This window comes from Chelonia mydas, chromosome 3 (assembly GCF_015237465.2).
Source record: "Chelonia mydas isolate rCheMyd1 chromosome 3, rCheMyd1.pri.v2, whole genome shotgun sequence".
Lineage (NCBI taxonomy): Eukaryota > Metazoa > Chordata > Testudines > Cheloniidae > Chelonia > Chelonia mydas.
This window is the reverse complement of record NC_057851.1, coordinates 8,946,303-9,015,597: the sequence shown is the minus strand read 5'-3', so window position 1 is coordinate 9,015,597 and position 69,295 is coordinate 8,946,303. Positions and strand designations below refer to the sequence as shown.

Genomic DNA, 69,295 nt, shown 5'->3' with positions numbered 1-69,295 from the left:
ACTTGATCTCATCCAAGCACTGGGCCATCCTGGTGGTAGTTGTGTGGTCATATGTGATGAAGGATAAGTAGAGCTGTGTCTCATCTGCAAATTGCTTGCCCTTGAGTCCGTGTCATCTCACCAGATCACCTAGGGCTTGCATGTAAATGCTGAAAAGGACTGGAGAGAGAATCGATCCTTGGGAATATCCACACAAGTGAGGGATCTAATGGCAGAGATGCAGTTTCCTCTCACTAATCTTTTGGTGCATCCCTCTAGAAAGGATTCAAACCATTTTAGTGCATTCTCCTGGGCCCACAGTACCTCACTGGGGTGAGACAGCAGCCATGGTTGACTGTGTCAAATGCTCCATAGAGATCCAGAAGGATAAGAATTGATGTCTGTCCACTATCCTCTATCTTTAAGAGACTATTCCACAGTAAGATGTGTCACTGGAACAGGGAGTTTTCCTTGATATTCATCCTACATTTTAAAAAAAATGTAATCCCTTTGTAATTTGGCTTGGACCCCAACCAAAAGCCCACACTCCAATACCCCTGAATGTAGAAAAGGAAGTTTGGAGCTGGATCCTGATTTTGAAGCTCCACTGGGGACAGAGCTTAACTACAGCAACAAACTTCAGAAAATGCTGGAAAGTAAACAGCAGTTCTAGTAAGCTCTAGGCTATGGATCATCATTAAAAATGGATTTTAACATGTTTTTGAATAAATGATGATCAAGGCCCAAATTCAGCCTTCCAAATGTGTACATACAAGTCCCACAAAAGGCAATTTTCAGAGTAGCAGACGTGTTAGTCTGTATTCGCAAAAAGAAAAGGAGTACTTGTGGCACCTTAGAGACTAACCAATTTATTTGAGCATAAGCTTTCGTGGGCTACAGCTCACTTCATCAGATGAAGTGAGCTGTAGCCCACGAAAGCTTATGCTCAAATAAATGGGTTAGTCTCTAAGGTGCCACAAGTACTCCTTTTCTTTTTATAAAAGGCAATGAAAGTTTTGTGCATCAATCCAAGGATGGAATTTGGAAGACTTCACTGATATGAATGAACTGTTACTAAAATGAAAACACAGACAAAGTGTCAGGAAAACTTTCCCTACGGTAAGGGCTATAAGACTGTGGAGCTGTCTCTCCAGGAAAGTAGCATAGTCTCCTCAACGGCATGGTAGTGGAAGCTGCATTGTTTAGGACAATTAAAACTAAACACTAAGAAATATGTTGTAGAGAACAAATTCTGCACTGGGTGATACCAACTCAAGAGCTACACTGTAGATTAGCATAAGAATAATAATAGAATTTAGAGAAAGAAAAGGTCTGTGACTATCCGACAGATTACAGCAACCAACACTAATTAGTAATTTTATTAATAACCAGTTCTAGATGTTTTTGGTTTCCATGGCTTCCAAACAAGGTATTGTAGTCAGGGAGAGTCATTATTGAGAGAGAGCAATTAAGCAGTAAAATGACAGTCTGGTAAACCAGAAGGTGAGGAAAAAACAACTTTCCTCCAACAGCAACCGAAAAGCTTTAGCTCTGATGTTCATGGTATCTGACAAAACTAACAAACTCTGTGCTCAGACAGGAGAAGGGATCACACTTTGTTAGCAGGCAGGCAGAAATAAGTCATTTTAATTTCCGCTTAAAGGATGATAGGCATCGCATTCACCCCAGAATGTAAATGCACTATCATAGACAGGGGTCTCTTCTGAAACAACCTCTCCTTGGGAGATATTACTTACAAATCCTTCATTTTAATTAAAGAAGAACACAGCCTAGGTATATTTAGAGGTTGCTCCTCCTATTAGTGCTGCATTTACTGTTAGGATATAGATATTCAGGCCTGCCTGTAAAGGCCTATACTTTAAGAACTTAGGTGTACTTTTATCACTTAGCTAGTTACAGGGGTATGAAAAGAAAGAATCAAAAGCGAAGTCTGCCTGTGTATGGGCCTTCTCTCACCAGGATAGTCTGAGGCCTTGTTCTTAGGCTAAGGCCTTTGGCCAAGCAGCAGAGGCAGCCATAAGCTGGGAAGCGATGGTCACATCCTCACATTCCAAACCAGTCACATTGAAAGAAGGTGCTATTGGGCTGTTAGGAAGATGATCCTGTCCTGATAGTGCCCATCACCACCAGATAAAGAAACAGATCTTAAGATGGTTAAAGAAAACTTAGTTTGATAGCATCCTGTCTGGCAAGAAATCACTTATCAATGGTTGTGGTTGTGAAACCCTCATTTTTGTATGTTTTATCTTTATGGCCCCCACTTTTCTATTGTTAATCTGTCTGGTTCTCTAATTGTTTCTGTCTGTTATATAATTAATTTTGCTAAGTGTAAGTTAATTAGGGTAGTGGGATATAATTGGTTAGAGAATTATGTTACAATATGTTAGGATTGGTTAGTTAAATTTCAGTAAAATAATTGTTTAAGGTATAAAGCTGAAACTATTACTATATAAACTGGGATCAAACAGGAAGTGGAGGGAAGGGAAATTGGAATCATGTTTGCTAAGTGGGGAAACAGGAACAGGGAACAGGGACACAGGCAAGGCTCTGCGGCATCAGAGCTGGGAAGGGGGACACGGGGTAAATAGTCAAAAATAGTCACCTGATATTTAAAGGGAGAATTTGGCTCTGGATATGGCACAGTAGCGTAGCCGAAGGATAAAGCCTTCATCGTGACAGTGGTTCTCAAACTTCTTCATATTGCTGTCCACTTCCTACTACTAAGATCCTTTTGTGGACACCTTCCTGCTCAATGCCAACCCTGAAACAGCTGTACTGCTTGGGTACATTAATTAGCTCAGCATTAAAGAAAGATGATAAAAATAAAAATCCTTTAATTCAACGATTGTGGCTGATGGCTTTCCCCCCCTATTTCATATCTAGGCTGTCTATTTCTTTGCCTGGCTCTGGGGCTTTACATTTAGGACTGAGTTTCCCTTACTGTCTGCATCTCCCCCTGCTCCAACTCCTTTCCAGCATGGTTCAGTTCTCCTGCAGGTTAGCCACTCCTCTGACTTTGAATCATAGAATAGAATATCAGGGTTGGAAGGGACCTCAGGAGGTCATCTAGTCCAACCCCCTGCTCAAAGGATGGACCAATCCCCAATTTTTGCCCCAGATCCCTAAATGGCCCCCTCAAGGATTGAACTCACAACCCTGGGTTTAGCAGTCCAATGCTCAAACCACTGAGCTATCCCTCACCCCATCAATTTGCTCATGGTTTAATTTGCACCCAAGGAACACTTTCAGGGCCTGCCTTATGGGCGGGTTATATGGGTGACAGCCCAGGGTACTGTGGTCAAGAAGCAAGGAGCGAGGCAGGCCTGGGGTGCAAGGTCACAGAAGGGAGCTCAGAGCAATGGGATGGGGAGCTGAGGGAGGCAGCAGTGGCTGGGGAGATGGAGGTGTGGGTGGGGAGTCCAGGGAGGCAGTGGGGACCAGGGGTGCCAAAATACAAGTTCGCCCAAGGCACTGTTTTTTCTAAGGCTAGCCCTGATATACCTGGCAAAGAAAGTCAAAGCAGCTGCTGCTCAGAGAGGCTTGTTTATTTAGTGCTTGGTTAGTTCAAGCCTCTGGAAGCCCTAAGCATCTTGGACTGAGCTGCAAACTACCAAGAGTCATCCATGCTTGAAAACTGACAGATTCTTTACTGTTAAGAGAGAAGGTGCTTTTATGGTTCTCAGAATTTTTTGAGAACCGACTGTAGGCCTTGCATGAACAATGAAAGAAAACAGAAGTAAGGAAACAGAGCTTAACAATGGGCAAAGCATGAATTCCCAAATGGCCTTGCAAATAATATGTAGCTGGTACAGAAAGAAATAGTAAGAAGAGTAATAGGTCATAAGCTTGCAACTGCAGCTTTGCTTGCTTGCACTTTGTAGTGCATGGATGCCCGTGATCTATACAGGGATTGGGTCACAAAATTAGTAAGCCAATCATAAAGCATGTGATACAATGTAGAATGAAATGTACATGTGTTTAGTTGGGCTTCGACTATGTGTAGAAACTGTTTTATAATTATGTATTTTGGAGTTGTGGCGCACATTAACACACACACACACACCCTCCCCCCCCACACACACAGACACCCCTGAGCCTAAACTGAAGCTTTATGAAATGCCAATAAAGAAACCTGAGTGATAAGTCCAGATTCGAACTGAGTTTTTGGAACCCAGAGAACTGGATGAAGTGTTCCGGATAAGCCGAGTGGAAAAGGTCTTGGAGGGAATCCCAACATTTTGGTACCAAAACTTGGGGATCCACTTGTCTGGAGCCAGTATTGACAAAGTAATCTCAGTGACAAGCCCAGAGTAAACCTGGGATCCTCTCCTCTGGAGCAGGTAACACACCCATTAGCATGAGGGTCACTACCGAGCAGTAAGGGAAATGGCACTGAAAGGGTTTAAGTATGAGGAAGCCGGTACCATGCTGGAGAGTTGGGTTAAATCCAAGGGCAGACCCTATGGACACCCCAGAAAAGTGGAAGGGGGAGACTGGGGCCAGGTGGAAAAGAACTCCAGTAAGTGGTATTAGATTTAAAATAAAAGAAAAGGGGAGGGTGGAAACAAAATTATATATAAAAAAAAAAACGGAAAAAACTTATTGTTCTCTCCTAAAAGAAAAATTCAGTAGCATAAGAGAAACAGAGGGAGGTACTTTGGATACCTGTGTCAAAGAATTACTGGCAGAGCACAGCAAAGGGCTGTTGAATGCCACAGGAGCTTTAAAGAACAAGACCCAGGGACAACCTTGGAGAGAACAGTAATCGCGGCTAAAAAACAAGTGCTGAAAAAAAACACAAAAAGATAGGATCAGAGCTGCCAAGAAAAATTGGCTGAGAAACACGTCACCTTGGGAGATAAGTGATTTAAGGAGAAGGTATGTGCAGATAAAAGAGCTCTCAAACAAATTAACACTGACAGGTTTCAGAGTAGCAGCCGTGTTAGTCTGTATTCGCAAAAAGAAAAGGAGTACTTGTGGCACCATTTGTTAGTCTCTAAGGTGCCACAAATTAACACTGAAGCACTCAGAGGAAACTAAACAGTCGGGGGTTGTGGAAGTGTTAAAGTGGAAGCAGAAGTGTTCATGAGGATGGCAAAGTGTTAAAAGCTTGCTTTAATCTGAAACGCAGTTCTGGCAGTACAACTTGGTACAGTCACACCCGCTGGAACTCTGATAATCAAACAATTATTAGGGCTGTCAAACAATTAAATAAAAATCACAATTGCGAGATTAAAAGAATAGTTGTGATTAATCGCAGTTTTAATTGCGCTGTTAAACAACAGCAGAATACCAATTTAAATGTATTATAAATAATTTTGGATGGTTTTCTACTTTTTCAATAACAACACACAATACACATGTTTCAGAGTGGTAGCCATGTTAGTCTGTATCAGCAAAAACAATGAGGAGCACGTGTGGCACTTAAGAGACAAACAAATTTATTTAGGCATAAGCTTTCATGGGCTAAAACCCAGTTCATCAGATGCATGGAGTGGAAAATACAGTAGGAAGATATGCCCGATGAAGTGAGCTGTAGCTCACGAAAGTTTATGCTCAAATAAATTTGCTAATCTCTAAGGTGCCACAAGTCCTCCTTTTCTTTTTGCGGATACAGACTAACATGGCTGCTACTCTGAAACCAAATAAATTCGTTAGTCTCTAAGGTGCCACAAGTACTCCTCGTTGTTTTTACAGAATACACAGTGTACAGTGCTCACTTTATATTATTTTTGATTACAAAGATTTGCACTGTAAAAAAGATAAACAAAAGATAGTATTTTTCAGTTAATCTCATAAAAGTAGTTTAGTGCAATCTTTTTATTGTGAAAGGTCAACTTACAAATGTAGAATTTGTATCTATATAGAACTGCATTCAAAAACAAAAGAACATGCAACTTTAGAGCCTATAGGTCGAAGCATGAAGGGGCATACGAATGTTTAACATAACTGGCACTTAAATACCTTGCAATGCCGGTTACAACAGTGCCATGTGAAAGCCTGTTCTCACTTTCAGGTGACACTGTAAATAAGAAGCAGGCTGCATTATCTTCCATCAATGTAAACAAACTTGTTTGTCTTAGTGATTGGCTGAACAAGAAGTAGGACTGAGTGGACTTGTATGAGATGAATTGAAAAATACTATTTTCTTTTATCTTTTTTACAGTTAAAATATGTGTAATAAAAAAACATAATATAGAGTGAGCACTGTACACTTTGTATTCTGTATTGTAACTGAAATCAATACATTTGAAAATGTAGAAACACATCCAAAAATATTTATAACAATACTAGACTACCAATTTTAATTTAACAGTGGGATTAAAACTACGATTAATCACAACTATTTTTTAATCTAGTGAATTTGTATTGCGTTAATTACATGCATTAACTGCAGTTAATTGACAACCCTACAAAATTATACAACGGGGTCAGGTGGTGACTACTGCCACCACTATTTTTTTTATCCCCAGGAGCCTTTGCAGTTATTCTGAAGGAAAATGACCCTTTTCCAAGAGAAATGATCTGCAAATAATCAATTGCAAATGGCTGCTGCAGGCAGAGACGTAATATCATTTGACTCCAGAGGATTTATTTAAAATCCCTAAAAAGGAAATAGGGATTTCTGGATGGCTTGACTGTTTCCGAATGTACTAGTGGGGATGTAATGTGGGTAGGCAAATAAGAAAGAGCATTGCAAGGGGTGTTGATAAGCTCAAGAAACAGATTGTAAGAAAACAAGGGGGGGAACTTACAAAGTTTAATAACATGGGCAAGAAATAAAGCGAGAATCAACCTGGAAAAATATCTTCAATAGACCTACTTGGGGGAGGGAAATAATCCAAAACTCATTGCAAAGAAGACATCTAGGGTGAAATCCTAATCCCATTGAAGTCAGAGCTTTGCCATTGACTTAAAAAAAACCCCAGAATTTCACTCCTGGAAAGTAATGCTCAAAGAGACCTGGTGACATGCGAATGTAAAAAGAAAAGGAGTACTTGTGGCACCTTAAAGACTAACAAATTTATTTGAGTATAAGCTTTCATTACACACTGGTAATACCCATTGTTTCATGTTCTCTCTATATATAAATCTCCCCACTGTATTCGATGAAGTGAGCTTCACAAAAGCTTATGCTCAAATAAATTTGTTAGTCTCTAAGGTGCCACAAGTACTCCTTTTCTTTTTGCGAATACAGACTAGCACGGCTGCTACTCTGAAATCTAGTAATGTAGTAGTTCTTCTATTGCCTGACAGAAAAAGAAAAAAATTAAGTGTAACCATCAAGTTACTAAAGTCTCAGACAGCTGAGACCCAGAAGGACAACAAGGGAGTAAAAACGGCAGTAAAACAAAATGGTGATAAGGTACAGCAATTCTCAGAGCCACTTGTGAAAACCATCTTCAAAGCTTAAACAGGAAAATAAAATTGCAGCTTAGAAATGTGTTCAAGGCTATTCTAACCTCACTTTGCACAAGTGTAGATGACAACCCAGGGCAGCAGCGGATCCGGTTTCAAGTATTACTTTCGTCATGCCGGTGTCATAGTTTAACAGCCTTCCGAGTGCTGACGATTTCATTATAAATGAGAGTTTTTATCTGTAAGTGATGCTTCTGAACCTCAAAAGCACCAGCCAGAAACGTTTGGCTCAGTCACTCAGATCTCAAGACTGGCATGCAGAAGCTCCAATTAGACTGAGCAAATGACACTGTGCCAGTAACTGTAGACCCAATCGGGATGATTTCCCTGGATTCCCCAAATGATGCTTCCACAGCACTCAGAGAGGAAAGTTACATGAAAAGTTTGGATAAAAATGGTGAATCTAAAAGGCAACAAGTCCACCTGCGTTATAGTAGCATTAATATTATTAGTAACCATAGACAAAAAAACTGTTTCCAAAACAATTTGCAGGAAGAAAATTCTACATTCTGTAATCTGAAGGAAACAGAGAAGACTGTGGGCTCAGTGGGATGGCCAGGGGTGCTGAAACAATTTTATAATGAGGGTGCTGAGAGCTATTGAACCAACCTGTAAACCCTGTATATAATGGAAACTACTTCAAGACAGGGGGTGCGCAGTCCATCCTCCCCCAGCACCCCTAGTTCCAGCACCTATGGGGATGGTAAATGCATCTGATGGAAGTCACCGCGAGTGGAAAAAACAACTGTGAAATCTATCAAATTTGGTGTTTGTGGATACCACTAGTAGATCACCTCCATCTAGCCTAGAGATCAACAAATTTGCATCTGTCCATGTCATAAACATAGAGATAAGAGTAACATAAAATCCCCCCTGGGAAGCTGTACTAAATCGCTTTACCTGTAAGGGGGTTAAGAAGCTCAAATAACCTAGTTGGCACCTGACCAAAAGGACCAATAAGGAAAGAAGATACTTTCAAATTGTGGGGTGGGGGGAAGGTTTTGTTTGTGCTCTCTTTGTTTGTTCCCTCTTCAGATGGAGAGAGAGACCAGGTAGATCCAACATCTCCTGAAAACATACCTGAAATGATCCATCTAAGATTACAAAAATAGTAAGTAAGGCAAGGAAATGCTTTAGATTATCTTTTGTTTTAGTTTGTGAATTTTCCCTATGCTAAGAGGTACTTTTATTCCTGTTTTTTTATAACTGTGAAGCTGAGTCCAGAGGGCAGTCCTCTGTATTTTAAATCTTTTTATTAAATTTAAATGTAATGTTACCTTCCATCCTGATTTTGCAGGTGTGATTCTTTTACTTTTTTCTTTATTATAAAATTCTTCTTTTAAGAACCTGATTGATTTTCAGCGTCCTAAAAACCAAAGGATTTGGTCTGTGCTCACATTGTTAACCAATTGGTTGGTATATTGTTCTCAAGCCTCCCCAGGAAAGGGGGTGAAGAGATTCGGGGGGATATTTTGGGGGAATAGGGACTCCAAGTGACCCTTTCCTGAATTTTTGTGTAAATCACTTGGTGGTGGCAGCAATACCGTCCAAGGACAAGGAATTTGTGCTTTGGGAAAGTTTTTAACCTATGCTGGTAGAATATAAGCTAAGGGGGTCTTTCATGCAGGTCCCCACATCTGTACCCCAGAGTTCAGAGTGGGGAGGGAACCCTGACAGTCCAATACCAAATACCAGCCTTGAAATACCAGATGCAAATTCAAGTATTAAGATGTGTCACTCATTGTTTGATTTTAACGTAAGTTTGGGGTAAAAGTCTCTCAGGTAGGATAGTCCCTGTTCATTTAGGGCTTGCACAGTCACACAGTCTGCTATAGATACTGTACAAAGCACATAAGGGAGATGATACCAGTGTAGTGTTATAATATTTTCTGTTGCACATATTGAACACATTTATCAAATAGGCTTTAGAAAATAAATTCTCAGATTATAAACGCATTATGGTCCCTTTCAACATTTTATATGAAATTTGAGTACTGGTAAGTTCCAGACTCTCTGGTTATGAATATTCCCCTGCCTGATGGCTCTATCCAAGTCTGCAAAACCAATAAATATTGGAATCGCAGAAAGCTGCCAGGGCTGGGACCAGAGACACACACAGTTCTGGGGATCCTACATAGACAGTAAGCTCCAGAGAACGCCTTTTGGCTTCACTGGCTGACTAGTCCTAAAGATTCTGATTCCCAGGAAATTTGAGCAAAATGCCTTCAGTTAATGGGAGCAGATGCAGAACTCTTGGATTTTAAGGCCAGTATTTTCAAAAGAGCTCAAGCTCCTATTTAGACACCTAAATAAGTGGCCAGACTTTCAAGACCTCAGCACACTAGGTGCCAATCTTTCAGAAAATCCGGCCTTAGGTGTCACAGTGGGAGTTACAGTTTTAGAAATCTGGCCCCAAGTGTATAATTTATTCAAAGAATGTATAAGCTCTGCAGGCAAAATCTGCTCTGGATTTTCATAAAAAAAACCCCAAACCTATCCTAGGGAAATAAATGCAGTGAATGAACTCTGCAGACGTAACAGCGAGGCTGGAGCGGTTGACTTACAAAGAGTCAGGAAATGAAAAGCTAGGGCTCCAACAGCAATGTTACCTCAGTCTTGGAGTTGCCACACACAATGCAGTTTCTTCTTCACTCTTTTTGAGAGGGAGAAAATAACTCTTCCCCCCACGGAGGATGAGGTGTGAGATTCTGCAGACAGCTGAAAGAAAAGTAAGGAAAGCTAGAGAAAGGAGGCCGGGTCTAGAATCCTCGGCATGGATTGCCACCTTTTTATTGCTGCTCCAGACAGACACTTTTATGCGACCGCTGCTGCAATTGGTCCGACTGCGGCTGGAATACTGCGTCCAGTTCTCGGGCCCGCGATTCAAGAAGGGTGTTGAGAAACTGGAAAGGGTTGAGAGAAAAGCCACAAAAATGTTGAAAGGATTAGAAAACTACCTTCTAGTGATAAGCTAAACAGATGGAGTTTTTGAGTCTAAGAAAGAGAAGATAAAGGGCTGATTTAATTACAGTCCATAGGTACCTATGTAACCCTTCTGCTTGTCAGAGTTGGCAGCAACAAGGGCCGGGTTCAGTATCTAGGGGTTCCATTCCAATAACAGTGCAAAACCGGCTTGAGCCCCCACCCAGTGACCTGGGACAAATATATACCACCCCCCGCTGGGCACCTCCAAGAGGCAATACTTCCCCTCTCGCAAGCACATAATCTGAGTGTAACAAAAAGCCTTTTAATGACAGAGAGAAACAATGTGGCATTATGTTGGGGAAACACCACGAACAGGATTCATAACACAACCCGTGAGCAAAAAACCCACCCCAAGCAAATTGGGGCATGTTCTTTCCCTTTGGTTCTTGAGTCCAGCAACCCAAAATCACCCAAAGTCCCAAAAGTCCAACATCCCAAAAGTCTCTGTCCCTGGTCAGGGCAGCCCCAGAGTCCAAAAGTTTATCTGCAGAGTTTTACTCCCCCTCTGGGTAAAAATGTGCTTGGGGGTGGCGGGGGGGAGAGGTAAGGGGCACCTTACGTGACCTGAAGCTGACTACCCCACAGCTCCACAGGGCTCCGCTCTGCTCACCATCTCACAAATGGCTCCGCTCGCCGTCTCACAAACAGCTCTGCTCCGCTCTCACAAACGGCTCCGCTCCACACCACACCACACGGCACTGCTCCGCTCCACTCTCTCACGAACGACTCCAGTCCGCTCGCTGTCCCGCAAACTGCTCTGCTCCACCAGCCGCTCTGCTCGCTGTCCCGCAAACTGCTTCACCACATATTTTCAGGCTCCCCCACTACTTAACACAACACTCAGTGATTTCAGCTCTTAGTCAGTTTTAGCTCTTTTGTGATTTCAGTTTGTAGTAGGGGAGCCTCAGTGCTGGTGTACCATTAGCCCAAAATGAATTCAGCTCAGCAGCCTGTAACTAGACTCCTAATGGAATCAAAATTAGCTCTGATATTCCACAGTGGAGAGAGGAGGAAGTGCAATTAGCATGTAAGGCCCTCACCAGGGGACCCATGCCACCAAGTATTAATACCTGTTCCCAGCCTCTCTCAATTCACAGAGTTCTGGAACCCATGTCCCTTGCCTAGCGAGTGCTACTTCATTGATGGCGAGTCCCTCCATCATAACAAAAGGCCAAGAGCAGTTCCACTGTCCTTGATTCCCCTAATCAGGGTCATAACAATTTATTCTTCCTGCCCCAATAACAGAGACACTGGGGATCCCACAGCAGCCAAAGTGACCATTTGGGCAGCTATGGCCTCATTCTAGGCGGGGTGGGTGTGCCTATGCAAATGAGATCAGCCCCTGAAGTTCTTTTCCACGACTTGCCACACCTCACCACCAGATGTCAGGGTGGAGCTCATCCTGACTCTGCTTACACCTACATGGGGAAAAATATTTAATAATAGGTTCTTCAGTCTAGCAGAGAAAAGTATAACATGATCCAATGGTTGGAATTGGAGGCTAGACAAATTCAGACAGGAAATAAGGTGTAACATTTTTAACGGTTAGAATCATAGAATCATAGAATATCAGGGTTGGAAGGGACCCTAGAAGGTCATCTAGTCCAACCCCCTGCTCGAAGCAGGACCAATTCCCAGTTAAATCATCCCAGCCAGGGCTTTGTCAAGCCTGACCTTAAAAACCTCTAAGGAAGGAGATTCTACCACCTCCCTAGGTAACGCATTCCAGTGTTTCACCACCCTCTTAGTGAAAAAGTTTTTCCTAATATCCAATCTAAACCTCCCCCATTGCAACTTGAGACCATTACTCCTCGTTCTGTCATCTGCTACCATTGAGAACAGTCTAGAGCCATCCTCTTTGGAACCCCCTTTCAGGTAGTTGAAAGCAGCTATCAAATCCCCCCTCATTCTTCTCTTCTGCAGACTAAACAATCCCAGCTCCCTCAGCCTCTCCTCATAAGTCATGTGCTCTAGACCCCTAATCATTTTTGTTGCCCTTCGCTGGACTCTCTCCAATTTATCCACATCCTTCTTGTAGTGTGGGGCCCAAAACTGGACACAGTACTCCAGATGAGGCCTCACCAGTGTCGAATAGAGGGGAACGATCACGTCCCTCGATCTGCTCGCTATGCCCCTACTTATACATCCCAAAATGCCATTGGCCTTCTTGGCAACAAGGGCACACTGCTGACTCATATCCAGCTTCTCGTCCACTGTCACCCCTAGGTCCTTTTCCGCAGAACTGCTGCCTAGCCATTCGGTCCCTAGTCTGTAGCGGTGCATTGGATTCTTCCATCCTAAGTGCAGGACCCTGCACTTATCCTTATTGAACCTCATCAGATTTCTTTTGGCCCAATCCTCCAATTTGTCTAGGTCCTTCTGTATCCTATCCCTCCCCTCCAGCGTATCTACCACTCCTCCCAGTTTAGTATCATCCGCAAATTTGCTGAGAGTGCAATCCACACCATCCTCCAGATCATTTATGAAGATATTGAACAAAACCGGCCCCAGGACCGACCCCTGGGCCACTCCACTTGACACCGGCTGCCAACTAGACATGGAGCCATTGATCACTACCCGTTGAGCCCGACAATCTAGCCAGCTTTCTACCCACCTTATAGTGCATTCATCCAGCCCATACTTCCTTAACTTGCTGACAAGAATACTGTGGGAGACCTTGTCAAAAGCTTTGCTAAAGTCAAGAAACAATACATCCACTGCTTTCCCTTCATCCACAGAACCAGTAATCTCATCATAAAAGGCGATTAGGTTAGTCAGGCATGACCTTCCCTTGGTGAATCCATGCTGACTGTTCCTGATCACTTTCCTCTCATGTAAGTGCTTCAGGATTGATTCTTTGAGGACCTGCTCCATGATTTTTCCAGGGACTGAGGTGAGGCTGACTGCCCTGTAGTTCCCAGGATCCTCCTTCTTTCCTTTTTTAAAGAGTAATTAACCACTGGAACAATTTACCAATGGTCGTGCTGGATTCTCCATCACTAACATTTTTTAAACCAAGATTGGCTGTTTTTCCAAAAGCTCGGCTTTAGGCGTTATTTGGGGAAAGTTCTCTGGCCTGTGTTATGATGGAGATCAGACTAGATTGCCACAATGGCCCTGGCAATTACAGGCTGGTAAGCATAAATTAAGTATCAGGCAAATTGCTCGAAACTGCAATAAAGAATAGAGATATCAGACATATAGATAAACATGATCTATTGCGGAAGAGTCAAAGGGGCTTAAGTAAAGGGAAATCATGCCTCACCAATCAATTAGATTTCTTTGAGGGGGGTCAATAAACATGTGGACAAGGATGATCCAGTTGATACAGTGCACATGGACTTTCAGAATTGGAAAAAGTACAGAGAAGGGTAATAAAAATGAATAGGAGTAAGGAACAGCTTCCGTCTGAGGGGAGCTGAAAAGCCTGGGACTGTTCAGTTTAGAAAAGAGTCAACAAAATGGCAAGGGGTGGGGGGGATATGGTAGAAGTCTCTACAAATTATGGTGTGGAGAAAATGAATAGGAAAGCGTTATTTCTCCTTCACAAAACACAGAATTAGGGACCACCCAATGAAATGAATAGGTAGCAGGTTTAAAACCAAACCAGAAGGAAGTACTTCTTCACACAACACACAGTCAACCTGTGGAACTCGTTGCTAGGGGATGCTGTGAAGGCCAAAAGTACAACTGGGTTCAAAAAAGGAATTAGGTAAGTTCATGGAGGAGAGGCCCATCAATGGCTATTAGAAGGACCCGTGTTTTCTGGAAATTGCTGCTTTTGCCATGTTTTTTTTCCAAAATGACTCTGTTTTCGGAATCCTTGCTCAGAGAACGGGCAGGGCATGCTAGGTCATGCCATCCAGATTTCTTCCCGGAGATACCTGACTCATCCCCAGGGCAGAGGCTGGGAGCTGGCTCCTGTGGAGACTTGCTGCCAACTTCTCCCCTCCTCCTATAAGCATGGGCTCAGCAAAGCCACCACAGAGCTTCCCCGGGGTGGACAGGGCACTTGGCAGTGGGGCACCAGGCTCCCTTGCCAGGCTGCGGAGAGGACAGCACTCGCGCCTGCTCTCAGCAGCGTCCACAGCACCTCTGCCCCCCTCAGTTCCCCTGCACACACCTGGCTCTAGTCCTCAATATTATAATAATGCAAGATTTTTGTATCAATATCATGCATATCCAAAATTTCCAAAATATTGTACACAGCTTTGAAAATCCAAAATTACTCTGTTTTCATTTCTGGAAAACACTAGCCCTAATTATTAGCCAAAGTGGTCAGGGATGCCATCCCATGCACTGGGCGTCTCTAAGGGCTGGTCTACACTAACTCTGTACGTTGATCTAAGTTATGCTAGTTCAGTTATACAAGTGACATAACTGAAGTCGACTTACAGCGGTGCCTACACCGCAATGTGTCGGTGGGAGACTCTCTCCCGCCAACGGACCTTCCGCCTCTCGGGGAGGTGGATACAGACGTCAACGGGAGAGCACTCTTCCTTCGACTTAGTGTGTCTTCACCAGACCCGCTAAATTGACACCGCTGCATCAATCACAGCGGCGCCAATGTAGCCGGGAGTGTAGACATGGCTTAAGCCTCTGACTGCCAGAAACTGGGACAGGACAACAGGGGATGGATCCCTCGATAATTACCCTGTTCTGTTCATTCCCTCTGCAGCACCTGGCATTGGCCACTGCTGGAAGACAGGATACTGGGCTCGAGGCACCATTGGTCTGGCCCAGTATGGCCGTTTTTATGTTCTCATGTCTCTTCTGGCCTTGGAGTCTGTGTATCTATGAAGGGAGGGGTGGACCCCAAGCTTTCCAGGATGGTGTATAACTAGGGCTCGGTGTCTGTCATGGAGGTCACGAAATCACAGATTCTGTGACTTTCTGTGACCTCCGTGACTTCTACAGGGCCCAGTGTGGCTGATCCCAGGGCCACCCAAGCATCTGGCTCTGGGGCCAGCTGCTCAGGTGGCCCTCAGGACAGCCACACCCGCCGCTGCTCCGGCAGCAGTCCCTGGGTGGCTGACCGGAGCATCCGCAGTCCCCAGCCAGCCAGCTGGGATCCACCAGCGGTCTGCATCCTCCAGCAGCTGATGCCCCTGGCCCTGGGCGCCCCACAGCAGTGCCCCCCCCCCCACAGCCCCTCCTCCCCACCATTTAATCACAAGTATTTTCAGTATAAGTCATGGCCAGGTTATGGGCCATGAATTTTTGTTTATTGCCCGTGACGAGCCACGACTTTTACTAAAAATACCCATGCCTAAGTCGTAGCCTTATAGACCCCGTCAAGGCCTGTTTTAGGGTGTGTGTATCGCCACGGGAACAAACAGTGACATACAGGTTCCGTTGACTTCAAGTCACTTGTTTGTGCGTGTGGAAGTTCGCGTGGAAGTACGGTTTCTGCCTGTACAAGGGAGAGGCAAGGAGCATTCATTATTGGTTCAAGATGGTTTCGGGGCTCTCTGGCAGAACACCTGACTTGAAGTGTGGTTAGAACCTGAAGTAGCACCTTGCTGTTGCATTTCAACATGGTTGCCGCTTCCTCTCCTCTTCCCTCTAACAAGTCAAGCTTCCCCTCCTCTTCACAGCTTTGCTTAACTCAGCTCCTCCTTATGCCTCTGGCTCAGTCTCCTTCTGCCTCCCTTTCCACTCCCTGCTTTTCACCCACGCTTCTCTCATGATCTCTCTCTAGGTCTCTGCCTGCTCCCTAGTTTGTGCCTTCTTTCATGCTACCCATTGTACCTGTAGATTGCTGAATACCACAGGATCTTCCTTGTCTCTCAAAAGGCCTCCTTGGGACACACCTGTGTGCTAGGAACAACTCCAGCTGTAATAAACCCCAGACCTTTCTTTTCACCACATTGTACCCACTTGTGCCTTTAGACTGCAAGATCTTCAGGGTAGGGACCCATTTGTTTAGCATGCTTTATCGATTAGGCAGCTCCAAGTAAGCAGACAGCTCTACTATTATTTGTATTACATGAGTGCTTAGAGGTGGCACCCGTATGGAGAGTCCCATTGCGCCAGGCACTGTACAAACAAAATGTGCGAGAGTGTCCCTGCCTCAAAGAGTTCACATTCTAACTAGGCACGAGACACACAAAGGGTGGAAGAATAGGAAAGTATCTGTGCTTACCCGAGAATTTCTTTTCTTAGAGTAATGCAGTCCACAGATCTGGTCCACTCTGGAGACAGCCTGCCAGGTTTGGTTCTGCCCTCAAGTTACCATCAGGCTGAAGTACCAACTGTAACTGATCTGTGGCCCACAGCTTAATGAAGAATGGATGTATCATCCCCATTCTAATGATGGGGAATCGAGGCACATGGAGGTTAAGCGATTTGCCCAGGGTCACCCAGGAAGTTGGTGGCAGAACCAGCTATTGAATTCAGATCTCTTGGTCCTAGCCCAATACCTTAATGACAAGGCCATCCTTCCCATCTGAGAGCCCACTGCAAGTTCAGGGCCCCCGATCACAGATCATTCTCAAATATATATGAGTTTAGACTTACAAACACCCCTTAAAAATGCAATTGTTGAAAGTGAGAACCTCATTCCCAGCTTGGGGTCCAATCCTGCAAACACCGACTCACTCAAGCAAGTCTTTACTCATGCAGGGAGCTTTGTTAAATTCAGTGGGACCACCTGGATGAATAAGGGATTGTAGAATCAGACCCTTAGAGCTTAAGCTCTTTAAGGCAAGGACCATGCTTTATTTTTTAAATACAAGGGCAAACCTACAGGACTGAACAAGCAAGAATCCTTTAATTACCAAGAAGTACATCTAAGCTGCTATTTTCCTCCTGCACTGACTGTTAAAAAGCTGCTAATATAGTACAGAGAACGCAGATTCCTGTCTGTTTAGGATTGCAGCCGCAGCATCTATTGCAAAGGAAAGAAAAATTCCCAAGCCAAGGAGGAACTTTTCATTTAATCTTGAAAAGGAGGGGAGGAGGAAATCACCTATTGAAGGATATTTGTAAACTGCATGTGTTATTTTAAACTGTTTTGACATCAAGCACTCACATTAGGTTTGGTGCACAAGTGTGCATACTGAGCAGTCCAAAAAAAAAAAAAAAATCAATCCTTTATATGTCAAACACACCACTAAAAGTGGAAGCTGCAAAACAGAATTATCCACAAATGGGGAGCGGTTCGTTTTACTGTCGACTTTCTCCATTAATCGGTTTCATTTCAGCCGTGCCCTTCTGAATCGTCTCCCCATTCATGCCATAAAGGAAACTTTCTTGGAAAGAAAATTTTAGTTTCACACTCCCAAGAAATTACCAGCCAGGGAAAACGGCTGCAAGTTAGCAAATATGCCTGGAGGAGTGTGAAGTGTCCCCCCCCCACCCCCACCAGCTCATCAGAAATTATTTTTCTGTCCCCGAGAGGAGTTCTTGTTCCAACACATCATACGCACTCAGTAGTTACTGCACAGCTGAATTAACCACTTGTAAATAAATAAATATTACAGCAGAATATTTCCCCCTATAAAGGGATTAGCAGTTACACCCTTCCATCTTGGAGCCCTCCCTTTCAAGCGAGTGTCTTACAGTGTGTATGTAGAGTGCCCAGCACAAGGGGCCCCAATTCTATAATACAAACAGTAAGTGATGAAAACACACCATCCCTGTCTTTAAAAACCCTCCTTCGAGCCTATTACTTTGGAGAAGCTTTTGATTTCTTGACTGTGTGTATGTGAGGATCTGTCCCAGGATCATTTGCCTGACTTTCGACACCAGCTTTCTGAAGCAGGGATCACGTCTCAGCTTTGAGAAACGCTAATTTAATAAAGCATGTTGTTTGGGCAAGGGGTCCTGTGTCTATAACTGTTTGGGGCAAAATAGTGTCTGCTAGGGAGCCATGAAACTAGGCATCACGGGTGTCTCCCCTCTTAACTTAGACTAGTTTTACACTGATGTGACTCTACTGATTGCAATGGAATTACTTCGGATTTACATTGGTTTGAGCAGAGAATCAACGCCTAGTAAATAAAATGAATTATTCCAACCTCAATAGGACAAGGGAGAAAAAAATGGCAGATTTTTGGCAAGAGATGCAAAGCGAGATGAGAAAATACAAGGGTTCGGAAAGGTAATTGTATAGCTGGCACCAATACTCTGCTATAGGATTAAAAGGCCTGGGAGCTTAAATGCACAATCTGTAACCCATCAATTCTCCTTTGTCCCATAACTAGAGGTGTTACTTGCCCACTTCCTTTTGAATGGTTTATTGTAACGTACTACTTCCTTATTAGTCTGGGAGCATGTGTAATTCTGCGGGAAAGTTAATGTTAAAAAGGGAAGGGAGGTGTCATTTGATTAGTAAAAATCTACAGTTTCATAATTTCAATGGTGTCATGCTCTGTGGTGCGGGCCTGGGACACACGCTGCCCCTCTGGCTCTTCATTCCAGCTCCTCCGATTGGTGGAAATTGGGTAATACATCATTGGAAATGGATCATTTAAAAGCCCTTTCTCCCACAAATGCAAATGTACCAAACACAAGAAGCCTAGACATTATACGTTACCACAAGTGTGTCAAACCTGCAGCCCTCACAAAGTTCAATTGTGGCTCTCAACTGACAGGACTGTGTTATCAGTTAGTGCTCAGAACGTGATACCGGGTTCATTCTTTTTAATGCTACAGGTTCCTATAAATGGAAGGAGTCTTCAAGCTGATTTGCTATCAACAGCCACCGCGTCCCCCCCCCCACCCCAATAAAAATAAAAGTGGTTCAGTGGTACTGATTATCAGCTTTATTATGCCAAAAGAGTAATAATGAGGCCCGAGTTAATAGGCCAGCATGTAGCCAGAAATGACTGGAATCCATCTGCAAATGGCATGCACACAGTTGCAGAACATACATTATATAACATCTTTAATTACAATCCCAAAGTAATTCATTGCAAAATCCTTGTTTTTACTTTAGGCCTGATCATTTTTAGGCATCAATGGGGAGACAAGAGTGCCAACTAGTTGCTGAATCTCTGGAGAATGCCACCGCATAGGCCCTAGTTAAACACAACGCTCAGGCACCTTACATGCTCTAAGTGCATCCATAAAATGAATTTGGCAAGGTATGCAAGGAAGTACATCAAGCATCAGGAAAAAGTTGAAGATGTCAGGACAAGTGCCAACTGTGAGTGAGAATTGCCTTATACACGGTCCCATGGCATACGGTTCAAGAACACTTGTTTCTTCTGCAGGAAGCCAGAAGCCATTCAAAAAGCAGTTTCAACACATGAGACAGGTGAGAAACTGTATGAAGCAGTCACTCTTCACTTTACTTTCCATGCAGTGTTTTTGCTAAGTGAGTGCATTGATCCAGAAGACATGCACACACGACATGGCCTGTAACATCGCATGCTACACCAAGAACGTACATAATGTGTTGCACCAAAAGGTGAAAGCAACAGAAGCAAATACTGCTTTTACTCCTGCAGACCTTGTGACTGATGTTTGAAGTCATTTCTCAAAAAGTACAGGACTTGCAAGGCCAGTTCCACACATCTAGTGTACATTCTGCTCTCAACGACCTATTGCGCATGATGGAGAGAGGGAATATCACAGAACGGAGCAAGCAAATCGATGAGGTTGAATTGACGACAAAGCCAATGTCTGGGATGGTGCAGTGATACATGAAGATGGTTGAGTCTTTGCTGCACTTTATTCGGTCAGGACGGCTAATTGGAATTTGCACCTCGCAGCACTAAACTTCATGAAATATTTTTTGGTTTAAACAACTAAACTGTGATGATTTCCTGGTACCTCGCTGAAATAAGAGGTGTAGAGAAGTCTGACCCGGATATAGGGGAGGAATTTTGAAACGGAAAATGTGTTGTTAAAAGGTCACCCCCGTTCCCTTCTGTACACTTGGTTCAGACGAAGCCCTAGAACATGAAAACAGGGCAATGCCGGGACAGGGGAGTTGGTGGGCATAACACAGCATCCAAATGCTCTTTCCTAGTATTTCCTGACAACCCCAGAACTCGTTTGAATTTTGAAAAAACATGAAGCACGGCTGGGATGACTTCCTCAGAAGTAACCAAACACCATCTAGACTCTTTAGGTGCTGTTCATTACCAAGGCTACTGTTCCATGCAGCCATCATCATCAGATACGGTTATAAGCAACGTACAACATCCTTTTAACACGAACAAAGGATCAACATCTCCGGCTCTGAAAACAAATACCTCCAATCTGCCTTGACATTTAGGTAGCAGTGGGGAACTTATGGCAACCGAATGCAGCCCTTTGTTATGACTTATTATTCAGTCGGACTCTTTCCTGGTGATGTTCAGCATTTTGTGTTCTCACCGTTTTGCTTCATTCCTTTGGGAAACTGACAAGACTGTGGGGAACTTGACAAGACAAGGCAGAGAGCTCTACAATGGCACTAAAAATTGGACTATATACATTTTAACTGAACAATGCATAAGGTAGCCATTACCCTCTCTGCATCAGTTTCCCTCAAAACCCACTTGTGCTGTGATACTTTAAAAAGGGAGCCAACTAATGATTTTTGGGTTGAGGGATAGCTGATATTTAGAAAGCAAAAACACAAAAATGATTGAGAACCATCAAGGTGTGCAGGCAGCTAACCTGAGTTACCATGTGCTTTTACTGTGGGTACTCATCTTTCCTCCTTCTATTTGTGGCTTCAACAAGTGAACTGGCATCTGAACATTAAGATGGCATGCTCTTTGAGCAAGGATTGTGTTTTCATATGTGTTTGTACAAAGCTGAATGGAATCCCAATCCTGACTATGACTTTTGGGTGCAACCTCACAACAGGTAATGAAAACCAGCTTTATGTCCACTGGAGAAACCAGAAGTATCTAAACAGACTTTGCTTTTAAATGGTACATTGCTAGGCAAACCGAGAAACATGATCTCCTCCCACCCCTCGCTCAATGATTTTAAAAGTTAAAGTTAAATTAGTCCTAATTTTCTTCTAGGAATGTTAATTGAAGTATCACACTTGGATCATTTGATTAGAAAAGCTAATTCACTGCATTTTGCAGATTTGCTCAGAAGAACAAGCATGAACCAATCAGGCCATTCAAGGGGATTTGTATGACTATGTTAATTAGACAACAGACCTGATTGTCCATTGACCTAGACTTTGGGCAGTCATTTACACCAGTGAAAAGTGGGTACAAAATGCTACTACATCTGAATAGCAGCATTCTACACCCATGTTTTTCTAGTATAAATAACAGCATGAGGTGAAAGACACAGAGAATCAAACCTAACGTCCCCATCAGTATATATTTTTGGATACCCAGGAGGATACATTTTACTGTCTTTGCAACACCACATTTAATTCCCTGTCCACCCCCAAAATACCAACAGGTTAATCAATGTTGCCACATGGAGAGAGAGACACTAATTGCCCAATAAGCCAGCAGGCAAACTCATCAGCCAGGGGAGGTAGAATAAATCTCCCAACCCCCATCCAGTTCATGTCCCTTTCCTTGAGGGCTGGTTTTTATTGTTAAGACACACAACCCCAACCCCATCCCAAAATACAGGGTAACAAAGGCTTTTCCTCCCACTTTCCGCCAGGTAGGAAGGGAGATGGACACCTTACCTGGTTATCCCGTGGGACTCCTGCCACATCTCTGGGAGGAATTTCCCTCAAGGTCTCTTACCTCAACCCTCACCTTTCCCTGACTGAGCTAGGAGCTTTCCTTTATGTAGTCTCCAGCTGGCAGACATGATAATCAGCTGACCCTTTATCAATCCATGGAGAATACAACTCCCAGCATCCTTTACTAGAAGGTCAAGCCTTGAAATAGAGCACTGAAATGCGTGCATATGCCCAAAGGCCAGCAACCTGTTCTATGCCTCAAATAATTTAACTCTATTTTTTGTGCAGCCCTGTAATACGGAACTACCTTATCTGAACCCCAACCCCACACTGCACTACAAAGTTTAGCAACATTCGCTCAGACTGGAATGTTAGAGACCATGTTATAGGGGGCGGGGGTGTCTCCCTCCACACACACACACACGATTTATGACGACAATGCTGACAAGAAAAGACCCAAGCTTTGTAATGCGAGGATTTCTTTTCAAGTCTGGAAGGTTTTAATTCAGACAGTTTACATTATGTTCTCAACAAGTCTAAAGCAAAAATTTACAGCCATTTTGTATCTTAGTTTTTCAAACAGCTGAACAGAATTTCAGCCAATATATTTTCTTCAGATTCATTAGCCTTTTGTGATATATTCTACATAGTGGCGGCTGGGATTCTGTTCACAAACAGCAGACATCTAACATAATAACACACAATTCCTGTTACACAGTTCATTTTAAATTACGTTTGATGCAGCAGCCAACTCGGATTAGAGATTCCAGGTTTTCGGACAGAACGCACTTACTACTTAGCTCATACTAGTTAACGGATACATCACGTATAGTACGTAACAAACAGTGCTATTCAATATCACAGAATTACAAAAAAGGTAGAATTTCTAATATATAGACATTTTCCACTGTACAGGAACCTGTACATGATAGCACTTTCCAGGGCTTTAACAAAAAGCATACATTACAGATGTTGATGTGCTATGCAGTGCAAATTATACTGTATGCAACATGGACAATAGTGCACTTTAACAGATTGCCACATTCAAACGTTAGATCAATAATACAATCAAAATATCTGTCTATTGAAAGTACATATTCCCTTTGTGGTCACTATGCTGTGCAAGTTCATTCTGTTTTTGGTAAACGGCAACATGTGTCCCCATCAAGTTTCTATACTTCCTTGAGGTTTAGGAGCACTACGTCCAGCTTGTTAATTACATTTATAACTCTCTCTATATACACATATATGTATGTACAAAAGAAAATTGAAGCAGGTGTCTTGGCAACAAACAGCACAAGGCCCTGCCAGGCTGAAGAACCAAGCTTGGTTATTACCACACAATGCTTACAGCTCAGGTCCAACCTGAAGGCAAGTGACTATCTGCACCAAGGAGCACTTCAGGTCTCTCATGGGGCAACACAGGTGTATGTAACCGGGCATAGCTTGTGCCACCCTCCCAAAGGAAGGGTGCTAAGTTGCTGATTGTAAACATTTAATATGGGAGTAATCCTCGTGGCCCCAGAATAAAGATACACGTGGGAGAAGAAGCTGAGGACCCCAGCCTGGATTATCTGTGGTCACCCCACCCTAACCCCTGGAAGGTGATAGAGAGGTGAAGACGACTACTAGAGGGGAATTTGATACAGGGGATATTACACCACTAAGAACACACATGCTGTTGGGGTTTGATCTTGCAAGGTACGGAGAACTCTGGGCCCTGATCCAGCAATCCTGCAAGGTGCAGAGCATGATCCCACCCAATTCCTCAATTTAAAGGGAAGGGGGAAGGTGTCCGTTTGGAAGAAAAATAATTATCCACCTCCCTTGATTTTTTTTTTCCTGCTGTGAACAAAAATGGAAATATAACAGCTGAAACAATGGGAATAATAAAAGCAATCAGTGCTATCAACAGTATTGTGGTTGTGATCCAAACTAATACTAAATAGAGGGAAACACTCATGTCATCTGGGGTGAACGCAGTTCAGTAGCACAAGGTCAGGAGGAAACGCCAGCCTCACGTGAGCTCTCTCTGCCTTTTGTTAGCGGTCACAGCTGGCTACCCAAAAGATGCATGCAGTTTGCACGAGAAACTGGAACCACCATGCACTGAGGCCAGAAAGTCTCTTTCCTGCTGTCTTATATATCATTGCTACATTTGGAAGTTACAAAACCTTTAAAAATGTGTTTTATGGATAGTCTATTATGGAGCTGAATAATCTCTTCTGAGCCATTCCAATATGGCTGGTAATTACATATTTCGGACTCATGATAACCATAGTAACAAAATTTTGAAAGTATTTGTTAAAAATAATGTAACTGGGCAGGTACAGTGAACTGAGCCAGGGTTTTAAAGAGCAGCTAGTGATTTTGGGGGGTCCATATTTGATACACGTGAAAGGGTCTGGACTTTTGAGGGCTGTCTCAGAACTTCTGAAAACCCTTCTACATGTCACCAACAGGCACTCGAGGTCACTAATCATTACAGGAAAAACCAGGGCCCTGCATATCTTAAGTTTTAGGATCCAAGGTGCCCTCCCACTCCCTCAAAAACATTTCAAAAATGTTTAACGTGAGAATCCGAACATACATCCCCACCTGGAAAGCCGTTTTACTTAAACAAGCACCTTTAAAACAAATAGTATGTATTTTTATCTTTCATTACCCTGTTCGATAAAAAGCAGCCATGCTAGTGTTTGCAATAAAATGAGATCATTTTGGGACTAAATTTAGATCAGCCCACAGCAGAATGTTTTAGAAAAAGGATTTTTATAATAAAAGGCAGCACAGTGGTATTTAAAGGTCACTCACTGTCAAGTAATATAGAAAATATTTTAAATCCTTGACGAAGAACATATTTAGAAACTAGGATTTTCTGCAGATTACATTCTTAAAGTAGTTTAAGCCTTCACCATTCACATATGTCTATTATGCAAGTGATTGGTTTTTTTTTTTTTTAAAAAACACCAGTCAGTTCACTTTAAGAATAAAAATACTGTAAAATATTGAGTTAAACACAAAGCGGGCACCCTAGAACTTGCCACATTGGTCTAATTCTACGCCTGTTGTCTTCACTGGGAAGAAAATTAGGCCAATGTGGAACACTTTAAAAACAAACACACACCCAGCCTCATTGTCCAATTAAATTCAAATCTCCTACTCTTTTGCCTTGGCCAGTAGTTGTGTTTGGTTTATTTCTTGTAATGACCAGTTATGGACTTGGCAGTTTTGAAGTTTATAAGCTTTTTAAAAAAAAACAACAAAAAAACCACAATCATTTTAAGCCTCCATTCCAAACAGCCTCCAGTACCAGCTCCAAAGGGAACACGTTATACCTTACTGGGAACATTTTTCCATCTGTACATCTCAACAGTAGTGATGGGGTAATTGTGGCTTAAAGTCACAAAACCAAACAAAATCGGAAGTTATACGTTCACGTTCGGGGCTTGTTTTCCAGCTAAGACTAACGTGACTGGTCGCTGTCCACTCAAAACGTTCTTAAGACTTCATTGTTAAGGGACTTGTCTAGTTGCCCCATTTGACAACACTTGCTTTAAACAGTCCAGGCAGGGAATTTTGGGGATGAATGCAGCAAAAAAGCAGGGAATAATTAAACTATGCTTGCTACAGCTCTCAGTTAAGGAAGCCACCTTAAAGCCAGATTTATGTCAAGTTGTGCTATAAGCAAACTGGCGAACGCATGCCACTGCCGTCCCCATGGACCAATCGGACAGAAAACAGCCTTCCTTGAGGCTGATGCTCAGATGCTCCTGGGCCCTGTGGCGAGCAATACATATTACTTCCTGTAGTAAAGGCTACGACATGGCGCATAAAGCAGCCTGCAGCTGCTCCTTTGCCAGGGGCTGGACCCGAGATCCATCCCATCTGATCGCCATATACGACAATGCCTCTTGGGAATGACTTGAGGGAATTCTAGGAGCATCCTCAGCTGGTCTCCTACATCCCAACAACAATGTTTTCAGTCAGCTGGGCCCACATACCAGGTTACTAGGCTCCTCCCTGACTTATCACTCTCTTCTAGAGGTGCTTAGCCAGGGAGAGGAGGAGGAAAGGATCCCTGTGGGTTGGAGAGACTGCCCTCCACTTCCCTTAGGGGAAAATAATTGTTCTACAGACAAACATCAAGCTGTGTGGAATCAAGTGGAACTATCTTGGTAAGTTAAATAATACTCAAGGTCTAGCCTTGACTGTCCCTTTAAAAAGGTGGAAAAAGTGAAAAATGTTGATGAAAGCACAGACTAACCACAGAAATGCAGAAAGTAGCCACAGAAATCAAACATTTTTAACATGGAGAATCAGACACTGCAAGCAGTTTTTTAGCAGCTATAAATTGTAATCGATAACACATTTCTAAGATGTTGCTGGACCACATTCAACTCCAATTTTTGCCAAAGGCCTAGCAGAAGTATGCAAGACAAAAATACATCTGGAGCAAAGTGGGTGTTTTTAAAAGGATGCCTGGGGATTTTTGCACCTTAGCATCACAATGAATCAGTTCAAACCTTTAAAAAAGGCTAGTGCAATCAGAACTTCCAAAGAGGGCCGTGTGCGATAGTTACTAGTTTAATCACTAACAAATGAATGCCTCTGCTAGCTATTTGCCCTGTTTGTTTTCCAGGTGGGATATGAATAGTTGTTATCCCTTCGGAGATACTTGCCCATGACACACAGAGACAATGCAACTGAAAGTCAAGGCAGAGAGCCTGGCAGAACAATCCTTACGACTTCTACACTGCATACAAAATTCTCACCCCGTTTCTGTTTCAAGTAGTCCCACCAAGCCAATTCCGGTTCCTTAATTCAAACACCACATGCTTATCTGTCAAGTGTACAGGAGGTTTCATGGAAATGCCAGAAACTGGAGGCAGTTTATACCACTTTTACGTCCTCACACTGCCTTTCTGGATAAAAGGAACACAGAATGTATGAAACGCAACATCAGAACCAACCCAAAAATAAGCATCACTGAACACAACACTGCCTTAACTAATCTCAAAAAAGGCACCTTAGACAAAAATGCCTTCACCGACCACTTGGAAAAATATTTAATACTCTTACAAATAAGTGTTTAGAGGTCAAAAAAGGTCCCCAACTTAAACATAACGCATCCATCTCCTGACCTATCCTGGTCTGTACAAACTTTGACAGAGGTAAGAGACAAAGCTTGTGCTGAAACTGTACACAATTTATTAAAGACAGCAACGGTCAAGAGAGAACACTATGCTGAACAGTGCACTTCCCCTGTAAACAGAAAACACAAGAGACCCATCCCGAACGGAAGAGATGTAGATAGTGTAAAGTGAGGGTTTCAGCAGTGAAGGGTTGAGGAGCAATTGCACCAGAAGGTTCTGCAACACATGCACATTCTCTGTTTAGTCTTTAGTGTAAAGGTGAGTTGAAAGGAAAGACCTGGTGTCCAAAGCCTTGCAAGATCTCAGGAGCTTTCCTGCATCCCGTCATCTGTTTCCAGTTCTGCTAACTGCCTCCTCAGTGCATTGACTTTTGCCTGAAGTTCCTTGTTGTACTCTATGATGTTGTTCATTTCTTCATAGGCTTCGTCCAGAAACTTGGAGGACCTATTCCAACGGAGAAAGACACCTAAAGCCCCAAAGAGAGGGGGAAAGTCAGAATGGACTAGCGTCACCAGGAGGAAAGTGCTAGTTAGTGAAGATTCATACAGTGCTTTACAAATGCAGAGTGCTATGGACCGACATCAGAATTCTTAAGGACTTACCTAAACAATGCTTTGAAATATAGACAATAACCACAACGGGTTCACTATTTCTCTTTTTTTTTTTTTTTTTTAAAAAGAGTGGTTAGAGAGATATAGACTTTGGCTTTCCACGTAGCCTAGTCTGACAGGTCAATATTCAGTCTCCACCTTGGACTGATTCCACCCCTCTCACTTCAGTTTAGTGCTAACGTAAATCTTGGATGGGATCATAGATTCACATTCAGGAGTTTATACGGCTAGAGGACTGGATCATGACTCTGTAGCCTTGGGAATGCTTGGGTGGGTGGGAAGGATAAGAGGAAAGGAGAGGGAGCATTCACCTTAGAAATATGTAAGTAACTTAGGCTGCACTAACTGTCCAAAAAGGCTCAGTCTGATGCCCTTGGGTAAGAACTTTCAGAGCACCTGAAGTGCCTAAGAAGTGGTAGGAAGTGGCACCATGTCTCCTGGGGTGGTGGGTATTGCAAGTCATTCGTAATAACTGATTGCAATGGGAGTTGGATCATGCCCTTAGATGTCAAGTTGTAGGATGAGTGGACAATTAGGAGAATGTCTGTTAGCACAAAAATACACAATACAAAAGAAGCCTGATTTACCTTCCCAAAGCTGCAGGCTCTGTGGTGCGACAGAAGGCCAGATGACGAGACTGTTGGCCTCAAACAGAGGATTCTTGAATTTGCTCAGTTCTTGAGGCCGATTCACCCAAGACCACAAAGACAGAGTCTTCTGTGGCAGCTTCAGTTTACACCTGGGACAGACCAATATTATTACTGAATTGTCTTTTGTCTTCAAAACTGCGCATTCTCATTCGCGTTAATCAGGTAGATCCCTGGGAACTAAAATATCTGCAAGTCTTCCACATGCTGTGAGTGCTGAGGGACTGTGATAACTCAGATTGTTAATGAAGAGAGGTCCACGACAGTGAAATGATACTGAAGAGTCATACTTGTACGCCAAGTTATTTCATTCTGGAGGGACAATTTCATGTAATTCAAAACAAGAGGGGAGAGGAGAGAGCTCATTTATGAGTGGGGGTAGAAATCAGCCATCTTCACTTATGAACAACCTGATTCCATGAAATAGTTTGACAACCATATTTGCTCTCTTTGCTGTTTGCTACCAAAATGGAGCGGACGGAGGGTGGGCGGGTGGGTCTGCAAATTCTACATCACAGTGCAATTCTCAGTGTAAGTGAAAGTAAGGTTACTACTAGACCTGTGTATAGGGTCCCTCTTGTGGCAGGACATACCAGAGCACATGCTATCTGACAGAGGTCATTCAACAAGTGAAAGCTTTCACAGTTTACACAGAGCGTGACCCTATCCTGGGTGGTCATATGTGCCTCTCTGCCAGGACTTAGTTTAGTAAAAGGGGCTTGGGACAGTTTGCATGCCAGAGGCTACATAAATTAAAGCAACTGACTACATCCTCCACTTCACAGGCTGAAGAGATGGTCCAGTGGTTCGGGCACTAGCCCAGGACTTGGGAAGGCTGGGTTCAGCTGTTTGCTCTATTACAGGCTGCCTGTCAAGTCACTTAGGCCCGGATGCACAACAGTTGTCAGGCGCTGAGATTCTCAGTGTCACAGCGCCTACCTTTCAGGCGCCTGTAAAATCACTGCAATTCACAAAGCCCGAGTTAGGTGCCCAGCTCCTATACACTGAGTGGGGCTAGACAGGCACTTTAGACTGCAATTCACAAAAGCCAGCACTCTGGGTGATTTTTCACTGGATCCTGGATGAGTGCTTAAACCACCAGGCTACAGAGTTGTTCTCATGCTTGTTCTACTCTCACAAAGAGTCATGGGGGGTGGGGGGGGGGGGGAGGAGTGGGAGGAGAAGGGGAGAGGGATAAGACAGCACGCACAAGCATGAGAATGACTCTACACCCTGGGGCTTGGAGCACTCCTGTGGGAGACCCAGGATCCAGTCCCCCTGCTCCAATGACTCTATTTATCCACAGTGCAACAGCTTCAAAGAGAGAGACTTGAGTGGGTCCCACATCAGAATTTCCTATAGCCCAATGCTTAGAGCTCTTACCTGGGAGGTAGCACATCCTTATCCAAATCCCTTCTCCCCACCAAAGAGAGGGAGGACTTGAACCAGGTGTTTCCTGCCACTGCCCAGGTGAGTACCCAAACCACTGGGCTAAAAGTTATGAGGGAAGTCCTATTCCCTCCACCCTCACACTTGAGGGGGCCAATCCAGCAGGCACCCTCTGAGCACATCGACTGGATGAGGCCCCGCATGTGCCTTAGGCTGAATGCTTGTCTTCCCCTGGTTTGGGAATTGCTCTGGGGCTTAGGCAGGAGACAGGCATTTGGACTCCTAGAGCGAGGCAGTAGCGCACATGCCCAGAGGCTGATACAAAGGGAACTTTTAGGGCAAAATCTTAGGTGCTGAGTAAGTTTAGGGGCCGAGTAAGTTTAGGGGCCTAACGAGTTCAGGGGGAGTTTTGTGCTTTGCGGCGGAGTCTAAAACAGACATAGGTGCCCAATTCCTTTTGTGCATGCAGGCCTCAGCCTCTCCATCTGGAAATGGGGATAACAGCCCTGGCCTACCTCACAGGGGTGTTGTGAGGGAAATCTATTATGGTGCTCACATACAATACTAATAGGGACCAGATAAGTATCACAGACAGAACTTCCATTCATTTTAAGGGAAGATGATTGAAAGATCCTGGATTTTTTTAAAACACAGCTGGGTCTTTCAAAACTAGGAGACAGCCATCGGCCACTCTCTCTTTCAAACCAACAGAATATCTGTAACAGGGCATGGCCTGATTTCCAGGAGCACGGAATGCTTCTCTTCACCAACCTTTCACTTTCGTTGTTGCCCAGAAACGTGCCAAACTGTGAGGCGTAGGCATGTTCGAAGAGCATGATCAGGAAGTGTTCGTTGAATTCAAAAGAGCAAGGGAACTGACGGAGGATCTGCCACACACAGTCCAAGAAAAGGAAAAACACGGGGGACTCCCATTTCTGCCTGCTGTTGGAGTAGGCGGACTGAGCACAGCGCTGCTGAAATGGGTGACCAGCCTATAAGCAAGAAACAAAGAACAACGGGTTATATACAAAGCAATAGGAGGGGTATGTTATAGGAGGAGAAGCACAAGGTTTCTGCAAAACTATTTCTATCTGTGATACTGTGTCCTACTGCATCATGTTAATATCACGTAACACTGACTTGCCAGTGCCAAAGCTCCTGCACTTTTCAGTGATACTAGAGGTATGCAAGTAATGTCACATTTCGTCAGACTACAAGAATATGCACTGAAGAGAATTTAGCAGATTATGAAATGACTGATCATGCAAGAAAAACTGCCTGGCTGAGAACACCAGCTGCAATGAACTACAAAGAGCAGAATTATTTGTTAAATTTACAACCGCAGCAGTATCCTTGACATGGGAGAGGGGCTCAGAAATCCTCACATTATTGAGAGATCCCTCTGGAGCCAATGGGGAAGGATGGCTAGTGCATAACACTCCATTGACAGAAAGCCAATGGAAGACAGGTATCAAGACATCCAGTAACAGTGTCACTCTGATACAGTGTCCAGCCCAATGGGGTCCAACATGTTTGAGGCCTGAGGGTCTATCACAATACACGTATTGAACAACAACTTGTGAGCGCCTCAATCTAGCGACAGCCACACGTACGTTTTTCTTAGCGCTAACTAAACAGGATCTCTCACCTGCAGCCACTCTCTCTCAACAAGAGCCTCAAAGCCACGTATGGTCCTGCACTTTGGATCCAAGATGATCTGAGCCAAAGAAGTTATCTGGAGTGTAGAATCAGTTCCTTCAGTCCCGTGAACTAACACTGATGCTCCTTCCCTGAGAGAAAATTCAAGAGGGCAAGATTAGGGACACAAATATGCAAGATGCAGATAAACCCAGGCTCTCAGTACACATCAGCATAACTGCAATGGGCTTAGACAACATTAGGTGGCTTGCCAACCATCAACCATTCCTTCTTTCCCACTCAAACTCACCCCTATCGGGGGAGGAAAAAAAAATACTGATACTCTTTCCAGCCCCAGATCACAGCATCATTTACGCTTCACGTCATTTAAGGATTCAGTAGCATTTCTGGTTACGTGCTTTGGGAATCCAGAACATTTGTGTCACACACAGAAGAGTTCTCCCTGGATCAATCAACTTAGGATCCACCCTATTAAATAGACAGTATCCAAAGACTGATCCCAACTTCATTAGAAAAGGGATCAGGAGGCTAAGAAGCTCAGTTAGGCCTCTAGGACTCTGCTGGGAAGAACAGGCTACTTGGAAACCTCTTCAGAATCTGAACAGAGGCCCCCTGTCTTCTTGGGTGTTTGCCGAGCATCTAACACTCCTGATGCTCCTTATTAGGATATTTAGAAGCTACAGCAATACAAAGTAGAACTACAAATGGACAGGGGTAATATGTAAGAGAGGACTTGCCCTACAAAGGCACAAGAAATATTCTGGTTGATTGCTTAGCTCTGCCTCAGAGCCAAATGTAAGGACTATCACACACCTATCTGTATAGATGAATCAGAAGACCATAAAGCAAGTGAAAAATCTAAGGAAATTATCGTGAAAGTGGAGTAATACTTTACATCAGTGGTCCCCAAACTGTGGGGCATGGCCCCCTAGCGGGGGGTGCACAGCAAGGCCCAGACTAGACCCCACAGGGGGTTGGGAGGGAGGGAGCGTCACCCAGCCCCGCACTGCCCCCAGTCACAGCTCCACCTCGCCTCCAGCCCCAACCCAGTTCCGGCTCAAACCCCAGCTCCCCTCTGCCTCCAGCCCAGTTCTTCCCTCTGTCCACTGGCCAGCTCCGTCTCTAGCCCCAGCTCCTCCTGCATCCCCAGTTCAGCCCAAGCTCTTCTACTGAGCCAACCATACAGTAATGGAGAGGGGACGCGGACAGACTCCATTACTGGTAAGGGGACGGAGCGGCGACGACAGGAAAAGTTTGGGCACCACTGCTTTACATACAGCTAAGATTCAATATGCTCTTCCCCCCCAGCTCCCACTGACTTTGCAGAACAGCTAATCCCCCTGCACTCTGTTCTATTTATGTTCCGATACCACACCCACCCAAGTGCCCCTAAATATCACACCAAGCTCCTCCTTCAAATGTCCTGTGGCGTTATTTACAATGGTCTTATCGCATCTCCCACTCCTGAAACATGACAAAGTTGGTTCACTTGTGCAAATACCCTTTTAGCTTTTTTTTTTTTTTTTTAAAGCTAATTGTAGGTTTATTTGTTCATGTACAGAGGCCCAAATTGAGCTATAAACTGTTTGTAAATAAGAGCAATCCATCAAGCAAGCACCAGTGCTGACACCAATTAATTGCTCTGCTGCTATTACGACTTGTTTTGAAGTAGAAAGCAGAGGCATAAAGATGTAGCCCACGTACATAGTAATGCTTTCATCTAGAATTAGCATAATGTATCCAAAAGGAACTTGGGCAATACAGCTATGAATAAATTAATCCTTATGTATATTTTTTTCCAGTAGTTCCAGGCTGAGAGCAACTTCACTACCATTCTCTTCCCCCCTCTTCCAGTAAATGCAAATGCGAACTAACATGTCCATGTGCTTCCTGTAGAATGACAAACTAGGACAATATGGTTCTGATCTTGCAACTTTCTTGTCACAAGGATGCAAGAGGATGTATGTAGATCTATCTCCCACCATTCCTTCTAAGGGGATTATACACTTCAGTGCAGCGTCCACTCAAAAGTAGTAACTAGCTTCTGAATAGGGCTGTCCGCACCGAAATCCTGGGTTGTCCCATGCCAACTCCCTATAAACTCAGTCTGCTTCTTTTGACTGCTAGGAGTTATAAATGCTCCATTGCACTCAATGTAAAGGAGAGTCATTGGCCTTCCCCATAATAAAATCAGAAGCAAGTAATTGCCGTGGTTTGAGGTTTTTAGTGCAGTCCTTTTATCTCATTGTCCAAGACTCACAGACTCAGACTTTAAGGCCAGAAGAGAGCATCATGATCATCTAGTCTGACCTCCTGCATATCACAGGCCACAGAACCTCACCCACCCACTCCTGTAATAGACCCCTAACCTCTCGCCGAGTTACTGAAGTTCTCAGATCTTGATTTAAAGACTTCAAGTTACAAGAACCCCCCATTTACTCTAGTTCAAACCAGCAAGTGACCCGTGACCCATGCTGCAGAAAGTGATGAAAACCCACAAGGGTCTCTGCCAATCTGACCTGGGGAAAAATTCCTTCCCAACCCCAAATTTAGCAATCAGTTACACCATGTGGGCAAGATGCAACAGCCTGACACCTGGGAAAGAATTCTCTGTACTAATTCAGAGCCCTCCCCAGACCACTGGAGACATTTGCTAATAGCAATCGTGGATGGGCAATATGCCATTGTAGGCAATCTCATCATACCACCCCTCCATAAAAACTTATCCAGCTCAGTCTGGAAACACGTTAGGTTTTTTGCCCCCACTAATCCCCTTGGAAGGCTGTTCCAGAGCTTCACTCCTCTGATTATTAGAAGCCTTCATCTAATTTAAAGCCTAAACTTGTTGATGGCCAGTTTATATCCATTTGTTCTTATACCAACATTGGCCCGTACCGTAAAAACTCCTCCCCCACCCTGGTGTTTATCCCTCTGATATATTGATAAAGAGCAATCATGTCTCCCCTCAGTCTTTGTTTTGATAGGCTAAACAAGCCAAGCTCCTTAAGTCTCCTCTTGTAAGGCAGGTTTCAGAGTAACAGCCGTGTTAGTCTGTATTCGCAAAAAGAAAAGGAGTACTTGTGGCACCTTAGAGACTAACCAATTTATTTGAGCATAAGCTTTCGTGAACTACAGCTCACGCATCCAATGACGTGAGCTGTAGCTCACAAAAGCTTATGCTCAAATAAATTGGTTAGTCTCTAAGGTGCCACAAGTACTCCTTTTCTTCTTGTAAGGCAGGCTCTCCATTACTCTGATCATTCCAACAGCCCTTCTCTGCACCTGTTCCAGTTTGAATTCCTTGCCGGTACATTTAATAAACCGAGCAGCATCATGTCTCAATACCACATCTCAGTGGTTTCCTGACATTTTCTTAACCAAACTGAATTACATTTCAGACCACAGATTTGCACAGAGCATGTTTTTCCTGTTTGCAAAGAGGAGACGTAGATCCTCTGAGATGGGAGGAAATAGGCCCCTTCCCAAACAGCTGTGAACAGGCCACTGCTACATTTATTTCTGCTCACCGAGATAACAAATACACCAGAGGAAATTTTGATAAAAAAAAAAAAAACTTGATTAAGGGAGTGAAAATTTTTTATGAGGAACGACTCAACAAATATATATATATAGCTTGGTTAAGTGACAAGTTAGAGTTATTATGATCCTTTAAAAGAAGGGAGAAAAATTGCTTAGATTGATAGAAAGTAAATTTGGCTTGAATATCAAAAAAGTGGAGATACATTAAACTGTGGGAAAGACTCCACAGGAAATGATGGAAGCCCCATCGCTTTAGTCATTTAAAATTAGACTGAGTACTGGACTAGCTCAATGGAAAGGATGTTCATAGAGTAAAGAATGTGTACACATTCATGATCGAAACAGGATCGAGTTTAACTGTCCTGTAATATGTTGTCACAACAGTAGTTCTCATGTGTAAACTCTAGTTTAACTTGTTTCATTGGCGATATAGGTTAGACTGGGCAAAACATTAGATGACACAGAAAGCAATCTTGACTACATGACCGATTGTCCATCCCTAATTGTTATGATTCCTCATTCATGTTTGTACTAATAAAACCTAGACCTGGCCTATTAGAGAGCGGCTCCTTAATGGTGGTGATGAAATGGTGTCTTGCATGGAAATGAGCAAGAAAGTATACAGTAGTAAAATACTGTAGCTGCCTCCGAAAGGAATATTTAACAAGCAGCACCACAGTTAGGATTTACCTGTCAATGCACTGAGCAGCCAGACAAGCCGCAGTTAGTATCTCTTTAATGTGAGTCAGCCAGTTGGAGGCTTCCAGCTTACTAAGCCAGCGGTCCATGTTGTGCGATTGATCATTGCAAGCTTCCACAAGTTTGATGAGGCTTTCCTGCAGAATGTTATACCTTTGGGGAAAGCAAAGATTATTTAGCCCATAAGCAATATTACTGAAGCTATTAGACCTTGCTCACACATCCATAAGAGCACCAATCAAAATACAGATTTAAACACTAATGCTTCAAGAGAGGTTATGGTAAGAAGTATGATTTTAATAAAGCGATATTCTCTTGTTCAACAAATCTGTTCTTATTGTGAATGAGTCACATTTTAGCATCATGGAAAAATATCAGTGCTTAAACTGGAGCAATTCCACTCCTTAAAAGGCATGTTCTGCTCTGAAATGTCCTGATGAAAAAAACAGCACCGTCTTCCTTAATTTACCTGCACCCTGTGTGTTTTCTGTTACATCCACGGACTTTGCTGACTAAATAAGTTTTTACTACTTTTTATTCCAGATAAACATGGCTGAATCAATACTGGTACGAAAAAGCTGGATTCCAGTCCGGCACATACTGCAACACACTTGCTAACCAAGTTCCAATTGCAAAATCTTTATTATGGGTGCTGCAGAAGACAAAGAGTAGTAAGAAAACAAGTCTTTACTTGTAAATTAAGAAGATGTGATCTGGAGGTCACTGAGAAAAATACAGAACCCCACAGTGCCATTTTTACAGAGTCACTTTCAGACTACAACCGCACTAAGACAGACAGACTGACTATGTACACACAAAGAAACTGAAAAAACATTTACAGGATCTTATGACTTCCATTTGCAAGACTTAGCAAGCTGCATGCTTCAGGTTGAACTAAATGTTTCTCTTTGATCCTCTTCCTGCTATGATATCTTAAGGCACATGTAAAAGTTACAGATCTACTGACCATCAGACATTTAAATGTCACATGGCCTAATACCTATTGAGAGAGAGAGAGAATGAATGTGGTGGTGGGGAAGTAAGAGGATGGAGGGGTGTGGGGAAGAAGAGAGCATACTACAATTTGATATAAAAGATTTGGTTCCAGGAAATTAATAACCAGAGATAGCAAAATGAACTTGAACCTTTGAAATTTTTGTTTAGAAAGGGGCATATAAAGTAAAATGCACCAACACTCAAGCCTGTCTGTAAAATCATCAAGTTCAATAGCTCACAAGAGTTGTAAAAACATGGCAGCAATTCATAAAGGTTCTAATCACTCCCTTAGTTCTCTAAGGTCATGCCTACCCTGGGGTTTTGGTTTTTTGCTCTAGTGTAGCTACGATAATGGAGATGTACTGATGCAGGGTCCTAAGCCAAGATTCTTAAGAGATCAGCCTTTTGCACTGTGCAGGTGGCACAAAAGGACTGGACTGTGGCCACAAGTGGCCAGCAAGGAATTTCCCTGCCATAGGGCAACTCCCTGCTAGTGTAAAGCTACTGCAGCCAGTTCCTGCACCAATTAATAGCTCTATATCCCCGACATAAGTTGGGGTAGCTCTGTTATGCCTATCCTCCACTGGTGCAGGATACATTAGGAACCCTATACCAGTGGTGTGACTCAAAGCAGCTGAGAGGTCTCAAGTCTCACTGACCCAGAGAATCAGGGAACCATAATCAGCTCTCTGATGACAGCCCACCTACCCCCAGTCTGCGGCACGAAGCAGAGCCCAGGCACAGGTGAGAATCTGGCCCCTAGTGTTTCCAATCAGGGGAAGCCGACACTTTTAATACCAGCAGAGCACATCTACACTGGGGGTTAGCTACACTGGTTCAAGAAAACCCAGTTCCTCGAGGCAGCCTGAAAGGGGCTATGGGGTTCCCTGAAGGCCCTCTTATTTCACCTACCTCTCAACAGATTTGTGAATTCGCCTCCACTGAGGATACTGCACTTCCTGCTCAAAGCCACCTCCTTTGGCTCTGGCCTGCTGAGCAACATTCAGGGAACGGGTATCAATGATGTAGCCACGCTTTCCTGCCCTCAAGGTGGCATTAATAAGCGCTGCATCTTCCTTACACCGTCTCCCATTAGTACCTGTGAGAGGCTGGCTGCTCCGCATCATTACCTAGGAGAAAAAACAAAGCATCAGCTGTTAGAGACGGGCAGATCCATTAGATTGTCTAGTCTGGGCCCCTGCCAGTGGCGTATTGTAGGGCGCAATCCATCTGCTAGTGCTTCGGCCAGTTTAATTCTACACATTGTTAAAGTAAAGCGGAAGCCCTGTTCGTTAACATCACTGCAGGGATGGAACTGTTAACTGCTTATTTCAGCCTTCAAACACCTCTTCCAGCAACTTCAGCATTCAAGTCAAAATTGCCCCTTTAGTTCCTCCAGGGACTTGCACCAGACTTCTCTCCTCACTGTCCTTCCCACTCTCTTATCCTCTTAGCATTTACCTGGATAGTCCGGCTGTTGAAGTGGCCACAGAGCTGTCTTTGGTAGAGTCTGCTATTTGAAAAAGCCTGCCCATATCACTCTACCTTTCTTCCCATTTCAGCTCCAAACCCTTGATTTCCCCTTGCATGCAACTGCACCCTTCAGTTTCTTCCCGTCTTTTTCATTGCCCTTATGATTTCTAGCTTCTTAAAAAGTTATTATTCTGCAGGCCACTTTGCAGTAGAAAGATCCTCACACGGCCTCCTCAACTTTCAGTTCATGATTCCCGGCCCATCACTTTCACAACCTCTGACCCCAGATTCCTGCTGAAACTTCTTAATGGACAAACATTTGAAGGAGGGTTTTATTTTTAACCTATAACCAATACTGTTTTAAAACATTTTAGTCAACTATGTAATACAAACATGTTCCCTAGTAGTAGTTTTATTCAGTGGTTCTGGAAAGACCAATAAACCAGAGCGCCACACTTGTTTAAGATAAGGCTTCATGGAAGAAAGACTTCACAGATGATAAAGCTAGGCCATAACAGTAGTACAAGAGATAGCTGAAAGCGTTGAGGGTGATGAGTCAATAAACATATCTACTGACGCCCACAGACTAGAGCAGGGTGTAGCAGTGCATGACAGAAGGCATTACCATCAGAAGTTCAAGCATTGCAACTTGAATGCTTGAAACATACATGTATTAAGAGCAAAAATCTCGGAAATATTTCCCCCCACCCACCCCAGCAAAGAAGAGAACGGAAGCTCCACAGTGACAAGGAACAGCATGAGCTACCTAACTCCTTCACTGGGACTGATTTGTCAACATGTAACTAGTTGATGATTTAACTCTAAGCCTGGGCAAAAGAAGAATCACAGGAAGTACCTATGTTGGATCAGACCAGTGTTCATCTAATCCAACACCTTGCCTCCAACAGCACGCAGTACTAGATGCAAGGAATTGCATAATAACCCACCTACTGGGTACATTTCTTTCTAATCACAAGCAGTAAGTGGCTGAGTCAGAGAGGTGTCAGAGCCTCAGATTCTGACAACTTAAAGTGGAGGGGGTCTGTGAGACAGCGACAAAATTTGCTGCTCGTTAAAGGTGCCACATTGACAGGCCTGGAGAACAGAGTCCTCTGCTCACTCACAAAACAGGTGCAGTGTAAGCAGACGCAGTGCTAGCTTCATGCACACTGTGGCTCTATCATGACCCAGATGGACCATATCTCAGGGTGAAAAGGATCATGCAGTCTCTGTGGGCTGTTCAGTCCATAGCCAGTCGGCACAGCTAGCCCAACAAGTGCCAATTGTGGAGGTGTGCATCTCTCTGCTGAGAGATGACTCATTTCCCATCCACTACTGAACAAATGTTAGACAACGTTTCAGTCACTACCAGTCTAGATTGGCAGTCCTATATTCCAACACCTAGAGTTTCCCAGGCTCTCTTGTTTACATATAAAAGGCTATGAAAAGACGGTCTCAGAATAAGCTGGGTGGTGATAGGGAGTTAACATCCTATAAGTTGCATTGAAAGCCTTCAAAAAATATAAAGGTCTCTTCAGAAATCTTTTGCCCTGTTTGTTGAAAAATAACATATTCTGACCAGCCCAAGAAAACCAACTCCTCTTAAGTGCCCAAAGCACTCAAACAAGACTTACCATTCCATTCTTCTTATGATAATAGCTTAGAACGGGGAAGCGGCCACCATGGCGAAAGGTTGCAACTCTCCGAAGGGCCTCATCATCAATTGATTTTGGGACAGTGACAGCTGGTGGGTAGGAGGGGCAGACAGAAAACTCCTTATTGACATAGCTCAGCCGCCATTCAGTCGTCTGGAAAAGATACAAGAGAATGTTTTGTTGTAGTAGAAAATGAATGCTGCAGTTTTAGAAGGAAATGTTAGAAAGCCAAGAAATTCTAAGTTAAAGTTAAAACTACAAAAAAAAAGTTATAAGATACCATCTGAAAGTCTACAGACAAGGTCACTTAGATTTTTGGTTTGTCACTTGTGCCTCACCCAGAACCAGGAGACAATTCCTCCCCGCACCATCCTCTCCCCCCCCAAAAAACAATTATGCAACTGCACTAATGAGCACACTTTTACAAGGCAAGCCAGTGCTGCCAAAAATTGATGTTTGCTATTTTTTTTTTTTTAAAATCAGTGTCATTAGCCTCTCTGTAATGAGCACAGCAGTAGAATTACCTACAGATGCAGCCATCTTTAATCCCATATAAAGGGGATTCCAGCTTTTATCAATCATGTGAACTCTCTGGGACAAGGATATATTACAGGTCTGCAAAGGGGCCTTGATCTAGATAATACTGAAACACAAATAGCATCAACTGGTGCCCCCATCACTACCACCAGCAATAGCAACTGTGGGAAGTTTTAGCAAGTTTCCCAATGTAGACCAAGCCAAAGGGACGGAAGGTCCATCTATGCTTGAAGATTGAACTGTTTCTGAGGTTAAATACAGTAGTTTAACATTTGTAGCACTGTTTTCTCCTTCAAAGGTTTGCTATGTCCCCAAGCTCATGTAAACCAGTATGCTGACTCCACATACAGCACTCCCTGCAACAATTGCTGTACTTGGGCACTGTGGGTCTCCCAGTGTACCTATCTCATATTTTTGCACAGCTCCCTGAAACTGAGATTTGTGACAGAACCTGCTAAGTACTGAGAAGATACCGAATTCACCCTGGAGCGAGGCGTCTCTCTGCTCGGCAAGCCGTATTTTTGACAGAACTGGCAATGCAGAAACTGCTGAATATCAGGGGTCTGACACAGCAACTGAGAATACAGTAGGCAGAGAATAAAGGCCCCTAAGCGTAACTCACTGACTAGAGTGCTGATTTACTGAAGTCTATGCTAGAACCACTAACTGCTCAGGAGCTAGGAGGGCTCACGTTGCAGCTTCATACAAGCCCAGCTCAGGTGCCTGTTGGCTATGGACCTTTATCACTTTGAATGCCATGTTTGGACCAAGAATAATACTTGGTGGATCAGGTCATGCTGGAGGCCTGGGATAAGAACCAATGGCTGCTGAACTTTCAGATGAGCAAGACCTCTCTCCCAGGGAGCCTGCCCTGACAGTGGAATGCCAGGCCCCCCCGCCCAGAGTTAATCTATGGGAAAGAGGGTGGAGGATGCACTACTGAAGCTGGTAACCCCAAGCGATAAATGCTCCGATGGGGTTGGGAAACTCATACTGGGGGCTGCTGTGAATATCTTGCACTATGAAAAGATTGGCTGAGGAGGTGCAAGATGCCCAAAAAGCAATAAAAGGTTTTTTTGTTTGTTTGTTTTTTACGGTGGTGGCAAAATAGATGGCATGTATTGTGTCCACCCAATCCAGCAGAGTATCTCAATCAAAAAGGCAACTACTGCATATTGACACAAACCCTCGAGGATCACTGGAGTCCACCACGCGGACGTTCATATAAATTGGCCTGGAATTTGCTTTGACTACAACGAATGTCAAGTTTATTTTCAAAAGTAGCAGACTGGCAGCCAGATACACCTGTAGAAGGATCCTGACAAAGAGAGGTGTCTGCTGAAGAGGAATGGCACTGCTGTTGTCTAGGTCTCCTTTGCTATTGTGACCTGCTGTGTTATGTGTAGTACCTCTGCCTGATGGTTAGAATGGACCTTAACTATGTTTCACAAACGAATATGGTTCCAATCCGTAGTCAAGTTAGGAAAAAGCCCTATTCAGAGAATCATGGAAGATTAGGGTGGGAAGAGACCTCAGGAAGTCATCTAGTCCAATCCCCTGCTCAATGCAGGACCAACACCAACTACAACATCCCAGCCAGGGCTTTGTCAAGCCGGGCCTTAAAGATCTCTAAGGATGGAGATTCCACCACCCCTCTAGGTAACCCATTCCAGTGCTTCACCACCCTCCTAGTGAAATAGTGTTTCCTAATATCCAACCTAGACCTCCCCCACTGCAACTTGAGACCACTGCTTGTTCTTCTGTCATCTGCCACCACTGAGAACAGCTGAGCTCCGTCCTCTTTGGAAGCCCCCTTCAAGAAGCTGCTATCAAATCCCCTCTCACTCTTCTCTTCTGCAGACTAAACAAGCCCAGTTCTCTCAGCCTCTCCTCATAAGTCATGTGCCCCAGTCCCCTGATCATTTTCATTGCCCTCTGCTGGACTCTCTCCAATTTGTCCATATCCCTTCTGTAGCGGGGGGCCCAAAACTGGACGCAATACTCCAGATGTGGCCTCACCAGTGCCAAATAGAGGGGAATAATCACTTCCCTCAATCTGCTGGCAATGCTCCTACTAATGCAGCCGAATATGCCGTTAGCCTTCTTGGCAACAAGGGCACACTACTGACTCATATCCAGCTTCTCATCCACTGTAATCCCCAGGTCCTTTTCTGCATAACTGCTGCCTAGCCGTTCGGTCCCTAGTCTGTAGCAGTGCATGGGATTCTTCCTTCCTAAGTGCAGGACTCTGCACTTGTCCTTGTTGAACCTCATCAGATTTCTTTGGGCCCAATCCTCCACTTTCTCTAGGTCACTCTGAACCCTATCCCTATCTTCCAGCGTATCTACCTCTCCCCCCAGCTTAGTGTCATCTGTAAACTTGCTGAGGGTGCAATCCATCCCATCATCCAGATCATTAATGAAGATGTTGAACAAAACCAGCACCAGGATCGATCCCTGGGGCACTCCGCTTGATACCGGCTGCCAACTAGACATGAGGTTACTTAATTTATTGTAATGAGGTTACTTGTTTGCATGTACCTCTCTCTGTAAATGTTTGTCTCTGCATGTTTCAAGTTTTCTCTTTCAACACAAAATATTCGGGTCTTTAGCCAGCGGAAAGTGTTGTTTGTTTCCCATAATGTTCACACAAAGACATCAGCTATATATTTCATTGACTTAAACCTCGTCTACACCTAAAAATTAGAACGACCTAGCTACATCATTCCCTGCGCACTGTAGTTAGGTTGCCCTAACCCCCCCTCCAGCCCCGCTGTGGACAAAATTCTTCCATTGACCTAGCTACCACCTCTCAAACAGGTGGATAAACGACATTGATGGAAAAACCCCTCATGCCGATGCAGGAAGCGTCTACACTGCGGTGCTACACCAGCACTGTAGCTATGCCACAGTAGCATAGACATACCCTTAGTTCCATCATTTAGCTGTAGAACTTGCTGTTGTGATGGATTCATTGGAACAGTCCTGCATGGCAGAAACTTGACAAGGATGCTGCTGCCCTGTACATCACCCTCCCGAGACAGGATCATTAGTACACACACAGTCTATGGTATCAATAAATGACAGCAGATTGCAACTTGTAAATTGCTCCATCTTCTTTGAAGCAAGTTTGCATTACATGTTCTTGCCACAGCATCCAAGAGGACTCAAAACAAGAATATTTTGCAATGTAGCATGACTAAGCAACACTTCCGCTAAATTTCTGGAGTGCTGTCCTTGAAGTGTACTGTGACATTTTATTACAAAGGCAGGATGACATTCTGTCAATCAGTTTTACATGAATACAATTACACATGGGATACACACTCCTGGGGCTCTCCAGAATCTATGTGACAACTGAAAAAGTTAAAGCAGACCAACTTTTTTTTGGTTTCACCTCAGTATTGTAAAACTCTGAGGTTCTCGTACACAACTGAGTAAAATGTGAAATCAGTACAATGCTCAGCGATACACTCGGTTTGAATTAGAGCGTTCCTGAAAAAACAGTGATAATTAGGGACCTACCAAATTCACGGTCCATTTTGGTCAATTTCATGGTCTTAGGATTTTTTTTAAAAAATCGTAAATTTCATGATTTCAGATATTTAAATCTGAAATGTTACAACGTTGTAACTGTCGGGGCCCTGACCCAAAAGAGGATTGTGCGGAGGTCGCTCGGTTATCATGGGGGGGAGGGGGAGGGGTTTCGTGGTATTGCCACCCTTACTTCTGCACTGCTGCCTTCACAGCTGGGCCCTCTACGTGCCTCCCACATCGACACTAGCATCCTGTTGCCTCCCCGCCGCCAGAGCCTTTCCCTGCCACAGTGACTCTGGCCTGCTTTCGTTTTCTAAGGACCACAGCAAACCAAACACCACGCTCTGTTATCCGCCATATACGGGAAACAGCAAGGGTCACAGACGTTAGACCAGGCTGCAGCTTAAAAAAAACATAACGTCAAAAATCAGCGTTTCCTTTTTTGTTCTGAGGATATGCTAACGGGTGTGGTATCTGGCACATGAAGCACGGTGCCTGGTTACGGCCGCTCCTGGAATATTCCGGCCTGGCGGAGGCTCAGCTGCACTAGCATCAGCACTGGTGGGAACCCCAGGGCTCCTCTGGCCAGACTTTTTTTTTTTTAAGCACGGTGTCAATTAAGCTTGCTAAAAGCAAGTTAACTGACACGATGGAAAAAAATGGATCCATCCACAGGAGCCTTGTCTACACTACAGGTGCCATCACGGTTAGCAGCGGCTCGAATAAACTGGCGGTAGTACTGGTGGGATTTTTTTTTTTGGTAGATTTCCCCATTGCAAATAAGGCTTGAGACAGTTTAGAACAGGGGTGGTCAAACTGTGGTTCGCGAGCCATATGTGGCTCTTTTACAGTTAAAGTGAGGCTCGGAGAGCCCACCCCCGCCACCAGACTTGGGGGAAGGGAGCTTGGGACCTCTGCCTTGCAGCAGGGTGGTAGGCTAGGGGCTTCTGTCCAGCGGGGCAGGGGGGGCCATGGGCCATGCTTGTCAGGGCTTCAGCAGGAGCATGGCTGAAGCCCCAAGCCCCGGCAGGCGCCTCGTGCAGGGCTGATGCACCGAGCCCCGGCAGGCACGCCCCAGTTCTCGAACTTCTGAAGATTGTGGTACGTAGCTCAAAGGGTCAGTAAGTTTGGCCACCCCGGTTTAGAACTTTGAGTGAAATGGGTGGAAATAAACACCAATTCCTGAACTGCGGCTAGCAGAAAGATCTTTAGAGACTAACATTCCAGTCCCTTCAATTAAGGGCTGAAAAACCACCCACATTTCAGCTCTCCAAACCCAGGAGAACCTGATTCAATTTATTCCCAAGGACAAACCAGCAATTTTTTTTAAAAGATATCCTGGCTTCCTTTATATGTAAGGAAAAAGGGAAACGCCTCCTCCCACTCCCCACGTAACTTTGCAGGTCACCTTTAAGCAGATACTTAAAAACCCACTTGCACATAGTAAAGAATAGGTGCCGAACAGCCAGCCCCAAGAGCACACAGGTTATTTGTGACCCATGAAGAGTTTTCATTTTCCACCCACACAGGGTACAGATGGTTTCACTAAGGGCTCCGTCCTACACAGTGCTGCATGGAACAGCTCAGACGATATGGACATATACATTTGGCAGGATCAAGCCCCAGGCGATTGTGTGGTTCTCTCTGTATGGCTACAAAAATTCCTGATATCCAACTTACTACCGAACTGAGAAGTTCGAACTCTCGCTCAGGCAGGAAGGAGTGCCAGCCATCTTCGACAACTTCAAACATGGGCCGGTAAAAGAAGGGATACATTAGTGTGACAGAATCCAGGGTGGACAATGCCTGTGGGAAAAAAACGAAGCGTCAGTTTGTTCGCTTAGGTGACCTTTCATGCCAAAAATATCTGTATAATGTTCCCGTCTTTTAGTTTTGGCAATACAATTTGGATTCAAAGTTTGTGTAGAATATCTGTATTGAGACTCATCTTTTATTTACCCTTACACAAGGGTCATGGTATTTTGCAGTAGCTGGTCCAAAATTCTGTAACTTCCAGTCGTGACCCTGCAGCATTCTGAGCTATTACTGTCGTATTTATTTGGTAAGGGTTTCTGCAGAACAGGCATAGCAGTGCAAGCTTCTCTAACATGGGCCACCACCAGTGTACCTCCAGCCTCATCTCAGCACATCATCTCTGAGACTAAGAAGACAGTTACCTTATCACGGAGGCAAAGGATTGAACAGACAAGAAATAAATTGTGGGATGGATATCGATCTCTGTCTGGAGTGGCCTGAGATCATCAGCTGATTTCACAGGGCACTGAACAGCCAGATGGTAACAATAATTGTCCAATACCAGGCCGGACTAACTAGTGCCCATATCCTATTACCAATTTGGAACCACCTACTAAACTGCCATGGTTCCCATCTTTATTTTTGCTCATTTTATTGTACTGCCGTGTAAAATAAAGTAGGGTTTGCTGAGGCCTTTTATGCTTTTAACGCAAAAAGGGCAAAAACTTTTGATGAGAATTTTTTAAAACAACTAACAAAATCACCCAAAGCACAGGACTTGGTGGTCAACTACATGGACATCTGTTGGGAATATAATACAGCAGGGCACAGATTATCCAACAAGTTCTTGGCATGCTCTGGAAACAGCTTTTTATTACAGAAGGTAGAGAAAGCGATTAGGGGAGAGGCTGTTCTAGATTTGATTCTGACTAAAAGTGAGGAGCTGGGTTGAGAATTTGAAGATAGATGGCAGCTTGGGTGAAAGTGACGATGAAATAATGAGTTCATGATTATAAGGAATGGTAGGAAGGAAAAGAGCACACTAAAGACAATGGACTTCAAGAAGGCAGACTTTAGCAAACTCAGAACTGGAAGCAGCAAGTCTAAGAGGAAAAAAAGAGTTCTGGAGAACTGGCAGTTTTTTAAAGGGACATTATTAAGGGTGCAAGAGCAATCTATCCCGGTGCATAGGAATGAGAGGAAGTATGATAAGAGACCACCCTGGCTTAACCAGATCTTCAATGACCTGAACCTCAAAAAAGGGTCATACAAAAAGTGGAAACTAGATCAAATTACAATGGATGAATTAAAAAAAAAAAAAAAAAAAAAACACACACACCCCAAAAACCCCCACCACAAGAATGTAGGGACAAAATAAGAAAGGCCAAAACAAAAACTAAGATTCAACTAGCTATGGACATGAAGAGTAACAAAAAAACATTTTACAATTACATGAGAAGCAAGATGAAGACTTAAGTCAGGGAAGGCTCATTACTCAATGAAGAGGGAAAGACAACAGTAGAAAACACAGCAATGGCTGAACTGTTAAATGCCTGTTTTGTTTCAGTTCTCACCAAAAAAACATTAGCGGTGATTGGACAACTTAACATAGTGAACATCTGTGTAAATGGGGTAGGATCAGAGGCTAAAATAGGGAACAAACAAGTTAAGAATTACTTATACAAATTAGATGTCTTGAAGTTGGCAGGGCCTGAGGAAATACGAACTGGCTGAAGAGATCTCCGAGCTATTAAGTGTTTATCTTTGAGATCCAGTGACTGCAGATAGAGTTGCCAGGTGACTGGAAAAGGGCAAATACTGTACCTATCTATAAAGAGGGGAATAAAGACAACGCTCAGCTTAACTTCAGTACTCGGAAAGATAATGGAAAAAACAAACAATTTGTAAGGACCAAGTAGAAAATAAGATGATAAGTAAGAGTCAACACAGAGTTATCAAGAACAAATCATGTCAAAGCAACCTCATACCCTTCTCTGACAGGGTAATAAGCTTTGTGGATAGGAAGCAGTACATGTGATATATCTCGTCTTCAATAAGGCTTCTGATACTGTCTCATAAGACCCTCTCTAACAAACTAAACAAATATAACCTAGACAAATCTATTTTAGATTGAGTGCACAAGGGGTTGGAAAAGTATATTCAGCGAGTAGTTATTAATGGTTCACAATTAAGCTGGAAGGGCATATCAACTGGGGTCCCACGGGGGAGGGGAGGTGGAGGAGGGGGATGGAGGGGAGAGGGAGTGATCTGTCCTGGTTCCGGTTCTAATCACTGTCTTCATAAATTATTTGGACAATGGCTCAGAGAGTACACTTAGTCTGCAGACAATACCAAGCTGGGGGGGTTGCAAGTGCTTTGAGGGACAGGATTAGAATTCAGCATGATATTGACAAACTGGAGAAACGGTCTGAAATAAACAGGATGAAATTCAATAAGGACAAAAGCCAAGTAGTACACTTACGAAGGAATAATCAGTTGCAGAAATACAAAATGGATAATGACTGTGTAGGAAGGAGTATGTCAGAAAAGGATCTGGGGGTTATAGTGGATCACAAACTAGTATGAGTCAAAAATGTAATACTGTTGCAAAAAAAGCAATCATCATTCTGGCATGTATTACCACAAGTATTACAAGCAAGACACAAGTAGTAATTCTTCTGCTCTACTCAGCATTGATAACTCCTTAACTGGAGTATTGTGTCCAGTTCTGGGCACCACACTCTGGGAAAGATGTGGACAAACTGGAGAAAGTCCAGAGAAGAGCAACAAAAATGATTAAAGGTCTAGAAAACATGATCTATGAGGAAAGATTGAATGAACTGGGTTTGTTTAGTATGGAAAAGAGAAGATTGAGGGGAAAGACATCATAGTCTTCAGATAAGTAAAAGGATGTTATAAAGAACAGGGTGATAACTGGTCTCTTTAACTACTGAGGACAGGATAAGAAGTAATGGGCTTAAATTGCAGCAAGAGAGATTTAGATTAGGAAGTTTTTCCGAATGTCTAACTGTAAGGGTAATTAAGCACTGAAACAAATTACCAAGGGAGGTTGTGGAACCTTCGTCACTGGATGTTTTTAAAAACAGGTTAGAGGGACATCCTAGCCGCCACATCCCACAGCTCCCATTTGCCAGGAACTGAACTGCGGCCACTGGGGGGGCCGTGCCTGCAGACGGCCAAAGTAAACAAAATGTCTCGCGTCCCACCAGCAAATTACCCCGATGGACCGCGTGCCGAAGGTTGCGGACTCTTTGTCTAGATAATATTTAGTCTTGCCTCAATGCAGGGGACTGGACTAGATGACCTACAAGTGTCCCTTCTGGTCCTACATTTCTAGGATTCTATGGTTCATTTGATACTGTCCTGCAGAGCCAGTTACTGGAACTAGAAGACAAGGCACAGCTTGAGAATATAAACTAAATTTATATAATTAGCCCTGAAAATACACTGTAAGTCAAATTAATTGCTATAATTTAAGGCATAGTGTAATTTAATTGCAGTATAATTTACCTAACACAAAGTTAATAGGACACACAAAAGCACTCCAAGACAGATGTATCTAGAACACTTGTGATGCTTACTTGCTTTCTGTGGGTATTTCCCATGCAATGTTACTCCTAAGGGTTACATTTGCAAAACGGTACAACAGAAGTATGGAAACAAGAGACTCATTAAACAGGAACACAGTCAAGGGAACTCGTTTTAAATAACATTCACCAGTCTTAGTAAAAGCATTTAGTTGTGCTACTTAGTCTTTGCCTGTTACTTAGCTTAGACAAATAAAATTAGAATAGCCAGCTTCACTTTCTTGTTTTCATGTACGAGCACAGTTCTGTCATGTTTGGGAAAAACCAAACACTCTGGTCAGAGGTTTAATTAAAAAGGGGAACTATATTTTTGCTAGTAGTGTGAAAAAAACCAAACATACTTCATACAATTACTCTTCCAACCCAAATGAGTGATTTTATTCTCTCTGTTCACCTCCTAAAACAGTCTGAAGCACTCTACGTGGCAATAAGGATTTACTGTATTACTATAACGTCCACTGGGTTCAGTTATATGATTGATTTGGGGGCCATACAGGTTCCCTAATAAGAACTCCCTCACCTGGGCTGCTTATCTGATAAACATGACTATCAAGATCTTTCTCAGTAACTTAAAATTAAAGCTTAGTTTTTACCCTACTAGAAACCCACATTCTGCCAGCCCCTTCTTCAATTTCTTTGAATAGCTGTTCATAGTTAAGGTCTGAACAATGCTTTGAAAATATAAGTGTTATGGAAGTGTCATTTATTACTATGAGTAAATATTAAAAGCTCTTACCTCAATAGAGCTAGCAATGTTCAAACACTCCTCCATTCCGGGTATATCCAGTTGAATAATCCTCAGATCTTTGCATTTTATAATGATGGTGCCTAATGAGCCAACAAACCTGCAGTGAAAGATACAGTATGTTGAAAACTATGAAGAGAAATAGCCTCTATTGATGTCCAAATTCCTAGATAAATATACACAGGTCTTCCAGCAGCGCATACATGCAAAATAAACTACTACTTGTTGGGGCTTTATCTGCTCTACATTCTTTTAGAAAAGATGTGCTATTCAAATCTTTCAGCAAGATATGTTCTTACGTAACTATGTTACTTGCTAACGCTTTAAGGTACAAATCTCTTCCCCGTGTGCCTCTATAAAAGAGAAAGTAAGTATTGGTTGCCTGGAAAAAAAATGGGTGTGCCTTTTTTTTTTGCTTCTGATGGTGGTGCGTGGATATGTATGTGTTGAGGGGGATAGAGGGTTAAAGGCTTTCTTCCTGATTTCTAATGTTTAGAAAACAAACAACCCCCACGTCTCAGGTATTTCAAGTATGAGATTTCCTGATGTTCCTAGAAGATACAGACTGGGAGCTCTCTGATCCACTAACTAAATGCACAGAAGTGTTGAATCTAACAGATTTTTTTTTATACGTTTGAGTTAATAAAGGTTATCTAAAAAGACAAAAATGTTTCACTCTGACTAAAAACTACTTTCCCGCTCAATTAAACAGGTTTCACTTGCTTGACATCTACAAAGTCATAACTGTACTAGGTTCTCCAGTCCTCAGAGTCTTCCAGGAATAAGATGTACACAAGCCCTTAATATTTAATGTAAAAACATGCAGAAAAAGGTACCTATTAAAAATGCCTCAGGTGTTCCTTATGCAGCAGAAAGAAGCGTACATTTTGAATAAATAAAGGGTTTGTTTCCTTCATGTTAACTAGCAAAAAAAACCCTATTGCTGTTAAAAATACAAAGGATGGAAGTGAGTAGGAAAATAAGAGCAGGGAGATAAATATTCAAATAGCTCACAGAGCACGAGGGTGTTAGCAGAAGTTGACAGGGTTTAGCAAGACAGACAAGGAGCTCAGTTGTGCTGTAGCTCACGAAAGCCTGTGCTCAAATAAATTGGTTAGTCTCTAAGGTGCCACAAGTCCTCCTTTTCTTTTTGAGAGTAGAGAGAGTTATATACGTGGGACTCAACGTAAGTGGTCTGGGTAAATCTGGTAGCTTGGGTTAGTGAGAGCCTGGGAATCACAACTGGGGGGTTCTACTACTAGTTCTACCCAGCTGGGTGTGGCTTTGATCACCTGACTTCACTTCTATTCCTCGGTTTCCCCATCTGTAAAATGAGCATATAGTGGGTATCTTCCTCAGAGATAGCTTGGGAAGCAGTCCGTAAGCAATGTTTACAAAGAAGAAAGGTGGTACAGAAATATCAACTATAATACAGTCAGACTGATAGTCAAACCGGGCCAGTTTTGTTTTGGCATGCCTTTCTGTTTTATCCTCACAGTTCACGGCGGGTGCCATTTGTTGACAGCACAAAGTGGTCCTTGATGAAATGCAGGCCATAGTAAGCAGCACAGGTAGTACAGCTGTAGTTGCCTGGATACAGTACAGCTGTCTGTGTGGGATGAGTAACAGGTTTTTGGCCAACACCCCCTCACTATATAAACGCTGAATTGTAACCAAACCAGACAAAATTCAGTAATTTGGTTTCAGAATTATTTCTTCTAAGCCATTATTTCAGCTAAAAAAAAAATATTTTCTTCACTCAGTAATCATGACTGTTTCTCCAGCACTGAAGAATTGCTAGCACTGGGATAAATGGATGGAACAGCTGTCCAATTTCAGTGATGATCCAATACATGTATCTGTATGCCCTCCTGCACTGCTATTTCATAACCTCCTGTAGTAACAGTTAATATACTAGTGGGGCTGTTTTTCCTCAGTATGCTTCAGGAAATGCAGAGAGACATCACCAGTGTCATTAAAGACGGTTCTCCACAATGAGACCAATAGGCCATACGCTTAAAGAGAGTTGCTCATGAAACACAAAAAGCCAACACACACAAAAAAGCAGCAGCTTTGGCGCTCATGTCACAAAAAGATTATGAAAAATTACCAGCCCAAGTACAAACATCTCTCACCCATCCTTATCACAATACAAAATACTGGATTTTACTTGGTCATCAAAGAGATATTCACATCAGCAAGGCGGGAGGACGGAATTTTGTAAGTCTGCTCTACTGGCACATTGGTTTGTCTTAGGGTCATCACTATATGTGAACTAAAGGAATGCATGGCTGGGACTATTTACCAAACCCGACAGAACGGCATATGTTGTAATCCCTGTTTTTCTTCCCTCTCCAGCAGGGAACAAGGATATTTAAGAGGTAATCTCTAAATGGATCAGGTGGAATGGGATGGAATGGCTCAGTGATGGAGTCTATACTGAAGTACAGTAGCCAACATTCCTCAACTTTATCAAGCCACACGATGAGAGAGATGTAGGCATAGTACCATTGCACTGGTCCATGTATGGTAGCGTGGCCTCATGCAGACAGTACTGGACAGGGTCTCCAAAGATATGGGTTCTATTCCTGGCTCTGCCTTTGGCCTTGCTGTGCACCTTGGTCAAATCGTTTTACTTGATGCTTACAGCCTTTCTAAAGTGCTTTGAGATCCACAGATGGAAAGCATTGTACAAAAGCTAAATATTATTGAACTGTAGCCCCTTTCATTCATGCACTTTGCAAACGTCAGTCATCCCAGGAAGGTCGGCAATTATCACCCTCATTTTCCAGAAGAGGAAAACCAAGACAGAAATGAAGTAACTCTACCAATGTCCCAGACAGGACTAGAATGCAGCTATCCTGGTGCTCAGTCCTCTATTTTAATCATTGGGCTGCACTCTCCTCCAGACCTAGAGCTAAACCCTTGGATTCCTGCCACCCAATTCTTCACAGTGCTTCTTCCCATCCCTTACGAAGAGGAGGAATTAGATAGGGGCAAAGAAGGGTAAAAATACCTTTTTTCAATAGAGTCAATGTTTGAGTGCAGCAGCCACAGCTCCTCAGCATTGTCCTGGCGCCGAGATGAGAGGATGAGGTGATGGCCAGTCAAGCATAGTGTCCCTTCCACTGCTGGGTAGAAGGGACGGTGCAGGACCACATTATCTGCTCGCGGTGTCTTGATTAGCTCTGCAAACTCCATGTTTCTCTGGGGTTGGTACAGGCCAGGGAATGACCCTGGCAACTAACTAGCTGGGGGGGTGGGGGAGAAAGCCCAACTCTCAGCAGCACCAGTACCTCCTGTTTGGGGCCAAAACGGGGATCCACGCAATCCCAGGGATCTTCCACAATTGCTGGTGCCGGCCGCTACCAGGGAGCCAAAGGGTTGGGGAGGGTCATAACTGAAGGGACGATTCCCAGCTCCCACCTTAGGAGTGAGGGAGTCACGTGCCTCACTCCTGAGGGGGGGTCTCCAGGGAGGAGGTGGGGGGGGGGAGGGGAAGGAGGGGGTGTCACAATCCCACCTCTCTGTGGAGGGAGGGGGAACAGGATCCCCGGGGGAGGGGGCGGGGGGAGGGTGTCACAGTGGGTCCCAGCTCCCAGAGCAGCTCCGGGGAGGGGGGGGGCAGGCACGACCCCTGCTGGGGGGGGGGGGTCCCTAACACCCTGGGGGGAGGGGAGTCACAACCCCAGCTTCTTGGGGCTGGGGGGAGGGGGGAGTTGCTCTCACAGCTCCCAGTAGGCGAGGCCCCCTGCGGGACGCTGCAGCCCCGCCCTGGGAACGGGGAGCCTGGCCCGGCTGCAGCCCCGCCCCGACCGGCCGGCTCCGCGGCAGTAACAACAGCAGGAAGGAAGCCCCGTCTTCATGGCCCATACCCCGGATGGTGGGACACGGGGTGGGGGGGGGGAACTGGACCCCACGTGCCCTCACAGGACCAATCCCCGGCCACCTCCCGCTGGTGAGGGCGGAAGAGAGACAGACACCCGGCCCGGCCGAGCGCCTGCCCCTACCGGAAGTAGTTCCCTACAGAAACGACGCGGCGCACCCCCACGCACCCCAGCACATCGGTTCCGCATCCAAAGCGGCCTGCCGTACACTGATTCAGTGTCACGGGGAGCGGTGGCTGCTGTAACCCCACGGGAGGAGGGCGGGGGCCGGGGAGAGTAAAGAGAGCGGCGGGACCGAGGGTCCGTGCGAGCGGGGTGCGAGGTGCAGGAGCCAAAGGGGGAGAGCTGAAGGAAAGGGAGAGGGATGAGGTGCTCGGGGGGAGGAGCTCATAGGGGAGGAGCCAAAAGGGGGGAGCTGAAGGGAAGGGAGAGGGGCTGAAGGATGAGGTGCTCAGGGGGAGGGGCTGAAGGGGTGGAGCTCAGGGGTGGGATTGGCTGAAGGGAAGGGGGAGGGGCTGAAGGATGAGGCGGTCAGGGGGAGGGGCTGAAGGGGTGGAGCTTGGGTGGGATTGGCTGAAGGGAAGGGGGAGGGGCTGAAGGATGAGGTGCTCAGGGGGAGGGGCTGAAGGGGTGGAGCTCAGGTGGGATTGGCTGAAGGGAAGGGGGAGGGGCTGAAGGATGAGGCGTTCAGGGGGTGGGGCTGAAGGGGTGGAGCTCAGGGGTGGGATTGGCTGAAGGGAAGGGGGAGGGGCTGAAGGATGAGGCGTTCAGGGGGTGGGGCTGAAGAGGAGGAGTTCAGGGGGTGGGTCTGGCACTAACTTGGTTTGAGGTGGGGCAAGGCCCTTCACTTCCTTGTGCCCCAGTTTCCCCAGTGGTAAAATGGGAAATAGGGGTTATTATTACCTCTGTAGAGGGTTAAAAGCTGTCTTGACCCAGACTTATATCTCTGCTATAGGACACCAGTCTCCTAAAGAAGACTGGAAGAAACAGACTGGATAAAGGTCTCAGGTCTTATGGAGAACAGAAGCAGAACTTCCCATTAAACAAACAAACACAACAGCATGTTGATGCCCAACCTTCTCCTATGGTTCCTTCCACCCTCACTTTGGTGAGAGAGGCTGGCAGCATCTCAACAGCCTATTCTTGAAAGAGCCAACTTTCCTTTCAGCACTGTCATCGCATCCCAGGATGTTTATTTGTGGTGTTTATTTGTGAGCAGAATGAAGGAAGATAGAAATGTTGATTATAGTCACAGAGGCATACACCTGATATTGATCTTCCATCAGCTCATCTACCGTCAGGGCTGGCCCTAGATCAAATGGGGCCCTAAGCAAGGAGCGTCTTCGGTGTGCCCCTCCTCCATTTGTTAAATGTTTGAATACCTTATTTTTATTGCATTTGTAGCCCATTTCATTACTTTGATGCACAATTTTCATGCATGATTTATCCCTATTGTATAAGATGATACATTTGAATGCTAGGGTAACCAGGGATCTCTGGAGCTTAGTGCATGAGCCGCTACCGCATGAGCTAAAAGCCAACAGGCTCAATTTATCTCTCTCTCTAAGTGGTCTCGGTGCCACTAGATGGGACAGAACACCACACACAGAAGGTGTGTGGGTTACACTAGGCTCTGTAAATCTGTATTTATTCATGCCATATATAAGCAAAGGAAAAAATGTGTTTCCTCTTAGCATATAGAAACTTTTTAGATCATTACAGATTTATAATTTTTATAGATTAAATTGATATAATTTATAAAGTTTTAAGAATAACTGAAATGTACTAACATGAAGAAATTGAACTGTGCACCACCAGTATTAAATAGTGTTACAATTGGTGGCTGCAGATATACCTGTGAGGGCATGGCTGACACGATTCTAGGAGGTTCAAGGAAAATGTAATTCTCAGAAAGTCTGGAAGGTTCCATGAGATTCTACAAAGGTCCAGAACATTCTAGGAGGTTAGTGAAAAATGAATCCACATATGGAATACCTAAAACATTTTACTTCAAACATTCTATTTTCCCTTTTGTCGCTAACAACAAAAACAGCAACCCGAGCCTGATGCGACCCCCCCCCCACCAGCCTGGCACCCCAAGTGGACGCCTGCCCCTAAATCCAGCCCTGTCCACAGTGGGCAAAATTCTGCTTAATTACACCAGCATACATCTCTATTTCTCTTTCCCAACAGGTAAAATACACAAAATTACTTGGCAACATTTTCTTAACCTCCATCCCTCCCCTGGAATCTGTCATAAATTCTACAGAGTAGCAATAGTTCTATTTGTACAACACAAAAAATCTCTGAAGTCACATAGAAGGGAATTAACATTTTTAGACTCTTCATGGAGCAACCATACATACCTAAATGGCGTCCCAGAAGGCATGCACAAGAGAGGCAAGTGGGGAGACAAGGGGGTTGAATAGTGTGGTCCCAAAGGCTGTTGGAGCCAAAGGGTGTCCTTTAGAACAATGGAAACCCAGCCCAGGTGAAGCCATATAGACAGGAACATGAACTTTAACCAGTAAAAAGGAAGATGGAAATTCAAAGCACTAGGAGGAAATCTGAAGAGCAAATAGCCAAATATGCACATCAGAAGCTGATGCCTGCAAGAGAATTGGTAGCACCACAGGGCTGCCGGAGTGGAAAAGGACAAGATCTTAAAGTGACACTACATTATTACCTTGGATCAGTTTTGTTCACCACAGAAGATGTTGGGGAGGTAACTACTCTAACCCTACTCTTTTCTCATAATAAGATACTGTCAGTTGTTGAGCTGGCTAAAAGGGAGGTTCTGAAACAAATCCGATAAGCAGCAACAGGTCTCCAGGCCCAGGTGGATATGTCCAAGATTCCTGAAGGAGGTTAAGAATGAAGTGGCAGAGCTGCCACCACAAATGTGCAATCTCATTTGATTTACCTACCATTCTGGAGAACTAGAGGGTATGTTGTAGGGAAATTGGAGACCAGTAAGCTTTACTTCTGTACCTGCTACATTGCTTGCAATGATCATTAAAAGTAGGATTATGAAACACCTAGTTCAGGGGTTCTCAAACTTCATTGCGCTATGACGCCCTTCTGACAACAAAAATTACTACATGACCCCAGAAAGGAGGAGGTTGAAGCCTGAGTCCCTCTGCTCCGGGCAGGGGGGCCAAAGCCGTGGGGCTTCAGCTCCAGGCAGTGGAGCTCCGGGCTTCAGTCCCGGGTCCCAGCAATTGTAACGCCAGCCCTGGTGACCCCATTAAATGGGGTTGTGACTCACTTTGGGGTCCTGACCCACAGTTTGAGAACTGCTGGTCTAGAAGACCGTGATATGCCAGGGTCTAACCAGCACTGCTTCTGCAAAGGAAAATCATGCTCAGTAATTTTAGAATTCTTTGAACAGTTTTAATAAAATAGGGTATGAAGGTGAACGAGCTGGCTATTTTAGACTTTCAAAAGGCCTTTGACAAAGTCCTTCACAAGAGGCTACTAATGGAACTAAGGAGTAAGGATCCAAGAAACAAAGCATTGTCATGGCTCAGAAACTGGCTAATACACATAAATGAAAGAGTAGAACGAATTTTCATCTTGGCAAAAGATTAACAGCAGGGTGCTTCAAGGTTCCATACCAGGGAAGGTGTTTAACATGTTTATTACTGATACGTAGGTGGGGGCTTGGTGGCAACATTTTGAAATTACAGATTTAGGTTAGTCTAGATCAGAGAGGCAGTGAAGAACTTCAGAGGGACCTAACAAAGCTAGATGAACGGGCAACACAAGAGCAGATGAAGTTTAATGCCTACAATGCAAGGTAATGACCTGTAACACACACTTCCCAGTGGGTTACATCCTTCCTCTGCTCAAAGGAAGCTCGTCCTGAGTGTCTGAGGCCCACAGTGATTCGAATCCCAGACAAGTCCCCATTTACGTGACATCCGCGATGTTGATCAACACACTGGGGACTGAACAAGGAGCTCCAGAGCAAAAACCATAAGCTGCTAACGCTCTGTGGCTGGGGACTGTAACAATTTATATCCTCGGTGGATCTTCATATTGATATGGATAATGCAGATTTCCAGCATTTACATAAGGTAAGATTCTTTTAAAAATTAAAAGGGATATAAACCCTCATGCTCCAGCACAGAAGCAAACTTTGAACTGACAGAGGTAAAGAGGAATCTTCCCCTTAAGGCGAGTTATACCATTGGCATCCACTAGGATGTAGCTCACACGTCTGAAGCTGTCAGTATCAGGATACTGAGTAGATGGAGCAGTGGTCTGATCCAGAATAGCAGTTCTTATTGACCTATTAGAAACCCAGAAATCCTTTCTCCAAATCTTATGCTTTTCTTTGGAAAAGAACAAAACACCTAGGACATGTAGAGACCAAAGAGGGTCTTTTAAAAGAGGACTGACCACTAGATTGAAAAAAAGAGAGAAATGGCTATTTTGTTGATCACGGCCATCTTCTTTGCCTTTCTTCAGCTCTGATTAGGGCCAGACAGCATATCCAAACAGCATCTCTTCCTTTCAGAAGTTTCAACAATGAATTCACTCCGACTATGGGCCCACTTATAGTTACCACCAGGATGGCTGCAGTGACGTGTGTATTCAAGGGTGCTCATCTCCTGCGCAAGAGAAACAGTTTGAGGTTATTGGTGTAGGCACAAAACCACAGGAAAACAGGAATTTTTGTAACAGATCAACCAAGAAACATGCACACAAGAGAAGTTGCTCATTCATTGTTGGTATGCAGGGAACGAGGTTTTCAAACGTTGGTCTCTGGTTATGTGCTTATCATAAGGGCAAGTTACTGCGGGTGTAGCTGCATGCTCACAATTGTCACTACTGGCAGGGGAGGTCATTTGGACATCTGAGTACCAGATTTGCAGGTGCACTGGCCTAGCTGACCAAGAGCAGCAACAAAATTATAGGTGCACAAACAGAGGCTTGGTTAAAGCTGGGCGCAACTTTGCCCTAGGACATCTACTATAGGCCCAGATTTGCTTTCGACAGCCGTAAGTATCACTAGAAAATAAGGACACTGAAGACAGCTCATTTTCCAACCCAAATATGAATCCCATCTCAATAGGGGACAAAAAGGCACTTGCCTGCCTGAAAAAGAACCTGCCCACTATGACACTGACCTGCTTTCCTTTGTGAAGGCTGGTATCTCTACAAGGGGGAGGTCTTTTATGGCTTTCAAGGGTTACATAAGCAGATCCTCAGCTGGTATAAGTTATCATAGCTCCATTAAGGTAGATGGAGCTGTGACAATTTACAGCAGATGAGGATCTATCCCAGGAGGTCTTGGCAGGCTCCATCCACCCAGATCCCTCCCACTGACTATTCAAGGGGTGAACAGTAGCTAGCTGGAATGTCAAAACTTTGCTGAAGGTTTCAAGTGAAAGAGCAAGACTCTGATGGGTCTAACCTTCTACATTTATTCATGGACCATTAAAACAGCAGTCCTCTAACAGAACCTCTGGGCCCTGCACTGTTAGCCTTTTTCTTTATTGAAAGTGGACCATTTATTCCTATGTTCTTTGTTTCCTGTCTCTTAGCCATTACTGAGGCATTTCTTCGAACTCTAAGAGTACTTAATTTGTCTAAATAAACTAAGTTATCCCATTCTTTTTTGTTCACTATTTTATAGATGTTTGTAAAGGATCCTAATCGATTAGTGAAGCACACTGTTCCCTTGCAGTAGTTGTGCTAGTTTCTCCCCAACATAACATGTTCCTCTAGGTGATTTACAGTTCTGTTTTTAATTGTTTCAGCAGGGACCCAAGCCTTGTCAGGGTTACGAGGACTCTGCCACACAGGAGAGTGGAAGGGGAGTCCTCAAGGTCCGGCAGGCCTCTGGGTAAAGGAAGTGGGAGTGAGGACTAAGATCCTTTTGCTAGCCCATTTCACCGGGGTAGTGTACAAGCCAGGAGAGTACCTGCAATAGCGGGCCTATTCTCCTGTTTACACTAAGATATGACAGATGGTCTGGTACCATAGGAGCTGTTCCATCATTCCAGCAAGAGTGTTATGCACTCCAGCCCCACCCTCCACTCCCCACCCCTCCTCACCTCTCCCTGTCCCTGACACGTTCCATAGAAGAATCTATGGCCAATGCGGGATCTGCCAAGTTTATAAAATATCTATGGCATGGGGCAGTGTGTCTAATTCAGGGGACTTCTCCCTGGCAAGCCCTTCTAGGGCAGAAGTCATCACATCCAAACTCTGGATCTCTTGCATTTCTCTTCCTTCCTGGCAGTCACCTCTGGACTACCCTCCAAGGCACGTTGCTCAGCTTAGACCCATCCATGGCCTCCCCCCAAAACAGTTGTGAAGAAAAACTAACGGCAGAGCTCCCCAAGGTTCCAAGGTCTATTATGTGTCTACTGCCTTTAAACCAGCAAACAATTTTTCACTCTGTCATATTCTTTTATGGATGCCATACCCTCCGAGATAAAGTGGAGCACACTCATCTCTGTCATTGTTTGGGAACAGAGTAAGGCATCCTAAACTCTACGACCCATTACATAGTTCTTATTTTGGTGCGGAATTCAGACAGTTGTATAACGAGGGAAAGATCGACTAGGAGACAACAGACTTTTGTCTCAAAATGGGAGCCCACGCAGACCCAACGTATGCAGTGCAGGGTGTCCTGCTTTAATAGTTAGCTATCTGAGTGATGGTGTTTGGGGAGTTGGTGGGTCTTGCAGAGAAAACAAAGACCCAGCACGATGTGCTTGGGACTGAATGCAAGACTGTCATAAAAATAAAGGGAAGGGTAACCACCTTTCTGTACACAGTGCTATAAAATCCCTCCTGGCCAGAGGCAGAACCCTTTCACCTGTAAAGGGTTAAGAAGCTAAGATAACCTCGCTGGCACCTGACCAAAATGACCAATGAGGAGACAAGATACTTTCAAAGCTGAAGGGGGGAAAACAAAGGGTCTGTCTGTCTGAGTGATGCTTTTGCCAGGAACAGATCAGGAATGCAGACTCAGAACTTCTGTAAAGTTAGTAAGTAATCTAGCTAGAAATGCGTTAGATTTCCTTTTGTTTAATGGCTGGTAAAATAAGCTGTGCTGGAGGGAATGTATATTCCTGCTTTTTCGTCTTTTTGTAACTTAGCGTTTTGCCTAGAGGGATTCTATGTTTTGAATCTGATTACCCTGTAAGGTATTTACCATCCTGATTTTACAGAGGTGATTCTTTTACCTTTTCTTTAATTAAAATTCTTCTTTTAAGAACCTGATTGATTTTTCACTGTTCTTAAGATCCAAGGATTTGGGTCTGTGTTCACCTGTACAAATTGCTGAGGATTTTTATCAAACCTTCTCCAGCAAAGGGGGTATAGGGCTTGGGGGGATATTTTTGGGGAAGACGTCTCCAAGTGAGCTCTTTCCCTGTTCTTTGTTTAACACGCTTGGTGGTGGCAGCATAGGGTTCAAGGACAAGGCAAAGTTTGTACCTTGGGGAAGTTTTTAACCTAAGCTGGTAAGAGTAAGCTTAGGGGGTCTTTCATGCAGGTCCCCACATCTGTACCTTAGAGTTCAGAGTGGGGAAGGAAACTTGACAAAGACCGTCTTGATTTCCTGTTTACACAGACTCATACCTCCTTGCTCTATACCCCTTAGTGGTTGCTCTGATGTTCACAACTCACTCCACAGGTCTCAGAATGTAGAAGTGGGAATCTTCCTTATGCCAGAATCCCATAACCTGAATGATATTTAATGAACAGTGTTGAAAAGCCCCCTAATCCTGTCTGGGGATACAATTCAGTCCCTAATGAGACTGCTAATTCTCTTCCTAACACCACCAGTATCCCCATTTACAGTCCCACCTCTTACCTGGAGTAGCCATGGAATCTAAGAAGACAACAGCAAAGTGTAGAGGATCTTCATGGCTGAAGGTTGGCTAGGATCCCAGTGTAGTTGGAGCGCTAAGAAACAGAATCAGAGTGAGATCATTATGCGATGAAGGTAATAAGATTCTGCATTTACACAGAGTTTCCTGAGAGAGAGCAGGATATGAGGAGGAACATACATTAATTGATCCGTGCACACTGCTTGCTGCTCACACAGCCTTTGTTGTCACTTGTCCCCAGTGCATCTGCTCACAACAATACTCAGCTCCCGGGTACTTCATCACTGTGGTTCACTGGCCTTCCCACTGTATTATTAGCCCTCTCATGTGGCATTTGCACAGTTCACCCAGCTTCAGCATTCTGGTGTGCATGGGGAATTCTCCCTCCTTCCTATCCAGCTCAGAAAGAATTTGACAACTTGCAAATTAGTTACAAACAGAAAGACAGCAGTTGTGGGCCTAATGAATTAACAAGAGTGTACAGTAAATATTTGGAGCAGGTCCTGGGTTAGCGAGACCTGAGGTAGTTTTGCAGGGTCTTAAGTATCAACGAGTGATGACTGACAGCCCAAATAGAGAAATCTCTTCTCTTTCTGTCCTCCTCTGTAAGGGAGATGTTATAAAGGTGGGCTCCTGCCTTGGCCACTATGAACCTGAGAGACTCCCAATGAATTATGTCCAAGAGACAAAGGGAAGATCTAAACGTTAATGCAAAACTTGGGTTGTCCTCTGGGCTTCTCCCCAGCGAGACTCAGCAGGGCAAAGCATATCCAAAATTAAATATGCCCATCGGCTCCAGTTCTCTTTTTATTAGCATAGATCCTTTGCTGTGACTGGATTGCTCAAAAATAGGTGGATGTTACTATTTAATATTTATATTATAGCAGTGCCCGGAGGGCTCAGTCAAGATTGAGCACCTTTTGTCCTAGTGCTGTACCAACAAGAACTACGTCTCTGCCTTGAAGACCTCACAATCCAAGAAGGGAAACAGAATACGAAGGGTTTAGGGAGAGGGAGACATTTGAATAAATACCCTGTTCCTAAAGTCAGGACTGAATGTCTTTCAAAAACTTACGTCGCAGCTCAATCAGAGGTTACAGGTTTGATGCACAAATGACTGGGTGATGTTCTCTGGCCTGCGTTATGCAGGAGGCCAGATTAGATGATCATAAGGGTCCCTTCTGGCCTTAGAATCTATGAAGGTAAGCAGATGTGCATTTTTTTATCTTATTCGTTAGTTGTGTAATGCCACAAAAGTAGAGCTGATGGGCTCATTGTCAAGTGTTATATTGTCAGTCATGGCCAGGGCTTTCAATGTGCTGGAAGAAATGGGGTTCACTGAAATATGGATTATGGGCCTCAGAATGGCTGAGAAACTCCACTCCCGTGGTAATCAGCAGGAAAGGTGGTTACTAAATACAGGCTAAAAGAAAAGGAGTACTTGTGGCACCTTAGAGACTAACAAATTTATTTGAGCATGTTCAAATAAATTTGTTAGTCTTTAAGGTGCCACAAGTACTCCTTTTCTTTTTGTGGATACAGACTAACACTGCAGCTACTCTGAAACCTAAATCCAGGCTGCGTGTCCACAGCTTTCCTAAGTGATGGATCAAGGGTAGTGGGGGAGAGGGCTGAGTTCGTGTGTGTCCAGCCTGGCACACCTGAAGGGCACCCACTCACTGAAGCACCCAAAATCCATGTCTGCTTAGAACAGACTGTGGCCTCAATACACTGGTGAGGGGCAGGTGGAGTCATCTGAGTCTGTGTGGCAGGACATATGATCCAGGAGGCCATAGTGAAACTTAAACCTAATAAGGAGGATGGCTATAGAGAGGGCACCTATACAGTGCTGGCAGAGGCGGCAGCCTATGACTTGGATATTTAAGGCCCCAGGAACGTGACATTTTCACATCTGGGGCCAGCTCCTCAGCTCGTAAAAATGCCTTGTAGCATCATAGGTTCATAGATTTTAAGGCCAGCAGGGGCCATTAACTCATCTGGTCTGACCTCCTGCATAACACAGGCCATGACATTCCACCCAGTTACCCCTGTATTGAACCCAGTTACTTGTGTTGGGCTAAAGCATAATGTCCAGAAAGGCCGCCAGTCCTGATCTGAAGAGTCGCAGACATGGAAAATCCACCATTTCCCTTTGTAGTTTGTTCCAGTTGTTAATCACCAGCTTGTGTCTTATTTCCGGTTTGAATTTGGCTGTAAACTTCCAACTGTTAGTTCTTGTTCTGCTTTTCTCTGCTAGATCAAAGAGCCCTTTAGTATCTGGTATTTTCTCCCTGTGAAGGTAGTTATACACTGTCATCCAGTCACGTGGAAGATAGTTATACACGGTCATCCAGTCTTCTTTCTGATAAGCTAAACAGATTGAGCTCTTTACATCTCTCACAGAAAAGCATTTCCTAAAGCGCTTGAATTGTTTCTGTGGCTCTTTTCTACATCTTCTTCAGTTTTTCTGTAACCCTTCTGCCAGGTGCTGTTGACAGCAATAAGGGCTGGGTTGAATATCTAGGGGCTCCTCTTAACAATACAACACAGAACCAGGTTGGACTCCCACCCAGTAATCTGGGAAAACTAAACATCACCCCAGGGCACCTCTAAGAGGCAATACTTCCCCTCTCACAAGCACTGAGTCCGGTTATAACAAAAGGAAACGGTGATTAAAAGGAAGATGGAACTCAACATTAATTTGGGAACACACTGCAACAATGATTCAAAAGCATGTAAACCATAAGTAGACACCCACCCCAGAATACACTGGGCAATGTCCTTCGCCTCAGTTTCCCACCTCGTGGTGTGAAAGTCAGCCGAACAAAAGCCCCTATAACACACCTCTCCCCTCTCCCTCCACCACACCCCACTGCTCTGCTGCTGCTGGCCAGTCCCCACTGCCACTGCAATTCTGGGTTCTGAGGTTCCACCTCTTAGCCCAGTTCTTAACGATTTCACTGGGTCACGGGGAACCTCACTACTATCACAGCCTCTGCATGGCTTTCGCTACAATTCCACCTCCACAGCAGATCTAAGGTTTAGCCTCTAGACCCACTCAGCAGCAATTTCAGTTTTAATAACCACTAAACAGAAATACAGACTCTTAATAGAGCCTAATCGGTTCTCTCTTTAAACAGCAAGGTAAAAGAAGTTAAATGGTACCTAGGACTCTTTATACACCAGCCACACCCCTAACTAGAAATGTTTGCCCCCATCCCTCATAACATGTAGGGGGATCTGGCATCTGTACCCCTTGGTTAGCAAGTGAGGTTCAGTTTAGGGTGATCCCTCCCCCGCCAATCAGGGCATGCTAAGTACAGTTCTGCTGCCCTTTACTCATACAAGAAGGATAACAACATTTCATTACCCCTGCATTCAATGCCAAAGTGAATTATAACCCCAAACCAGCCAAGAATGGTCATTTTGGCAAAAGGGCTGAAAACCAAGACAGAGTAGGTGTGTCTATGCGAATACGGTCTGCTCCTGAAGTCTTTCCCCCTCTTCATCACTAGATGTCAGGGGAGAGCTCATTCAGCCCCTGCTTACATTTAATTCTGGACACCAGAACTGCTCACAGTATTCCCGTGTTAGCCTCATCAATTTGGAGGTAACATCACCCGCCTACTCCTACACGCTGCTTCCCTGTTTATACATCCCAGGACAGCATCACCCTTTTTTCCACAGCATTGCAGTGGGAGCTGATGTTGAGCTGTTTGTCTCCTATGCCCTAAATCCTTTAGGGTCACTGCTTTCCAGGACACAGTCCCCCGTTTTGTAGCTGTGGCCTGTGTTGTTTGTTGCTAGATATGTGACCTTGCATTTGGCTGTATTGAAACACATTTTGTTTGAAGGGGCCCAGCTTACCAAGCGAGGGGTGTAGTTCCATTGACTATGGAATGGCTCAATGGAGTTGTGCTGATTTACATCAGCTGAGGAAGGGGGATCTGGATGGGAAGGAAGAGGGGACCTGAAAAGAGTGAAAGCCATTATCCTATAGTATCAATCTGTTTCTCTCCCCATGGGTACTGTGATTTTTCTCAATGAGGATTTGAACAGAACCTGATCATGCCAGAAATTATAAGAGATAGAACTCCCCGATGCTTACACTCCCGCATGTACATTGGGAATTATTTTGGGGTTGGTGATCATTCTTGTCCTCCTAAAGGTTACACAGCGTCAGAGCCTCCACTGATGTGTGTTGGCATGGATCCGCTGAAGTCGTGGAGCTATGCCGATTTATACCAGCGGAGGATCTGTCCCGCAGCCTCCAGTTCTGCTTGATGGACACCAGACAAGGTCCATACCTGAGAGAAACAGGTGCAACTGCCTTACCAGACGCTTAGGTCGGCAGCATTTCTGCCTTCCATTCCTGCAGGTCCCCAGCTCCACTTCATCCCGGCTATCAATCTTTGTGCATTTTGCTTTACAGTAACCATCACGTCTGATGCAAGACTGGGTGTCTGGAAACCGCCGGTGTCCTACAAAAGGGAAAGAGGATCTAATTCCCCAAGGATGGTACAGCACTTAGGGTGCTAACCTGGGCCTTACAAGACCCAAGTTCAAGTCCCTGCACTGCCACATGTTTCCTGTGTGGTCTTGGTCACATCACTTAGCCTCTCTGTGCTTTAGCAGTTTAGCTGTACAATGGGAAAAATAGCACTTACCTATCTCCTGGGGGGCCTAAGGCTCAATGAATTAAAGTTTGTGAGGCCCTATAATGGTGGGAGCCAGCTAAGACATATAAAATGAGTAACAAAGATAGATTTAAACACAAAAATCCAGGCATGCTGGGATTTGGTTTAGAGGTGTTTGATACCTACGTAGAGCAGAAGCATAACAGCAGGATGGGTTTTCCATTCTTACTCATGCACCAGGTTCTGCAAAAGGGAATCATCCACCCTCTCCCATTACCAATTACCCATTCTCCTTGCACTTAGCAGGAAGGCAGACTGGCTCACCCTGTGTGCCGCTGCTCCCATGCCATCAGTAACAGACCTTGAGCACAGTAACTGTGGCCCCAAATTCACATACTCCCTTCAAATCCCGATGTCTGGAACCTGATGCTCCGGATTTCCTATCTCATTCCAATACTGGGGACAGGAACTGTATCCCTTATCAGTGTAGTTTCCTAATACTCACTCATGTCATGGTTTACAGTTGTAGTAGTAGGATTTAATGTTTGTATTTTGTATAATTTAAAATAAAAAATAAAGAATAATAAAATAATAATGTACATGAAACTTTGGGTTTGTCCTGCCAAGACTTCCCCGGAGCATCGTGCCATGACTGACAGAACCCGGCTCCTACCTACCCGTGATCAACCTAGTTGGCCACTAGATTTATCCGGACTCTGGACTGGTAACTATAACATCGACTGGAGGGACAGCGTGTGTGTGTGTGTGTATATAGTCTGATTGAATGCATATGCATTTGTTGTATCTTCAATAAATGCAGCGTATGGCCTTTTCCCCTGAAAAGGATCCCGTGTGCTTCTCATAAGCATAATATTTTCGTGGAGAATTGTGAAAGGGGGAAGACCTGCACTGTGATTGTTAAACATACTGCTAAATATTGCTAAAAGGTATACCATACGTATAAAGGAATCGATCATTCAGGTGTGCACACCCCTGTTCGTAGAAGTGCCGGACAATAGGGGGGATTAGAGTCCTCTCTCTGACCCGTCTGTCGGGGAAAACTATACAGATATAAACTGTTTGTACAAACACTCTAGGTATATACACCCTCAGTCGTAGAAGTGCCAGGCCATAAAGGGGAGGGTTCAAGTCCTCGCTCCTACCCGTCTGTCAGGGAAAAATTGCATAGGTGAATATACCCTCAGCCGTAGCAGGATCGAGCCCAAAAGGTAGCGGGCTTAGCGTTCCCCCCTCCTGCTCTGTCAGGCAGAGTTTTTAGTGGGTATAGACTTTTTGTGGTGTGTAAGTCCTAGCACGAGCATGGGCATGGAAAAGTTATAAAAATAAAAGAGTCTTCTGAGAACAAACCTCAAAAAGGGCAGAAAAAATGGCCACACATACAGGAAATTACTCCTTTTAAACAGATCTTGCTCTGTTAAACCAAACTCTGAAGGATATAGGTGTTTGGGCAGTATAGCATTTTTGTGAGTAATATTGTGGTGATTTCACAATTTAAAAAAAGATGTTTAAGGAAAGGGACCAGGAGGGGAGGGGACTAGTTAAGGAGCCCACCCTCCTTGTTAAATTGGTAGTGGAACAAAGCCTGTGTCCATGGAAGGGGTGGTTCAGTGAGGAAAGCAGGATCAGGCCCAGACAAGCAGGCAGGCAACAAATAAAGAGATTGGAAAACAGGTTGGGAGCCCTGAGGGGCACAGTGGCAGGAGTAACGGAAGGAGTAAGTACACGCATGGGGAATTCAGATCCCTGGAACAATACCTGGAATGGTGAAATCTGAGTTGATGAAGGTGTCATTTTGGAAAATAAGCAAGTGATTTAAGGAAAGAAAGTGAGAAGTTAACTCTCCAGAGGCTGGAGTGAATTAAGCAGTTGAACGCTGGTAAAAATGTTAAAAAGGAAAAGTGTTATAGAAAGAGAATTCTTGGTTTCTTTGCAGCCATTCTGAAGGAAAAATAGGCCCTTTCCCCAAAGGAATGTCTGTAAATAATCCAGGCAAAAAAAAACAATCTAATTTAAATAATTTGACTATGGACAATTTAGTCAAATTTGCTAAAAGAACATAAAGGGTTTCTATTGGCACTTAACTGCCCCCAAATGTATACAAATGTAATCTATGGAAAGCTGTGTAAAAATTAAAGCAGTGTAAGGGCTGTTAAGCAAAAAAGTATATATGTATCTGTGTGTATAAATATATTGTGTAAAGATGTGGAGTGTTTAGGACCTAAACCAACACTCCTGGTTTGTAAAACTCTTGTTTTGTAGGTTTAAAATAAATTGATTTCATTTTTAAATAATACCATTAAAATCCATTTGAATCTTTCATTCAAAGTTGCAAAACTGACAGACTTTTTGCCAGACACAGGTAACTAGTGTCGTTTGGCTTTGGTATTTAGCATTTAACCCTTAAGGTACCTCAATGCTTTATAAAGTTCAGTATCTTTTTGAAAACGAAAGTCGTGGCTGCAGCAGGGCAGTCAGACCGAGAAGAACGGAAAGAGATTCTGGATTTGTTTTTTGGTAACAAAATAGAAAATAAAAGCTGTAGTAAAAAAATTTAAAAATTTAAAAAACAGTTCCCCTCTGGAGCAACAGCAGGGGTGAGGTGCACAAAACCTGTTGTCAGTGGTAGCTGATGACAGAACAAGGAGTAATGGTCTCAATGGTCTGCAGTGGGGGAGGTTTAGGTTGGATATTAGGAAAAACTTTTTCACTAGGAGGGTGGTGAAACACTGGAATGCGTTACCTAGGGGGGTGGTGGAATCTCCTTCCTTAGATATTTTTAAGGTCAGGCTTGACAAAGCCCTGGCTGGGACGATTTAGTTGGGGATTGGTCGTGCTTTGAGCAGGGAGTTGGACTGGTTGACCTCCTGAGGTCCTTCCAACCCTG

The 69,295-nt window shown here is 44.1% G+C and overlaps 1 protein-coding gene across 1 annotated transcript; it reads right to left on the bottom strand.

Moving 5' to 3' along the window:
* Positions 1 to 27,197: 27,197 nt before the first annotated feature.
* MTMR9 (myotubularin related protein 9) lies at positions 27,198 to 54,319 on the bottom strand. The gene is made up of 10 exons (XM_037893859.2): positions 53,030 to 54,319; positions 50,005 to 50,113; positions 45,586 to 45,711; positions 39,811 to 39,984; positions 37,616 to 37,833; positions 35,699 to 35,860; positions 31,458 to 31,599; positions 30,581 to 30,801; positions 28,361 to 28,512; positions 27,198 to 27,628 (listed from the first exon to the last, which is right to left on the bottom strand). The coding sequence occupies exons 1-10, from the start codon at positions 53,212 to 53,214 to the stop codon at positions 27,465 to 27,467; spliced, it is 1,653 nt and encodes a 550-aa protein (XP_037749787.1). The 5' UTR covers positions 53,215 to 54,319; the 3' UTR covers positions 27,198 to 27,464.
* Positions 54,320 to 69,295: the final 14,976 nt, after the last annotated feature.

Excerpts from the sequence above, each read along its gene's own strand:
- MTMR9 (XM_037893859.2), bottom strand. The coding sequence starts at position 53,214 with ATGGAGTTTGCAGAGCTAATCAAGACACCGCGAGCAGATAATGTGGTC. Across the intron at positions 50,114-53,029 it reads ATTGACTCTATTGAAAAAAG|GTTTGTTGGCTCATTAGGCA; the intron begins GTATTTTTACCC and ends CTTTCACTGCAG. Across the intron at positions 31,600-35,698 it reads GCTGCTCAGTGCATTGACAG|GGAAGGAGCATCAGTGTTAG; the intron begins GTAAATCCTAAC and ends ATTTTCTCTCAG.